The sequence below is a fragment of the Heloderma suspectum genome, chromosome 4 (genome assembly GCF_057233095.1).
Source record: "Heloderma suspectum isolate Gila_16-S chromosome 4, 16-S_ref, whole genome shotgun sequence".
Lineage (NCBI taxonomy): Eukaryota > Metazoa > Chordata > Lepidosauria > Squamata > Helodermatidae > Heloderma > Heloderma suspectum.
Genome location: NC_139461.1, coordinates 233,088,997 through 233,160,248, shown reverse-complemented (window position 1 = coordinate 233,160,248; position 71,252 = coordinate 233,088,997). Strand labels below are relative to the sequence as shown.

At 46.1% G+C, this 71,252-nt stretch overlaps 2 protein-coding genes across 10 annotated transcripts; one reads left to right on the top strand and one right to left on the bottom strand.

Annotated features, from left to right (window-relative positions):
- Positions 1–10,687: 10,687 nt before the first annotated feature.
- On the bottom strand, positions 10,688–51,654 carry POMGNT1 (protein O-linked mannose N-acetylglucosaminyltransferase 1 (beta 1,2-)). Of its 8 annotated transcripts, none has more exons than XM_084852624.1 (22): positions 51,566–51,654; positions 42,425–50,020; positions 40,920–41,025; positions 39,837–39,952; positions 39,242–39,307; positions 36,513–36,626; positions 34,633–34,750; positions 33,373–33,471; positions 32,304–32,431; positions 31,528–31,598; positions 30,013–30,088; positions 27,074–27,157; positions 25,525–25,566; positions 25,059–25,117; positions 24,050–24,122; positions 23,724–23,852; positions 23,057–23,182; positions 22,087–22,151; positions 20,997–21,041; positions 20,159–20,294; positions 19,691–19,800; positions 10,688–18,505 (listed from the first exon to the last, which is right to left on the bottom strand). In XM_084852624.1, exons 3-22 carry the CDS (start codon positions 41,023–41,025, stop codon positions 18,406–18,408), a joined length of 1,863 nt encoding a protein of 620 aa, XP_084708750.1. In that variant the 5' UTR covers positions 42,425–50,020; positions 51,566–51,654; the 3' UTR covers positions 10,688–18,405. The 8 variants fall into 8 exon arrangements, with proteins under 8 accessions (XP_084708750.1, XP_084708748.1, XP_084708749.1 ...); XM_084852622.1 differs by having other exon boundaries at positions 49,815–50,020; XM_084852623.1 differs by lacking the exon at positions 51,566–51,654 and adding an exon at positions 51,141–51,517 and having other exon boundaries at positions 49,815–50,020.
- Positions 51,655–54,323: 2,669 nt separating this feature from the next.
- Positions 54,324–59,169, top strand: LOC146348226 (zinc finger BED domain-containing protein 4-like). Of its 2 annotated transcripts, none has more exons than XM_084852629.1 (3): positions 54,324–54,404; positions 55,458–55,842; positions 56,132–59,169. In XM_084852629.1, the coding sequence occupies exon 3, from the start codon at positions 56,837–56,839 to the stop codon at positions 58,436–58,438; it is 1,602 nt and encodes a 533-aa protein (XP_084708755.1). In that variant the 5' UTR covers positions 54,324–54,404; positions 55,458–55,842; positions 56,132–56,836; the 3' UTR covers positions 58,439–59,169. The 2 variants fall into 2 exon arrangements, with proteins under 2 accessions (XP_084708755.1, XP_084708754.1); XM_084852628.1 differs by having other exon boundaries at positions 54,350–54,662.
- The last annotated feature ends 12,083 nt before the right edge of the window (positions 59,170–71,252 follow it).

Here is a 71,252-nt window from a genome sequence, read left to right as displayed (position 1 = left end):
CGCTAGTCAGTGGCTAGACAGCCATAGATTAGGTCAGTTCCCTGAGAACCGACCTCCACCCCCCCCGCGCTGCATCGTATGCAGCGCGGATTGGTCCCATGCTCTGTGCTCGTAAGAGGAGGGCAGAGTGGCAAAAATGGGCCGTTCTTGGGGGTTGGCTGGGGCAGGGAGGGCGGATGTGCCGTTCTGACCCATAGGAAGTCCGCCCCCCCACCGCTCCGACTTTCTGCAGCTAGGCAGCCAAAATCAGCTGTCTAGCCACGAATGTAGGGCACCTGAAGGCTGGAGGGGATGATCCCCTCCATGCTGCTTCTGCCCTGCACTGGATAGGCAGTCGCCTCTGAGTTCGGAGGCGGCCACCTATCCTGATAGTGTTGTGCCCTTATTTATTTTATTACATTTATATTCCATTTTCTTCCATGGAGCTCAAAGCAACATACATGGTTCCCTCTATTTTATCTTCACAACAACCCTGTGAGGCAGCTTAGGCTGAAAGTGTGTGACTGGTCCAAAGTCACACAGTGAGCTTCATGGCTAAGTGGAGATTGGAACATGGCTCTCCCTGCCCTAGTCTGTAACCCAACCTTCCCCAACCTGGTGCTCTCCAGATGTGTTGGGCTACAGCTCCAGCCATCCTGTAGCCATCCTGTGGGTGCTTGATTTACATGTATGCTGTATGCACCTGTCCATGTAAATTAAAGCATATTTCTTAACACTTACCACATATCTCTTACTCTGATCACATATCTGAGCCAGAAGCAGGGGGAATGTAGCACAACATTCTTTTATCTCTTTGGCTGAGATACACATAGCAGTTATATCGTTATCATAACTACTGGTACTCATGATACCAGTGGGCACCAACAGTTATAATAACAGTGTGATAGCGGTATAACTGCTATGTGTAGATTCAGCCTTCCTTATCAGCCTTGGGCTGCTGAATCTGCAACATTTTCATAACTGGAAAAATAAATAGAGCAAGCCCCAGTGGGTGAATGAAAGCTCTGTGTGCATCGCTTTGGATTCTGCCTGTAGTATTCCAGTTAAGACTAATAAGAGTGGTAATTATTCACTGCTTTCATACACAAACAACTGGTATTGGTCATGGGTGTAAAATGATGTTATTTTAAATAGAAATATACTTTATTGCCTACTAAAGCCCAGCAGTATAAACAAAAAAATCTGTGATTTGTTCAAAATGGAGAAGGGAATGCTCCCAAATTAAACACATCAAAAGGTCTTGTGGCACCTAACTAACAAATTTATGGTGGCATTATGTCATAATGTGCTAATTTTTAAAGTTCTACAAGACCCTTGGTAGGTTTTTCAGCAACAGACAACCATGTTTGCCACTCTGGAAACCCCAAATTAAAGTAGCCTGCTGCTGAACCCTTTTCTTTCTTTTTAATGTATGGCCATTCTTTATAGATGCTCATGATGACCTCATATACATGCTCCCCAAATGTGTAGTGCATTTGATAACCAATTTGTTGTACGCACCTTAACTAAACTTTATTTTTGGCACTCCAAGTAATGCAGTTTCAGGAAAGATAATCAGGGGGCTTGCAATTCCAAAAGGACAAATAAGTATTTAATAATTGAATAGAAATAAAACCCTTTGAACTAATAAATCTTTTGGTTTGCAATTACTGGCTTTTACTGGATCTGCGACAATGCTTTTAAACATCGGCTTAACATACAGAGATTAAGCAGGTGAAGCTGTCACAGTACAGGTGTAGGGATCGAGGGAGGAGTTCAAACTTGGGATTCACTGAGTTAGCCAAAGTTAACAGAGGAACAGTAAAAACAACTGGAGTGTGGGGACAAATGTGATTAGAATGAATAATGTACACCTAAACCAGTGGAGGCTGGTGGCTCCAAAGTCAGTGGGGAAGAAAATTTGCTCCAGTTTTCAGTCAGAACCAGTCAGAAGCTATCACACCTTGGATAGCTTCTTTAGAGTTCTGACTGGTTATGACTGAAACCTGGATTTACCTGAAACCTGGAGTGGATTTACCACCCCACTGACATCGGAGCCACCAGCCTCCACTGACCCAAACTCATTCCCATCCAGCTACTCCCCTGTAGTCTTGACCACACCCTCTTTCCTCTCCCAATTGTCAACATTCTCACCGTATCCCAGCTGTCATTCCATGCTCTCTTCAACTCCCCCCACCTACTTGCTTTAATATTTCATGCTCCAAGCATCTCTTCCTCAGGTTCATAACAAATCTTTTCCTGGCATGGGATAGTCTGAAGATAAATATACTGACCAGGTTTGCACCATCACAGAGGGGAAATAAGTTCCCCATGTGTGCCGGTTGTGAGCCATCTAATTAGCATAATTACCCTCCCTGGGTGTGGGGTTGTTGTGCTGTCTGAACTGAACCTGGTGAGGGTGAGTGGCTGCAGTGCTTGACAATCCAGCCAGCAACCCTAGAAGAGGGCATTGATTTCCGGGTGGTGTATAAACCACCTCAGCCACTCACCCTCACTGGGTTCGGATGTCATGACAGCCTGTTCCCGGCAAGGGTAATTAAGCTGATTAGGTGGCACATGTGGGGTGAGAAAAAAAGCCACTGTGGCTTATTTTCCCTCTGTGATTGTGCAAATCCAGGCACTGAAAGAGAGGGGGGGAATTTCTCACCCATGCCTGCATGCATACAAGGTGACTAAACGCTTGTGAGTCTTCTCAGTCTATTCTGTCTTTCTTATTTATTAAATTGCTTTGACAGCTGCCCTTCAATCATATCCCCAGGGCAGTCTCCAACAGTCCAGTTCACCCCTCAGCACCCAGAGAATATGTAAAGAGTCATAATTGCTGGTTCAAATTTCCTTCCTTGAGAAGTTCACCAAAACCCAGTCTATACAATGAGCCAGTCTGCACAATTGTGGCATGGTTAACAAGCCACAGTGGCTTGTTAACCCTGCCGTGCATGCCAGCTGAATTTCCCTAATTACCCTCGCTGGTGTGGCTTGCTGTGTCATCTGAACCCAGGCAGCATGGCTTGTTTGAGGGGGCAGCAACCCTCAAATAACCCATGGGCAATTGTTGGGTTATTTGTGGGTTGCTCCCTCCCACAAACAAGCCATGTCACTTGGGTTTGGAAGACACAGCAAGTTGCACTAGCCAGGGTAATTAGTGAAATCCAGCCCACAGGCATGGCCTGTTAACCACACTGCGATCATGCAAATAGTCCCATTGTTTTCTAGAAGTGATGGAAGACCTGTCTATTTGCACTTGGATTAAGTATACCCTGGGCCTGTTTTAGTTGTGTGTGTTGGTGTTTCTCACCTGAATAGTTTGGATCCAACCTTGCCACCTGGCAAATCTAATTCACCAGAGTACAGCTTTGGATCTCTATTACGAGCCGCAGTTCAGTCACCTGTTAATTAGGTGGAACCACACCACAGCCTCTTTCTGCACTGCAGAAAATGCCACCCACGCGATCACCTCCAGCTGCTGTGCCCTTGACTTCCCAGTGTGCTAGCGGCCATCTTATCAAGACATCAGTTGTAAGTGCCCTTAGGTGTTCACTTATAGTTCCACTGGTTTACAAGCGATTGCATTTCTACGCCTTATCGCCTTTTTTTTACCCAGTGGGACTGTTCTTACCTTTTAAATGTCTGTTTGCACTGGTTATAAGGAAATGCCATAGTGCTAGGAGTGAAAATATAACAGGGAAATGGCATTGATAAGTAACGTGGGAAAAAGAGCACACCTTTTTGCTACTGTGAAACTGAATGAATTATAGAATGATTTGTCCAAACCACCTGCCCACTTGAAATAACAAAGAGCCTCGTGGCACCTTAGGAACTAACACATTTATTATGGCATAAGCTTTTTTTAAACCAGAGTCCACTTCATCAGATGCATGAGGTGTTACCCCAAGTTGGCAGGTACGCAAAGCTGGAAGTGGGGTGGGCGTGGAGTTGAAAGCAGTGACCTCCGTGTTTGCAATTCTCCCCCTCCACCCCTATGCATACACCTGCCCACTTAGGACAATAGTTCTAGTGAAGCGGACTCTAGCCCCTGAAAGCTCATGCCGTTATAAATGTGCTGGTCATTAAGGTGCCACGAGCTTTGCTGTTTTGCTGCAACAGAGATGATCCTTCTGGAAATTTGTACCCAACTGAGCTCTTGTATGGACTTCAAACAACCCTGGCTTACATATTTATACCCCAGCCTAACCAGATTTCAGATTAAGCCTCCAAAGAGTAAACAAATGGACTAAAGTGGAATTTTATTTCCTCATTGTGGCAAGAAAATATTCTATAGTCATTCCTCCCCACCCTCTTGCACACTTTAGCCAGTTTATTGACCAATGTTATGTGCTGGCTATGTAAACCTCCGTCTCCGAAAGAAGGAAATAAAGGAAGCTGTGATGTGTTCCACCTCCCTGTGACCTAGGAGGATCTCTTAAGAGCAATAACCCATTATACTCAAGTTCTGTTCTAGTATCACTGCCACCACTCCCCATTTGTCATATTTTCCTGGCTGGGCCCGGAACAGCTTTATTGAATGGCTCCCACTCTCCTGGCTTTTATAAAGGGAGCAAAGACATGTATTTTTAAAGTTACAGTGCAATCCTATGCATGTCTACTCATAAGTAAGTCCCATTAAGTTCAGTGGGGCTTACTCCCAGGTATGTGTGCAGGGTTAGCCTTTAAATTATGTAGCTGTTTTAATGTAGGTTTTTTTAGTGTCGTATCCAATGTTAATCCTACATAAAGTAGACCCATTGAAATGAATGAGACAAGTTAGTCATGACTAAGTCTCATTCATTTCAATGGGCCTACTCTATGTAGGACTAACATTGGATACTACCCATAACGTTCTACTCCTTTTAATGTTCTGTCTTTAAAAAATTGTATTATGGTTCAATTGTTTTAAATTCCTGCTCACTGCTTTGATGGCTTTTTAGAAAATAAGGTGGTATATAAATGTCCGATATAATAATAATCGTTATAAATTGGGACACTGTAATCAGGGTTGAGGATAAAGCATCCTGGGGGAGGTCTGTGAGGAAAGAACCTCTAAAATCACACCACAGGATTGGAATCCAATGAATATTCAAAGTGGTCTTTTTTATTCATAGGCAAAAAGGCAGGGTTTACAAATATAAAACATACAGAACCTATTTTCGGGATCTCAAGAACCTATACTTGGCTTCAAAAAGAGGCCACATAAAGCCGTGTGTGTGTGTGTGTGTGTGTGTGTGTGTGTGAATAACTACAATTTCTGGACTAGCTGGAGACTTGGGGAAATGCTGAAAAGGTAAAGGACACTGAGAAGTTTCAGTTCACCACTTAAAAGCCAGAGGATTACATTGCCAAGGGGGAGATATTGCGTGTGTCCCCCCTTTTGGTGCACTTACTCTGTTTGCCTCCCCCACCCCCATTTTCCGTGCTTCTGAATTGCACTGCTGGGTCCCTCCTTTCTCTTCCTATTATTTCTCCCCTGGCCCTTTGCAACTGTGTGCAAATTAGCCTATATGCAGCCTCGTCTTGCCCATTTCCTTGTATGTTACCTAGTCCACTCGGCACTCCCCCTGACAGCTGAAACATACAAGGAAATATATTTTTTAAAGGTGGCAAACAAGTGACGATCCTTCCAAGGTGCCGTTCAGGCATCGGTGGAGGGGCAGTCGCTGGTGAGGGAAGCTGGAGTTGGCACTGGTGGGATTGCGAAGAGTGGCATGGGCTTTTTTGTTGCTCTTGCCAAGTGGCTTTGTGCTACGGTGCTGGGTTCGGACCTCACGACAAGCCACCCTGAGAACAAGCTATCCTCAACAACCCTACTACAAGCCATGGGTTCTCAGGGTGGCTTGTTGGGGAAAAATAACCCACGTTGCCCTGCCCACACTGGGTTTACACTTCACAGTAAGCCACACTGAGCCTATCATGGCTCATAAATCACCATGGTTTATTGCAAAGTGTGAACCCCGTCAAAGACAGGCTTAGATCAAATCCATTACCTCCTCCCTCCCTCCTTTTGGTTAACTGCCTACTCCCTAAATAATAACTTCCAACAGCCAAGTCTCAACTAACAGTGAGGCTGTGTTCTCTCCTCCTCCCCTCTCCAATTCTGTCATGGAGGAGGGGCTTCCCTCTTGACAGACAGCTCCACTGGCCCAGCTGCCAAACAGGTGACATTACTTTGTTCCAGAAACAAAGGAGAAAATTCAAGGGGGTGGAGATCAAATTCTCTCTCTCTCAATCTCTCTCTCTCTCTCTCTCTCTCTCTCACACACACACACACACACACACACACATACAGCATGCTGAATTTGGTTATAAATTCAGAAGAATACATACATTATTAACCAGGCTGTGAATTTATTTTAGTAATTCACACAATGATGGCCTCTTCATACATGCAAATAGACCCCAGGTAATCCTTCTAAACCTTTTCTGGGTATAGAATCACACAGTCGCAGAAAAGGGCAACCAAAACAATCAAAGGGCTGGAGCAACTCTTCAATGAGAATAAGTTATAATGTCTGAGGCTTTTTCAGCTTAGAAAAAAAAAAGAAACTAAGGGGGTGACATTATATAGGAATATATAAGTGTGGATGTTTTTGGGAAAGTGGATAGTGAGCAGTGTTTTCTCCCTCTCATAATTCTAGAACTGAGGGCATCCAGTGAAGTTGAATGGTGGGAGATCCAGAACAGATCAAAGGAAGTACACAGCACATAATTAAACTATGGAATTCATTTCGACAAGATGTAGTGATGGCCACCAACTGGGATGGCTTAAAAAGGAAAGGGGATTAGACTAATTAATGGAGAAGGCTATCCATGGCTACTAGTCATGATGGCAATATAGTACTTCAGTACCAGAGGCAGTATGCCTCTGTATACCACTTGCTGGGGAACATGGGTGGGAGAGTGTTGTTGTACTCATGCCCTGCTGGTGGGCTTCCCATAGGCATCTGGTTGGACACTGTGGGAAACGGAATGCTGGATTAGAGAGGCCTTTGCTGTGATCCAGCAGGGCTGCTCTTAAGAAGTGAGTCAATGCTCCCCTTTGCCACTGGCAAATGTGATCATGGAAGTGCTTTTTAGAGCCACTGGGATAACAGAATTGTAATGACATCATATCCACAGAGCAGCCTTCCTCAACCTGGTGCCCTGCAGGTGTGTCGGGCTGCAACTCCCATTATGCCCATTTGAGGAAGGCTGCCATAGAGCAACAGTTCCCATAGGATACTGCACACATTCTTTGTCCCCTCACTTCATTGGACAGATCATGTGCTGAGCAGGCTATTCACACTGTGGGTCAGTTTGGTCATCACAATAAACCATAGTGCAGCATGCTGGAATAAGCAGCAGGGAGCCTTAGGCTTCAGCATTCCCCTGCTCCTGTGTGGACACAAGGATGAGACTGGAAACGTTCACTTCTGTTTCTGATTTAACTGCAGTTTAGTGTTACACCTGAACTCCAAACTGCGTGGCTTATCTTAACTGTCATTCTTGAAATAAACCAGCTTCAGAATCCATCTGCATGACAAGCTGTGGTTAATACCATGGAAGGTAAATGCTTCCAAAGTCCTTGTGGCTGGGGCAGGGGCGGGGGGCCAAGGATAGAGGCAGGCCCCAAGCCTTGCTGTGGCTCATTTCCATCATGATAAACCATGGTGACATTCAAGCCCACTCTGTGCATACTGGGCTTTTGATGTGAAATTTGCATGAAATATTAGTTTCAGACCCCTTTCCAGATGAACTCTTTCCAGTAGGAATAACTCCAACAGGTGTCATCACATTAAACATTTGCTTTAATATGTAATTCTATAGAATGCCAAAAACAACAACCCTGAAGACTTTTATTAATTCAGCTAGTATAGGACTCCAGTAGCCCAAGGATTCATTCATCACTGCGGTGTTTTCTTCTGTCAACCAAAGGTGCCAGTTCTTGGCCTACAGAGATCTTGTACAACAGGGGTGGAAAACTGTCTAGCCCCAGGGACCAGATTTACATCCCTGGGGACCAGATGTCACAGGTGGCCCCCACCATCCCCAAGCCCCTCCACCCTGCCAGCATCAGACTCCTTCCTCTACCCAGTGGGAGGCACAGAATGATCACCTCTGTTCGCACAGAGGAAGCCTTTCAGAGCCTGGGAGACAAGCTGGCAGGCCAGATGGGGAGGTATCCCCATCATTGGTCTACCATTTTAAACCTAGGCTGTCACTGGAGAACTGTGATGGGGGAAATTGTACCCTCCTTGTACATTAAAGAAGCTATAGCATTCAAATGAGGTACTGGTAGAAATACAAGTCGTGCTTAATAAAAGAAAAGGAAAGCCCACAATCAAAAGGCTTTAGTGTTTATGCTCCCTTCAAGAATTTCCTGCACGTCATTTGATTTTGCAATTTACATTAACTTTATGGCTAAGTTATATCCTCGCTTTTTGTACGTCTTTGGGCACTTAGTCATCTATGCAAGCAAGCAAGCAAGCAACCCCCACCAGTTGTTCTAAGCAAATGTTACCCATTTTGTCTAGCATAAACCAAAAATGGCAATATGTATGGTCAAGAAAGCTGTTAAGGGCACAATCCTATGCATGTTTAGACAGAGAAAAGCCCTACAACTCCCAGCATTCTCCAGCCAGCAGCATAGGATTGCACCCTAGGTCTTCAAATGCGTTCTATTGTAATTGCATTGAAAACTAAATACAAATTGTTTAGTAAAGGAAATAAGTATGAAGGGATAATAATATCCTCACCAAAGAAAGGTCTTGTAGGTGTGTAGTATAAAATTCTTAATCATATTGAACAACAAAGAAGAAAATGAGTTGTATAAAGAAATGGGAAAAAGTTCTATTGAAATGTATTAAATTAGAACAATGGGAGTAGATTTGGAGGAATATTCCTACGGTGTTGATGGCAACTCCATTAAGAGGGACTTATATAAAGATTACGTTTCAGTGGTATTTTATTCAATATAAATTAAGCAAGATATATAAGAACTGTTCATACAAGTGTTGATGTGGGGGGATGAAGGTCAACTTTATTCATGTATTTTCGTTCAGTCCTAATATAAATAATATGGGGAAATGGTCTTGCAAAATATTTATAAAATGGCAGGACATATGATATTGATGGGCCCATTGTATGTTTTACTGGGATATGGGTGTATGTGCAATCCTATGGGGGTAGTCAGCCACCTCCGAACTCTGATTTCGGCTGTCTAGCTGGGGCACGTCAGAGCTGGGGGCGGGGGACGCCGGATATTGCATATGAAATGTCATAAGGGTGCTTCCGTGGTCTCCTCCCCTCCCCCAGGAATGCCCTCTTTTCAGTGCTCCGCACTACTTTTACAAGCATGGAGCTGGGGACGAATGCGCTGCCTACAAGGCAGCAGGGGAGGAAGCTCCAAGCTCGGTTCCCAGAAACTGAAAAATCCTATGGCTATCTAAACACTGTCCAGCGGTGATTGCGTCCTTATAAACTTACATTTAACCTGTGATTTGGAGCTTATAGTTAATCTTTTGACAGTAAATAAAATATTGATAGCTACTGTCTGGAGGAAGATCAAGATCCTGACTAATGATGATTGGTTTCAGAGGGTTTGGGACATGGTTCATATGATAACACTGACTTGTTTAAGAAGGAATAAAAACAAGACTCTGTAAACAAGTTTATTCAGAACTGGTCATTGTTTGTCATGTATTGGAACTCTAAATTGAAGGATGGCTTGAGTCTTTATGTTAAGTTTGCAATTTTGTAATTTCTATTGTAAATAAATTTATAAAAATCAAAAGAAAAAAAAGGAATGAATAAAGTGTATATAAATAAGTTCCTTTGAAATCAATGTGTGCAGCTGTGTTTGGCCCATTTATCAAATGACCAAATTGGCAAGATATGTCTTACTAGCAAAGCGGACAACAATACTTTCATAATAATTGTAGTTGGACCTACTAGTTCATATTTGAACTTGTAGGGGGGAAACTCAGGATATTGACACTGTTTTAAGTGAAAGATTACTCAAAAGTCAATACTCTTCCTTGCCATAGGAATATTGTGAAGGCCCAAAGCATTTATATAAATCTGTTTGTTTGTTTGAATGGTTCTTCTTTTTTCAATTACTGCTTTTAAATGTTAGTTCTTGGTTCAGGAGGATTGAGAACTGGCTTGGGGGTTGCACTGTGGAATTGGAAGGGTGGATAACGATATTTTACTAATTAAGTACAAAACATTATAAAAGGATAGTTGCAGTCAGAGAGGAAGTGCCATCCTCAGAAATGAAGCTGAGCCTTCAACAAGTGCAGCGCTAATACATGTGTTGCCATACTTTGTATAATTCTCTTGCTATCGTAAAGTAAAACTTGCTGCAAACAGCTCCATTTTATTTTTCACCCTTTAAAATTTTTATTTATTTGTTTCTATCCAGGGTATGTGATGACAAGTCAGCACACTTTCCTGCCCTTATAATGTTGTGAAGGTGGTAACCCTAGATTAGGTGATGCAAGTTCAGACTGAATCTCTGGCTTCCAAATATGTCTGGTTTCAAGATGGCACTTCCATTTAAACAGGCTCTGTTGGCTAAAATAAAGAACTATTAGCAGAGGTGGGGGAGCAAATGTGTATTTGAAATGGCAGCAGCAACTGGGTGCGTGGAGGGTTGGAGTATGAGCTGCTAACACAGAATTTGGAAAGGGCAAGAACATAACTTTTCAGAGGCTAGTGCAAGGAAGGAAGGCATTTATACTGACACATGTGCACATTATACCACACTGTACGTCATTAAAACCACCAATGTAAGAACTGAAGTATAAATTAACAGGATGCCAAACATGGACAAACCATGCAGTCAGTTAGATACATTTATCACACTCCTTGAAGGAGCTGCATTTTAAGTTTGTGATCAACCAGTTCTCCCAATCCCTCCCAGCAGCAGGCTCATAACACATCTTCCTTGGTCTGTCACGTGCAGGTGGTGATAGGCAGGGGGTGGGATCAGGGACAAATTACATGACCTCATGCCCACACACTTGATAAGCCTTTGACCATGGTCCTGCTTAATTACATTTCCCCGAGGGATAAAATACACCAGCCTTTAAAATGGAGATTTTTCCCCCCTCCTGCTTGGCTGAAGGGGCTTTACGTTGAAGTTCATCTTCTGGACTTCATGAAGGGCTGAGGACCTCTAGTGGAGCCATGAAATAATTTTGCACCACAGAGCAAAGTTGGAGCAGATGGTTTTGGGGGGTCAATGAGAAGATGGTAAAAATGTAGGGCAGGTTTCCCATATTTTTAGAAATAAAATGTATTTTAGAAATACATTTTGAACCCTGCCTTTCCCTGTTCCACTCCCTCTTGCTGGCTTTATCTACCCTTGGTGAATTCCAAAAGCAGCAATCCAGTGCCATCATCCACAACACAGTAGGGATGTTGAAGAAATATGCAATGGATTCAAATAGCTTTGGATTTCTATGAATCTGACCTGTGGATTCTGCAGCAGACTGGCTTTTCTTGAGCCACATGGATTCTGTGGACCATTTTTAAAAACTTTTTTCGGGGGGGGGGATTGCACTGATTTGCACTTACACTAATACACATTAGTGCTAATACACACTTGTGCTAATTAATGCACATTAGTGTAAGTGGAACAAAATTTTCATACATCCATTAAAAAAACACTGATTGTCAATGAGCAGATGATGGAATGAAAGATGCCTGACAATCCGCAAAACACAGATGGAGTGGATTTAACAAAATCCATACATCCCTTTAAGACAGCACTTCCACAAGCCCCCTTGAAATGACTGGGATCCGGGCAGGGGCTCTTGCCCAGGTCCTGTTAATTTTAATGGAGTTTGCCCAGCAGAACCTCCTGACATAGGATGGTACTGGAACATCTGCCTCGGCTGTTGAGCCACGTGAACAGGAAGGAGAGGGAAATCAAGATATATTTTAAATATTTGCATTTTGTCGAAAGCAAAAACATATTAATATGGTCTACATGACAGTACTGATTAAGGCTCAGTGGTACATTTAAGGCTTTATAATATTCATAACTTCTAGTCCATTCCTAGTTAGGCGACTGCCGAAACGACGAGAGCTGCCACCCTTTTTGCTGGCCTGGCTTCCATGGCCAAACGTCTGGAGGGCACCAGGTTGGGGAAGGCTGATGATCTAGCCTGTATCTTTCTCTATTAACCATCTGTGAAGTTCTAAGAGCTTTCGAATGCTCACCCTTATCCTTCCTCTGCAGAAACCACCAATCGGAGACCATGTCCAAAGTGGTAATGGAACAAGCGTTTCCCAGTTTCAAGGCCCATGTTCATCAAGACCAAAGGTGGGCAACCTTTTTGGAGTTGGGGGCTGCACTGGGCCCTGCACCTTTCTTTGGGGGTCACATGAATGGGTGGGGCCAGGACTCCCCTCCTAAAATTGTACTTTAGCATTGTACAAACTAAAGACCATTTAATACAGGCTACCTATATATTTTAATATACAGTTGGCCATGCTGGCTGCAAGCATTACAGAGCAGTTCGAGTGGTAAAAGGGCAGCCTCTGCCTCCTGCTCACATATGCTTATTGGCGGCTTGTTAAGAGAGATGCACCTGGTCATGCTTTGCCTCAAGATGACCAGGCTAGCAAGTTTCTGTAAACTAGTAGGGAGTTTATTATTTGCACCCATGGATGGCCTGAAAGAATGAATAAATAACACAAGGGCAGGCGAAACAACACCAGTACTGATATGGGTGAAGGTGGCATTCTATTCCACAGCTACTTTAAAAAAAAGGAAAAGAAATTAGACATGGTCTTTCATTGGCAGTGCACGACGTTACCACGCATGGAGATATGGAAGAGAAACGCTATGCAACAAGTTCTGCCACCTTTATTTCTGGAAAAAACACACACACTCTCTCAACACAGTTGGATTCCCCAAAGCAGCCAACCCCACTGCATGCAGCCCCTGCTCCCTCCCCAGCTGCATGCAAGAAGAGACTCCTGGCAAAGATCTCCAGGAGCATGCAGCCTGTGAAACTATACTGTTCTTTGCTGAAGGTAAAAAGGGAATACAGTAAAAGTGGAGAAAAAGATAAAGAGAGAAAAGAACAAGTGGAAACCAAAAGGCAGCAAGAAGTTTTACGTCAGTTCCTGACAGCATCTTTTAAAGAGGGCAGTTAAACCAGTTTGAACCACCTGGCATTGCAGAGTCCAACATACAGTACCAAAATGAGGGACCACAGGGTATGACAGATTGAGGGCACAACCCTATGCATGTTTAGACAGAAAGTCCTATTACTCCCAGTATGCCCCAGCCAGCCATGATGGCTGGAGCATGCTGGAAGTTGTAGGACTTTTTCTCTCTCTCAACATGCAAAGGATTGTGCCTTTATGTTCCAATACCATGCACTGCAATGATAGTTAGGGTAACAGAAGCATATAGGAAGTGGTAACCGATGGGGTAATATTATCAGAAGATCCCCCACTATTCTAGGCTTCTGTATGTCTAGAAAATGCTAGTACCTTGAGGACAGTCCTCATTAAGAGCCTTTTATCCTCTATTTGCTTTAAAAGAAAATCTAAAAGCAGCTGCCATTCAGGGATCAAATTATTCACAGCTTACCCCCTTCCCCCCACCCCCAATCCCAGAAATTATTATAAGAATGTAACAATTGCCTTGCTGGATTATATGAAGCAGATCTCATCAAGCATTCTGCCTCCAAAAGCGATCAGACAGAGATATTTTGGCTGAAATAAGCTACAAGGGAAAAGTGGTCAATGAACTTTTAAATGTCATTTTCTGCATAGCTTGCAAAGAATGAGGTAAGGGGTGTGTGATCCCTGGATTTATCTGTAACGTTTGTCAAGGGTAATAGAGGTCATTTTTATCAATGGGATGCAACAGTGTTTTTGGTTCTTTTCTAAATGGGAATCTGAAGCTGAACAGAAAGTCAGCCATTTTTATTTCGTTTGGTTCATACTTAAACCCATTTGCAAATACGTTCACTCACTCATAAATAAATCCCCACTGAAGTCAATAGCATTTATGATGGTGAGCATGCATAGGTTACATGTACAATCCAGAGAAAGGCATGCTTGGCCCACTGGACTCCAAACCCAGAAGTGTCACTTCATGGTGAAAGATGCTTCCATAGAAATCAAAACTCCCACTGATTTAAATGGAGCTGCACTGTACCTCTAGAAGGAAAGTATTTTAGATTTAATTGTTCCAAACCCTAATTTGGAAGCATCACAAGAATGTTCCTACAGGAAACCTTATGAAGATGCACTTTTGGCAAGAGAAAAATTCTAAAGTTTTTAAAAAAAGAACACAAGGAAAACTGAATTACAAATATAAAATACTGCTGCAATTTATGTCTCCCCAACACCGTCCTGTCCAATTGCCCTTTCAGTGCTATGAGCTACTTGATAGGGACAAATATTGTTCACAGAGCAAGTAGCTTCCTGGGCCACTTGCTCCAATTGCCCTTCACAGTATCAATACATGAAAGGCAGCAAAGAGTTTTCCGTATTCATTTGCAAGACTGAATTGCCCGTTTTGACCAGGGGTAGGGTAGTCATCTCTAATTTAAAAATTTGCTTCCCCATGAACAAAATAAACCACCACTTCACAGAGTTAAATTCTCACAACATTTGCATAAATATGCTCTTACTGGAAGATGTTATTTCCATGGGATCTCTGATGTCATCACCATAAGGTATTTTGCGCTGGGTCCAGCGGGGCAGAAGTTGTGCCTATTTGTCAGCATCAAGTGCAGAACAGTATTCCTTTCAGGCAACACCTCTAAATTTCTGTACGGTAGAAGTGTTGGCAAGGAAGAGAGCACCCTAGAAAGTGCAGAGGGCCTTTCTGGTCATTGACCATCATCATGACGAAACAGCCATGTAAAGTGACCTGACTTTTCACACTTGATAGGCAGGAATTGCCCAGGTGTTATGAAAAGCAACCAGCACACTGCCACCACCCCACTCCAAATCCACAGATGACTCACATACGTGGCATGCGCTCTTCTTCATCAGAGATTTAGGAGACAATGGCCTTTAGAGTTCTAGACAGTGAGAAAATAACACACAAAGCATTTTCACTGCCCAGAAGCCTTGGGTTCCTGAGGTCTTTCCCCCCCTAAAGTGTGGCCTTCTTTCTCTCACCTGTTGAGGGTTTTGCAAATCCCAGGATTGGATCTGAAATAAACTCAGGTTTTGTAAATGAGTAAGAGGTATGTTGATCAATCCAGGGTTCCTAACACAAAGCTAGTCATAGAAAAAGCCTTTAGGACCTCTGTTGCTGATGTGTAGACACCCCAGCTCTTTACACTGAGTCACCAAGTGAACTAAGGGATTGTCCGGCTTAAAGGCCCCGTCTATTCTGGTTACTAAAAATGTAAGGGAATGAAATATGGCACGCTTCTACAGGAGCTGAATACAAGTGGCTGGCCTCTCAGACCTAGGTTTAGAAGTTGCTCCCTCATCAGAAGCATAAGAGTGGTATATGATTTGGGGTCTGGGGAATCCCCCGCCCAAACATACCATGCCATGTTGCCACAAAACGGCGAATGCACTGACTCCTTCACAATGACGGCCTTTTCATATACCACCAGAGAGACAAGAATTCTTACCAGGCCACTATGCACCTGCGCAGCAAAAAATGAAACAAAAACACAAAAATCTGTGCAGCCTAAAACCCACGCACAATAAAGTTGTGCCCAGGACCCATACTGAGCTACACCTCAGAGGTGCCTGTTTACAAACACACATCTTCCCTCCACATTACAGCGCTTGCTGCAGAGCAGCCTTCCCCAAGCTGGCACATTCCAGATGTTTTGGACTACAACTCCCAGCGTTCCTGATCATTGGCCATACTGCCTGGGTCCACTGGGAGTTGAAGTCCAAAACATCTGGAGGGCACCAGGCAGGGAAAGGCTGCCGTAGAGATACATGGTAGGCAAATGAGAAGTCTTCTTTTGCAAAATGTGTAGAGCAGCCCTAGGTTTAGCTCTACTTGTACCTGGTAAAATGGCTGAGAGAGTAGCAACAGATAGTCTGAAGGCAAGCTATCAGTTAAGCAGCCAGGGAGGCAGCAGCACAAGTAGTCCCTCTCATCGCAGGCAAGCACTGCTGCACTCTCCCCTCGAGGTCACACTCATCCTGCGGCTGGAAGACAGCCCCCTGCACTGCAGATCTGCATCAAGGCCAACAGGCAGCCCAACAGCAGGTCGTTTTTCAGAAGCAGAAGCACCGCATGTGCTGCCCTGCTGCCTTCCAAACGCGGTGGTAGATTGTACAGACACAGCTCCTGGGTCACCTCTGTAACTATCATCAACTCATGTCTAGGTGACTTGGGTGGGTGGAGCTAATAATTTAATACTGTATTCAATCAGTAGCGCCACTCAAGCCACCAACAGAAACCACAGAAATGCAAGGGCTCTCATACAGATAGAAGCCACAGGGTTTAAGAAAAACATACAAGCTAGCCTATGCGAAGCAAGACACTCACAACTCAAGAGGGAGCCCTGGCTCAGGAACAAAGCTGGCCAGGAATGGGACCTTACTTATGGCATCCACAGCTGCCTTCTGTTTAGATTAAACACTGTGCTGTCCACTTTCCTGCCGCCCTTCCTAGCTCTCCCCACCCCTGACTACCTCCCTTAAAGACTCTAGGACAGCATCAATCAACTCCTCTACCTATCTGATTAGCGCAGAGGTGGAAGGTAAGGAAAAAGAAGAGGAATCACAAACCTACCCAACCACCAAAAGCAGGCAGTGCTCCCTTCCCTTTGCTGTTCACTGAAACATTCTACTGGAAGTCACATTCCGTCTGGACCCAAGGGCCTTCCTCACCTTATAAGGCACAGGATGTGGAAGAGGAAACCATGATTCCCTCTTTGTCCCTGAATTGCTGACCTTCCTCCCCATCACCTCTACTCAATCAAAGAAGAGCCCTTTCTTAAGAATCATCATTATCAAAACCTCCCTGAGGGTATACAACAACCTCCCCCAACCTGGGGCCTTCCAGATGTGTTGGACTACAATCTGGCTGGGGGATTATGGGAGTCATGGTTCAACACATCTGGAGGGCCCCAGGTTGGGGAAGGCTGGCATACAAGCACCTCCAGATCTTCCTTCTGAGCAAAGTGCGTCAACCACCTGTACCCTCAACAGAACATGACTAGCTTAAAGTTCAGGACAGGACCCAGGTCCTATCAGCTCCACAAGAAGGAGGATAGGAGTGAGCTACCCTGGCAGGCATGGCCTAGCTAGTGGTACAAACAGCCTGCAATGGATGGCAGCTGCCACAGCTCATTGGTGGGACAGCAGCATCCCTGGGCTTCGGCTTTTGAGCCTACGGAAGCTTCTTCCCAAAGGAACAAGCAGAATTAAGGCCTGACTCGCTTCACCTCCACCTTAACGAGCTGGCAAAGACCAGGGCCTCCCAGGCTCGCACTTGCTCAGCTCAAGGCACTTTTTGCACCCTCTTGGCTCTTCTCGGGGCTTTGTACAAGATGTGCTGCAGAACAGCAACCCAACCAAGCGTTGCATCCTAGGCCTCTGCATGCGGCTGCCAGTCTGGCTCTTGCCGAGAGTTTCAGCCCCAAAGAGCGGCCTTAGCAGGAACCAGGAGAACCCACCAGGTGCACGAAGGCCACAAAACCTGGAACTTTTTCCTTCTTGCGTGGTAATCCCTATCAACTGGGAGGAGGGGCCGGAGGAAGGGAGAGAGGGAATTTTGAGCCCAAGCATCCAGGATGGATAGTCCACAGTACTGATACATGCAGTTCATTTGTGGTTCGCATCCTTCATCCCAAAGATGCAAGCTGAGTCCAAGCCTCCACCTCTGGCACAAAACCACTCTTTGTGTGCAGGTGAACTGACCGCTCTGTAGCCATTTGCCAGGCTGTGGGAGGGTCAGTTTCTGTTTGAAGAATGGCCCTCATACGCTTCCGAGGGATTTCATTCCCATCATCACAACCAACTTGAAAAAACCCAGAAATAAAAAGCAGGACAACAGCTTCGAGAAGGATGCTGACTGACACACAGAGTCAATAAATAAAAAGTCACTCCTCAAGTCATGCTGCGGGAACAGCACCTCAAGGGAACCAATCCCTTTGCAACAGCTCCCGCTGGCCCGACCCCCAATTTGGGGAAAGGACGGCCACAATTAGTAAAGCCTCAGTGTTAAAAATGAAACATTCACATGGTTGCAGCGGCTGAGAAAAACATTAAAGGGAGCCAGCTCCTGCCCTCCCAGGGCAAGTTATCCACTCAGCAGCAACCTCAGGGCAGGGGGTAGCCCCGTTTGTCTTGCCCCTGTTCCCAGGTCTTTCGGAGAAAAGAGCAGCACGCAGATCCCACAGAGCTCCATGGCTTCCTGTGCCCCTCCTCCCAGCAGGGTGGGAAGGTGATGCCGACAACACTCCAAGCCCTGCTTCACGTTTGTTCCGCTGCTGCTGCTGCTATGGCTCCCACAGCCTCGTCCTTGGCTGGGGGCTCCATGTAGATTGGGATGACTGCAGAAGGTTTCTTGGTTCTAGGAGAAAAATGAGAGAAGAGCAGATGAGCAGGAGCCACAGATACAGACAAGGGAAGGGAAAGCTAAAAGCACAGGCCAGTAGCAGCCGGATGGATGGAGAAAAAAAACAGCGAACTGCCTCATACCAGGTCAGCCTAGTTGTCTATCTGATCTGGGCTGTTGAACCTTTTTCAGTCAGAGAGCCAAATTCATTTCTGGAGAACCTCTTGGGAGCCACATTCCAGTGGTGTGCGAGGCCGAGAGGCTTTAGAACGGGGAAAGGACGGTGCAAAAACGAGGAAACCAAATGATTGGCAGGGGAAAGAGGTTAGGGGTGTGGCCATCTGGCAAACCTAGGAGGGCCAAACTGGGACCCCAGGTGGGCCAGATTTGGCCCCCTGGCCTGAGGTTCTACACCCCTGATCTAACCCAATACTATCTGGCAGCAGCTCTACACCATCTCCGGCAGATGTCCTTCATATCACCTGCTACCCAGGTCTTTTAGCTGGGGGCTGAACGTAGGATCTTCTAAATGCAAAGCATGTGCTCCACCACCAAGCTATGGCCCCTTCCCTAAACAATGCACAATCCCTAGACTGGAGGTCTGTGTTTCCATAGATGCTTCATGAATACAAACTTCACCCCTCTCCACTCATCCATGGTCAGGTCATCTGCTTGCCCTGGCGGGTGCCTCCCATCTCTCCTCAGCTGCCTTCTGCCAGGCTCAGCTATGTTCTTCAAGATGGCTCTCAAGATGGTTCTATCACCACAGCCATCTCCTTCCTGGTTTAACTGCTTCCAAGCACCAAGATCTCGATGTCCACAGCCATCTCCCAGGTAGCCAAACAACTAAACAACCATCATGAAGAATTACAGTTCCTTGTATAGCACTCTTGCCAAGTAAGAACCTCTTGCCATGTTCTCCATGACACCCATTTTGTTAAGGGGGAGGGAAATAGGCACAAGGTATCCGAAGAGGGTTGAGCTTGGCAAACAGACCAAGGCTCAACTAGTCATTTGGGGATATTCCTCCCTCTGGATCAAACAACAACAATCTGATTTGACAGCTAGCTGAAGAAACACTGGAGTAATACCAGGAGAGAAGGTGTCCCCAGTTGGCAGCTTGTCAGTAACAGAATCTGATGGGAACAGGCAAGCTTTATGCAGCTATAGGGGATGGGTTTTCTCATGAAGGACACTTACGAATATGGAGAGGCAGGGACTCCTACGACCAAGAAGTGGTTCTTCTTCCGAAAGAGCCGCCATAGTCCTTTGTGATTCCCACGGACATCCAGATCCCAGATGTGGAGGCACTAAGAACAGGGGAGAAAGGACAGTTTGCAAGCAACATGCCAGCAAGACTGGATCAACCATGGCACTGAAGCTCTAGAATCTAAGCAGACTGGGTCCCCTTCAAGTTGCTTTCTGCATTGGCTTTGAATTCAGGTATAGCCTAGCACTAAAGCAGAGATGGGCAAGTTGTGGCCCGCCAGATTTTTTGGCCTACAACTCCCATCAGCCCTAGCCAGCATAGCTAATGGTGAGGGATCATGGGAGTTGTAGGCCAAAACATCGGAAAGGCAACAGGTTGCCCACCTATGTACTACAGCAACTCCCCCCACCCCTCCAGCCTACATCATGGGCCGGGCCGGAAGAAATGCTGGAAGGTACCTTGGCAAGCTGAGTCCATGTGGTGAAATCTGCTTCCTGCTCCATCTTGATGTACATCACATAGGTCTTCCCTTCAGTGTCTGGCACAAAGGAATCCTCACAGGGGTTCTTGCTGTGATCCAGAACCTCTGCCTCACTGGAGGAATGGAAATAAGTCAGAGACAGTGAGGGCAGGCAAAAGAGAGAAGAAATAAAAAACTCACATGTACGACACACACACAAACACATAGGCAAGTTTTTTTTTATATTTTTAAGTGCCTCAAAAATCTAATTGTACAAAAAAATAATAGTGTAAGATATAAGATACTTGTAGAGCGGGGGGGCCGGCGGGCTACGTTTCCCTATTGTTCAAAGGTGGCAGCAGACTATTAAGACTGTCAAGGTCATCTCAATCTTCTTTTGAACATCCCCCTGACCCCAAAATAAGCAACTGATGAGAAATCTCCAGTATTTGATCATTTCAGTCCAAAACCTCTGTACACTTATCATGGCATCTAAGAAAACCCACCTGGCCACCAATTTCAGAGATCAAATTTCAATGCTGTGAAACAAATCTGTCAGGCTTCTAGTCACCGATGATTGCTTTTCTTCTTACATGTTGCAGCATATTCATAAGGTTCCAGACTTTTGACAAATGGCAACATGGTTTTTGTAGCCACAATGCACTGGCAAGACTCATGTATGAAGACAATGACAGCAGACACAGCCTGCCATGGATCTACACAGCATTCCAGAAGCGTTCGTCTAGAGCCCAGGACAGTTCCTGCTCCCTTTAAGCCTTTGCAAAATTGCATCCCTTATCATCTGCAAGTGCTTGATTTCCTAACATGCAAGTTACCTGAGCAGCTGATGGATTTCAATCTCATACGCATCTTTCTTTAAGCTGGGCAGTGGAAACAGCAAGAGAGAAAGTCAGTCAGACGGATGTGAGAGAGAGAGCGAGAGAGCGCTGCTTTACACCTTGCAGACAGGCAGGCAGGTGTTTGTGCGCATGTGTGAGAAGGAATGTTAACTGCCTGCTGGAGTATTCATTCATTACATTTCTATACCGCCTAATAGCTGAAGCTCTATAGTAGCTAGAAGATGGATTTTCCCTATACATTCTCTGGATAAGCCCCAACTACTTGTATGTGAGGATAGTCAGTCAGATGTAGGATGACAGCCAGCCTCAGAAGCTGCATGGACAGGCCTCTCTTCCCTCCCTCCTAAATTAAAGAGGGATGCAGAGGATACTGTATCCTTGCTAGTGGAGAAGTAGAAAAAAGGTACACATTTCTTCTAAGGGGAGAGTAATCCTATGGCTGCTAGACAGTGTCTACATGGCCATAGGATTTTTTTGGTTTCTGGGAACCGAGCTCAGAGCGAGGGTTCTTGAGCTCGGTTCTCAGAACTCGCGTTTCTCTCCCCCTCCCCCTTGTAGGCGGCATGGTTCTTCCCCATCTCTGCGCTCATAACTGCAGCGCAGAGTGGGTGAAAAGAGGGCATTCCCAGGGATGGGGAGGAGACCGCGGTAGACCCTCCTGCTCTGATGTCCCCAGCGAGAGAGCCAAATCAGCTGTCTAGCTGCAAATGCAGGGTGGCTGGAATGCAGAGGAGAGAATCCCCTCCTTGTTTCGCCTGCCCTGCATTGGACAGTCAGCTGCCTCTGAGTTTGGAGGTGGCAACTATCCTGATAGGACTGTGCCCTTATTGACTCATAAAACGTATATACCATCTTTCTACCACTCTTCACCAGCTGTGATTATTAATATCGCCCCCTCCCTGCCCATGTGTCATCTTCACTTTTAGGGGGCTCTGGTGTGGCTAAGTGAGCAGGCCTGGGCTGGAGAAGTGGCTGAACAAGAAAGCCATATGTCTGGGTCAGAACAAGTCAGGTGTTGCCCTGGGATGTACTGCTTGCTCTACAGAGTTGCACATATTGCACTCACCTCTCCACATTTTTAAGCTGTACGTTGGGAACAGTGTTGAACTTGTGCTTTTTGAAATAGGCTTCCTAGAAAAATGTAAGGAGAGTATCTTCAGGGATCATCATTCATTTCTGCCTACATTTAACCCAACCTTCCACTCATCCCGAAAGCACAGTAGGGAGATAATCTGGGTTTATGTATACAAAAACAGCTACGAAGACTGCAGAGAAAATACTCCCCCATATTGAACAATGGCAGCTGAACAATTTGATTTGCTGCATGGCCATGGCCACCAGAAGAGTGTCATTTAAAGTACTCCCCACATGGCAGTCACTGGGTATCATAGAATAGTAGAATCATAGAACAGTAGGGTTGGAAGGGGCCTACAAGACCACTGAGTCCAACCCCAGTGCTTAGTGAATATCCCATTGGGGTTAGTTTATAAGTGTCAAATTAAAAATCAGAACTAGTGCACAAATCATCGTAAGAACAGATGACTTGGTTTGCTGGGTCAGACCAAAGTTGATCTAGCATAGACCTCTGTTTCCTAAAGCACCTACCCAGACTCCTCTGGGTGCTCACAAGGCAGACATGAAGATGACTGGCCTTTCTTGGAGGTATACTTCACCTGTACATGGAGGTTGCATTTACTTAATTCTAGTGCATGAATGCTTGCCTAGTTACATGGAAGGTTAATATGCACAGATTTAAAGCATGTAGCTTGTTCCTTCAAGCTTACATTGCGATTGGGAAACTTGGGGTTTCCTGGAAAGCAAGGAGGCATGAGGAACTGAACAGCCTGACCATGCATCTCATCCAGTCATGTTCTCTCCAAAAACACACAGCTTATGACCTCCATGAGAAAAGTCAAAAGAGGATGCTGAGAGACCATAATTAACAGATCCAGAAGCAGAAGGGAGGGAGCAAAATTTGTTAGGCGGAAGGGCTGGTGCTTGCTGCTTTTGCGTTTGGGTTTGTATGGGCCACTCACATGGAAGTAGCCATTCATGTTGAGACCAACAATGCCGAAGTGGTATGAACGCGATACGTCAGGGATGAGGCATTCGCGGCCTTTCCGCTGCTCTGGCATTCGCATCCACATGTCCCAGTCCCAGAGCTGAGGGGAGAAAGCACAGAAGAGTGGAGTCCGAGGTGAGAAGTAGTAGCCTACCTTGCTGCAGACCACAGGGGCATTCATGCTGCTTGAACCCCACTGGAGCAAAAATGATCCAAACCAAAACCTCAGAGGTAGACTCTGTTGGTTCTTTCCCCATTTTGAAAATGAGTTGAGACCAAGCTGTTCTAAGGGCCAAAAGCATGCCATTCCTACTCACACATTTTGCTTCCTAAATATGAAGTGGGGAAAGGTGGTCAGAGTTCCTCCCCTCTTCGCCAGCACTTTCCCATCCACCTTTCCTTTGGTGTTCGTTTGTAGTGTGCCTGAATATATCCACCACAAATGGGCAACAGCTGGGCTGGGCCTGGCTGCCGGTTCTAAAAACTAATACTTTAGGAGGGTAAGTAGGCAGTGTGCAGGGCTGATATTCTCTCAAAACCCAGAATATATGGTTCCTGCCCTGGTTCCCAAAATGGGCATCCCCTCTTCCTTTGGCTCACCCCTGTCCCCCCAACCACCAATTGTTTACTGGGACACTGACCTTCTCTGGTGTTGGCCATTTGGGCTCCAACTCATCCTTGTAGAGAGTCTTCCTCAGCACCCAGCCCAGGCCTGGCATGGTCTCCACACGATACAAGAGTGAAGGGTCCTCAGCTGTATGCTCATAGCCCTAATTGCCCAGAAGAAACATTTAAGAAATCTTCTCAAACAGGAGGCATATCATGAAGTCCTTCATCCTAATTTGGGGTGGGGTGTGTGTGGAGGGACAGAATTCTGAACAGAGACAGAACAAGAGGGTGATGAAGGAAAAGCAAGAGGTAGCTTATGCACAGGGAAGGGTAACAATCAGCCAAAACAGATTCTCACCTGGTCATTCCAGGCAGAGATACAGTACAGGCTGTCATCCTCCTCCAGCAAATAGATGGCCTGGCTTAGGAAGCTAAAAGGGAAAAACAGTTAGAAGGAACGTTGTTTATGCCTGGCCTTGCCCAACATGGTGTCCTCCAGATGTTTTGGACTTCCAACTCCCATCAGCCCCAGCCAACATAGTCAATGGTCAGGAATGCTGGGAACTGTAGTCCAAAACATCTGGAGTGCACCAGGCTGGGGAAGGCTGGTTTAAGCCAACCTTGGTTAGGCTGATGAGAGTGATGTTGTGATCAGTGATCAATCTAAGATCGGTGGCACTATTTTGCAAAAGCATTGCACACGGAACGAAGTCAAGATTTGCAAGTCAGCCAAGCAAGGGTCAAATCCAATGTCGTGAATGGATCCAAAATGAAGCTAGGCACATGGCCAGGTGGACAGTCTACATGACCTGAATCAATACTCAGCTTAGGCATAAGGGTATTGTTTTTTATTATAAATATATACCTTACCCATCAATGTAAAAACATTTTTGGGGTGGCTTACATAGAGCTGGTTTGAGATAGGAACATAGGGAGCTGCCTTATACCGAGTCAGACCGTTGGTCCATCTAGCCCAGTACCGTCGACACTGACTGGCTGCAGCTCTCCAGGGTTTCAGGCAGGAGCTTTTCCAGCCCTACTTAGATATGCTGGGGATTGAACTTGGAACCTTCTGCATGCAAAACATGCGCTCTACCGCTAAGCTATGGCCTTTCCCGGAAGTTATTTTGCTGCCTGATTTTCTGCCCTCTAAAATTCCTTCTAATAAACTGGCTTGAGGAACCCTCATCTCATAGTCACACTCCTTTCAATGGCATTATGTTCTCAGAGTCAGTGGCAGTGTGTTGCCCAGAAGTCAGTTTGGTCATAGTGAGCAGAGATGACAGGACCCAGCTAGGGCTCCTTGTTCACAAGACAAAATGGGATCGGGGAGAGGCTGGGCTTAGGATAATGGGCTCAGCTAATACCTGAAAAAATCGATGGAGATGTCCAGGTCTTCTTCCAGGACCACAGCAAATTTGGCATCCTACAAAGAGGCAGAGCAAAAGGAAGGGAGCAATGTGAGCAAGACCAGTGAGATCCAAAGTTTAGAGGCAATCATCGAAGTGATGTGGGGATTCTCGGGAATCAGACGGTCCTAGCAACCGTTGTATTTCAGCTCAGAACTTGATCAAGGCATGAGGATATCATTTTTCCAGCACCATATAATTATAAGTTTCTAAAAGCCTTTTAATATCAGCTGTCACTGCTGTATTTAACAAAAAAGGGCCTTCGCAACTTCAGGCTCCAGATAGATGATCATTAGCATAATTACTTCTGCTAGCAGAACGTGCTCCCCAGTGCTTTCAGAGAAGAACACAATAAAAAATCAGGTTCCAAGTCTGAGTGAATAGTGCTGAGAACAGACAAGGAAGAAGGGGGGGCACTACATACCGGATGCAAGTTGAATGTTGCGGTCAGACTGGCCTTGTAGTGCTGTGAAGAAGGGAAAAATGCCATCTCTTAGAAAGGTTGGGGCAATCCTCAGAAATGGGTTTGTTCCCACCAGATCAATGACTGGGCTACTGAAGTATTACTTCACAGAGCATGCAAGTCATACACCCTTGTCCCCATCTAGAATAGTAACCTGCAAAAAGAGCAGGTTGTCATCATCACACTTAGGCATAGCAGTAGGAGTTTGTGCGATTTGCATCTAGGGTCTTACTAGGTTGACAGTTCGAGTCCAGGGACACAGAAGCAGGGACATCATTGGAGAGCAGAGACATGCACGCTCGAGTCAGAGATAGAGCTGCTTCGCTGTTCTTAAGCGTGGTTCTTTAGGTCAGCTAGTAGAACATCCCCAGATCTCCTGGACTGCATCCCCAAGCCCTGCTCCCCGGAGGAATCCCTGCTGTTATCTCTGACCAGTGATAAGAGATAACAGCAGGGGTGCAGGCAGTGCGGGACTCGGATGACTGAGACATCTGCGTGCTGTGCGTCGCCACGAAGACGCGTGCTGTGTGAAGCTGGGAGGTCACCCACACTGTGCCTTCTCCCGTAGGGGTGGAGACGGCACAGGCAAAGTGTCTCCGGCTTGGGTGGTAACTGCAGTACTCCTCCAGCCTGGGTTGGGCAACTTTGCCTGTGTTGCACCTTCTCTCATTGTGCTTTGGCTGGGGACCGATTGGCAGGGCCAGCCCCACCATTAGGCAGAGTAAAGCAGTCGCCTCAGGCGGCAAATGCTGTGAAGGGCAGCAAGGTGTTGGAGGAGAAATCTGTGTGCCATGCAACCTGCCCTGCACCCCCTAATGTAGCCTCCTGCTTTCATGTGCAGTGGAAGATGCGGTCCTGTCATCAGTGCTGAAGGCAAATTCATCTGCCAGTCCAGTCAGCTTTTGAACATAGAATGGGAGAGGGGGCCACCTTGTTCTTCATCTCAGGCAGCAAAATGTCTTGGGCTGGCTCTGCTGGTGGGGTGTCACTGAGCTCCCCATCCCAAAAGCATTCACCACCCCTGAGTTAGATAAATGGACCCTTTGTCAGCAGGATGGGGAGGCAGGGGAAGGGGCTGAAGCCAGCAAGTGTACTGACAAGAAAACAGAGCCAAAAGAGCAGCGAATAACTGGCAAACACAGAGCTGCATCTTCAGGAATTCCTCCTTGGTGGAGCCCTTTTCCCTTCTGGTCTCCTCCTTCAAGGGCCAACTACAAAGGTGGAGAGCCTGGGGACTCCAATCCAGCCCACTCTGAAGAAGAAAGCTTACCTTGTTTCATGAGTCACTGTTGTTTGCCTTTAATGACAGCTATCCTGGAGGCTTGTGCCTCGGTGCCGTTAAACTGCCTTATTGCTCACTTGTAAATACATTGAAAGCAAAGCACTTGTCTATGCTCTCTCTGTCTCTGCAGGATGGCTGGGTAGAGTTCCAGACACACACCTTGCAACTGCTGCCGCCACAACGCAATGGCAGGATTTGCAAGGGGTGAAGAGAACACGGACCGCTCACCTGGGCAACTCTGGCATTTCTAATGCTGATGGGGGCGTGCTGGATTCCCTTTAGGCCAAATAATTCCACCACATCCATTGGCTCCTGGAAAGAAAAGATGACATGTACAGTTATATATATTGTATGTGATATATTTACACTTTTTGGCCACCGCCAACCCATTAGCGGTCTTCGAAGAACATGACCATGGACTTCCGATATTTAAAAAAATGCTGTCAAAGTTTATGGATAACAACTGTTCTTCATTGCTACTGAGGTAAAAGAAAAGGTGAGGGTTTAAAGTGGAAGATAATTGCCCAATATTTCACCTGATTGTATCTAAATGTAAGAATAACAGAATAGCAAACAAGCTGCCTAGAGATGAGAGAGACATTAGGCTGGTTTGCGAGATCACTGCAGCCCACTGTGACTTATTTAAACTCCAGTAGGTTGCAGTGCATACGGGTGGCCATTTTGAATATTTAACCCCTGTGGGAGGTTGCCATGGTTGCCATCTGAACCCAGGCAGCAGGGGCTGTTTGAGGGTTGAGCAACCCTCCAATAACCCTACAACAGACCATGGGTTATTTAACCCACAAACAACCCTTGCTATACAGGTTCAGATGACACAAGACATGGCTGGGAGTTGAATAGGCAACCTGGTGCCCACGAGTGCCACAGCTCATCATGGCTTAAATAAGCCATGGTGGGCTACAGTGATCATGCAAACCAGGTCACTGAATCTCTTACTTGAGACTGAGAAGATACTGAGCAACTAGCTGCTGAGGGTAGTTTAAGATATGGGAAGGAGGGCTATGAGGCTGCTGAGAGTCATTTATGACTCAGTTGTCTCACTGGATTTCCAGTCATAAATCTGCTCAGTAGGCCTACGGGTGCAAGTAGGACAGTGGAATAAGCCACAGAGATGCACTGCAGACCGCCCATTCAGCCATCTCAGACCTTTGGGTGGAGGACAGGTGGATGCTTGAATTGTAATAGTCCATTTTAACCTACTACAAATTTTGCAAGTGGATACTTCTGTTCTACGTGCAATAAATTGCATTGTAGCTCATGGGGCTGGAATTAATTTCTTTGAGCTCGATTGCTCAGATCATTTAATCCTCATTCTAGCATGTGTGACTTCGCACACTCACTGAATATTAGTCATCTTTTACAAGGGGCTCAAATCCCAACTTCTGTACACATGGCCTGTTGCGTGTGTTTAAAGCAAGTCAATAATCAACAAGTGTTGTACAGCTACAGGATACACTCGAGTCTAGTGTAGTTCTTAGTCACACTGAGATTCTTGACACTTCTGATCTTAAGTTAATGTTGATCATCATGATCCTCTTTACCTCCCCGCAGCCTCCCAAACTGATATCCAAGAAAGAATTAGAAAGACTGAGTAAATGTTCACTGCGTGTGTGATTGTATGGAAGAAGGTGAAATTAGATAAGAACAACAGATCAGCCCTCTTCAGGCAGTCAACAATCGTACTTGAGGGCAGATGGGGGGACAGAGCCTCCAGCCCCTCCCCTCCAGCCACAACCTCCCCATGTTTTGTACACCTCTACATGATAGGTACATGACAGGGGCCTACAAAATTAAGCATGGTGTGAGACTGTGGATAGGGAGACATTTTTCTCCCTCTCTCAAAATACTAGAACCCAGGGTCATCCCATGGAGCTGATTGGCGGGAGATTCAGGAGAGATAAAAAGTACCTCTTCACACAGCACATAATCAAACTGGAATTTGCTACCACAAGATGTAGTGATGGCCACCAATTTGGATGGCTTTAAAAGGGGTTACACAAATCCCTGGAGGAGAAGGCTATCGATGGCTACTAGTCCTGATGGCTATGTGCTACGTCCAGTGTCAGAGGCAGTATGCCTATGTATACTAGTTGCTGGGGAACACTAAAAAAAGAGGAGGGTGCTGTTGCGCTCATGCCCTCCTTGTGGGTTCCCAATCGACAGCTAGGTGGCCACTGTGTAAACAGAATGCTGGACTAGATGGACCCTTGATCTGATCCAGCATGGAGCTTCTTATGTTCTTAATGGAGAAATTCTGCAGTGAGGATGACCACAGTTGCAGTACTCAGTGGGACTGGGAGCCCCTGGCAATCAGGGATCCTGATCCCATGGAGGATTGCAACTGCATTTGTCCTCACTGCGGACCTGCCTCATCAACACCGTGAGGTCAAGGCTGGGGCGGGCGGGCTGGAGCCTGCTTCCCCACTCCAGAACAGCCAAGGTTTCCAAACAGGGCAGCCCCACCACAAGCTTTAGAATTTTATTTTCCCAGGCATTTTAGCATTTTAGCTTTCTAAACTTTTAGCTTTGCTGTTTTAAATCTGTATTTTAAACTCCTGCACTGCTGCTAGGTTTTATTGTGGTTGTATTGTTATATTGTGGTTTTAATGTTCTATATATTTTAAATTGTTTTATTGTGTGCTGTTTGGTTTTAATTTTTGTGAACCGCCCAGAGAGCTTCGGCTATTGGGCGGTATAGAAATGAGATAAATAAATAAATAAATAAATAAATCCCACAGTGATATTTTGCTTTCCTCATCAAGGAAGGGATACCCTGCTTCTGTGAGATGGGGCCAGAAGGGAAAGGGAATTGTCTCCTGATCTCCAGTACCCCAACAGGAGGAGATAAGATTTTACAAACAAGTGGGTTAGCAAGATGGTTGGTCAATTCCTGGATCAGTCATGATGGATCTTTCAGTGCACACCCTGTGACCAGAAAGGTTGGGATTCAGAAGCTACAAGGACAGAGGGAGGGAGCTATCCCTTTGGTCTTTGGCTAATCACCTACTAGCAGCCTTTGGCAAAGGTCATCCTTGAGCAAAACATTCCCTGGAGTTTACGAGAAGCAGCTCTCTTATGACTTCCACCTTGCGTGATGTGAACAGCATGAAAGGACACCAAGGAAGAATCCCACTCCAATGTCTTACCTCATAATATCCATCAATAAAGATGGTTATCATCAGAGGATTGACCCCCTGTGCTGATAGCAAAGACCGCAGCATCCTACAAGAGGGACAGTCAACAGATTAGTTCATTGCGAATCATAGCAAATCTAGTTTTAATCATAAAAATCATCAGTCAGTTGCCATGCTGGCTGGGGATGATGAAGGTTGTAGTCCAACACATCTAAAAGGGAGCAGGTTGGGGAAGGCTGATATAAATATTGTTAATATCCCTCTTCATTTTAAGTGTAGCACCAGGGAAGCCTGATATAAACATTGCTAGTATTCCACTTCATTTTAAGTGTAGCAAATATTGTAGGTTCTCTGATGATCTCCCTGCCTATACTGTTTAGAGAAATGTAAGTGATTTTTAGTCGTGGTTTATACAAATGAGAAATATCAAGTGGTAAAGGTTGCAGATGGGGAGGGCGTGTGTTTGGATCCTTCCCTCAAAAGTCTTGCTAAGTTTTCTGTGTGCATGTCAAGAACAGTCTGAATCCTTCTCTTTCCTGGGTGCTATTTTTCTACATGCATGCTGGGAGGGGGCTTTATTGGTGGAGCATTTGATCATACAAATCCCCCACCCTGGGGTGGTACAGTCCAGGAAAAGCTTTATCACAGTTCTCCTGACTGGCCATTTTATACAGAGAGTGACAAAGAGAACTTCAGGACTGGGTCTTCTATTCAATTAATAGGTGTACGGACCTCAGGTTTCTCTCACTCTGCCCAGTGGGCCATCATGGGCACTGCAATGCACACTACGTGCAGGCAAACCAGCTACTGCTACAGGTTCTTCCCCAGAAATTATGGTGGTGGCCAGGGGAACACCGAGCACCGAACACACTTCTAGGAAGCTCATTGGTAGGTTAAGAGTCACTCAAGACTGAAGAACTAGATTGACTCAAGCGCAGTAGAGAAAAGACCCCCAGCATGGGGCACACCTGATACCAGCCTTCCCGAGCCTGGTGCCCTTCATCCCCCAGCCAGCATGCTGGGCGCCAGGTTAGGAAAGGCTGCCTTATACCATTATTGGCACTAGAAGCAAAACTCCAAGTCAGAGGAAAAAGGTGATTTGAGGAGCATTTGTCATGACACACACAGGGAGGTTTTCCTCTGTGAGCTGAGGTAGAACAACTAAATATAAAAATCTTTTTTAAATATAAAAGCTGTGGTTCTTGGGACTGTGAGATCTAGACCACTGTTCCATCACAGGTGATATCCTGCATTAAGCTCTGCGCCTTTGACTTTCTTGAGTTTTTCCCTCCCCTACATGGAGATGCATGGTCAGAAGCTGTCCAAGAGACTGGAGGCTCTCCTTGTTGCTCCAAGAAGGGTCTTCCGAGAAGAATGGCCAAATCACTTGGGAATTTGGGGCCTCTTTTCCAACAAGAGATGGGCAGGGGGATGAAGGTGGATTTTCCATCTCTGGCTGCTCTGCTTGATGCAGGAAACTGCAGCACAGCACCCTGCCCATGGGGATAGAGCCATCCCAAGTCTTACCTGTACAGGTAGTTGGGCCTGTTCCCTGCGATGACTGCAACAGGTACGTCGAAAACATAGTTGTCTCTTAGCTAAAAGAGGGAGGAAGACCATGAGCAGGGGTTTCAGGGGGAAACACAACAAGCCAAACTCATGCCCTCTTCCCACCTGCCCCCTAGCTTGCTCAAGAACATGTGTAAGAGGAAGAAAAGGAACAGCTATGTTCACAAATGCTCTTGTGCAAGCCAGGGGCAGCCACAGATAAAGCATTTTCAGCCAGGTGTACTCTTCAGCTGTTTCAGGTTGCTCTTGAAATGCACTCTTTAAATTACGTGGCCTACAACTGGAAGAGACCCCATCCCCCTTAGGTTTATTTTTTGTCTCTCACATTTGAGGCTCAGGCAGGCAAGCAGGCAGGCAGAGAGCAAAGGGAAACAAAGGCATGCCCCTTTGAGGATTGGAAATAAGGCAGAAGAGAAGGTAGGCAAGAACTGGCCAGGGCAAGATATGGGGGTAAGCAGAGCACTGCCAAAACCAACAGTACCAGGACATTTACACAAGAGGCCTCTCTCCCCTCCACTCCCCAACACACACACACACACACACACACACACACACAGCTTTGACTACACATTTTGGTAACCATCAGGGGTGGCTTAGAGACTCAAGCCATGTCTGGAGCTCACTGTGGTTGCTCAGTTAATTGGGGAACTGGAGGAAGGTTTTTGCGCATTTTCATTAACTAGCCTCCTGCCAGAAGTTGGGGAGGAAGGGAGCTCTTGCTTAGGTGTACTCACTGGGTCAGGATTGAACTCTATAGGGGTGGGGTCCTTGCAACTGCAGACGCTGCCATAACCTTCCACCTTGCTACAGAAGCGTTTCCGCCGTCGGTTCAGCTCCGTGTCAGGCCAGTGGCATTCTGCGTCTGTGGGCATAAGGGAGGCAGTGGGGCATTAACTGGAGACATGAGAACACTCTGAAATAAACAGCACTATCAGCCAGAATCTCACTACTGATGGCTTATAACAGGGGAGGGCTGTATGCATGGCTCCACCCACACCCTGAATTTAAAAACTACACTTTTTAAAAAAACAAAACGGCTTTCTGTAGCATCTGCGGGGTGCTAAAAGGGATAAATGTAGCTTGCTATCAACCTAAATTTAGCCCTTATTTTTTTACATTTTTTCCCCTCCCAGTGTGGCCGGGGGGGGGGGGGGAGGAGGATGAAAATGGCCCTCAGATCTGCAGTTGCTCACCCCTGGTTTAGAGGGAGAGAAGGAGCCTTCCAAGAACTCTTCTCTGTTGTACATGGAGTGAAAATACAGGAAACAGCAAAGAACCCATTTCTAAGGAACTCTGTTCACTTTGCTGGATTTAATTCAAGACAAGACAGAAGCAGCAGGCAGCAGAGAGAATGTTGCTATGAGGCAGAGAGGTGGCCAAATGAAGGAATCTACAACCACAAAGGCTGTACCAAAATTATCCCTACTCCAGATCTAGCAATTTTCTGTAGCAATTGCAGAAAATACCTTAAAATTAAAATGATTATTTCATTAGTCTACAGCATATACGATGGGCTTTCTTATCCTTTCTGCCTCAAATCTATGACACAGAGTGTATTGCTTGGGTCTCCCAAGACTCTGAGACCAGAAATGCTTACAAGTTGAGATCTTATGATCCAGTTCTGATTCCTTGATTCTGTTTTTGTCTTTCAGTTCCCCACTTCTGAATTCACACTGGGTTCCTGCCTCTCCTGAACCTCACCTTGGCTCTAGTTTTGCTGAGTCATTCCAATCTTGTGACTCTGCTCTTAACAAGGTTTTTTTAGAATGGCAGCGCCTACCAGGAAGAACCAGCAGACCATACCTTCCACAGAAGTTAGCTGGACTTCAGTTTTCAGCAAGACTGGCTCTCCCCATGAGGAAAGCACCGGGGACTTGGCATGTTTTTCACCATAGACCTCACCTGCAGAGAAGATGGTACATCAAGGCTAGGAGGCAGTCAATTATTATTCACTACTCATGCTTGTCTATTACTGGGTCACTGCTGCCGCCTCAATCCTGAGTCAGCCATCACACTCGGAAAGGAAATCAAACCAAGCCTGGCCTCTTTCTAAACTCGTTCAAGGATTGTTGCTCAAGGGACACAAGAAAGACCAGCAAAGCAGCCCTCTTGGGTGAGCAGCCTTGAAGCAGGGGTGCAGAACCTCTCTCAGCTCAAGGGCCAAACTCCATTTCGGAGAAGCTTTGGGGGGCTCCATTCTACTGGTGGGCAGGGCCAAAGGCAAAGGGGGTGGGGCCCGAAATACCAGCAGAGAGCATGTTCCTGGTGGTTCCACATGGACCCATGGCCCGGTTGGAGTCCACCAGGAAAACAGCCTTCAGTGTGGTGGCTCCCTTCCTGTGGAACTCCCTGCCTTTGGAGGTCAGGCAGGTGCCAACATTGCGTTCCTTCCGGTGCCTGCTGAAGACATTGTTATTTTGAGAGGCCTTCCTTGTGTGACCAGCCACGGTTTATTAAATTCGACCTTAGTGGAATTTGTCTTTTTTTAAAAAAATGTTTTTAACTGTTTTAACCTGCTGGTGTTCTATTCTTTTAGCCTTTGTTGCTCACCACTCCAAAATCGTCTGATGTGGAGTGGTATACAAATACTGTAAATAAATAAATAAAATATTTTAGCCTTAAGCTCTTAGGGCCAGTAACTAAGCCTTAGGAGAAGCATTTCAATCTTTGAGAATGGAGAAAAATGGCACAAAAGCCAGGAAATGATCAAAATGATAGGTGATTGAGGGAAACAGAACCGGGACCCCGGGAAGGCCAGATTTGGCCCATGGGTCTTCTGCATCCTTTCTTGGAGGATGAGGTGCCTTTGTTTTTAACTGCTGTGTAGTAGATGAGATGTTGGCAGCAGGACTTTTAAGAGCCTTGTCCTCTCTTCCACGCAAGTGTGCCAGAAGAGTCTGTATACCATGGAGAAAGGAAGATAGAGAACCTACTGCAGAATGCCTAATCAGTCTTACACTTTCCATTAAATGTTCCTTTCAAATTATAGCCTCTGGCCCATCAGGAACCCTCCCTTGTATCCCTGTTCTCCCCCAGAGATGTGTGCCAAAACCAGATTCTGACCTCCTTTCTTCCCCACAAATGTCCACATGTCCCTCCAGCTGAGGGAAGCTGCAATCTGGCTCCCTAAGCTCTTCAGGAGACTCTTGGCAGTGTCTTTGAGGTGGAAGGAGCCCTCATCCTGAAAAGGAACAAAACACATCCCATTATTTACACAGGAGCGCTCTACTTTTTGGAAGAATCATTATGTTCAGGAGCAGAGCAGGCCTGGCACAACTCCCTTCCTTCCGAGTTGGTCACAAAGACAACTACTGAAAATGCCACAGCAAATTTGGATTTGTACATTCAGAGAACTGCATTTGATAAATTCCAGTGTTTTAGAGCATTTTCTGGGCATGAGAGACACTCTAAGTTAATGTATTGCCATTTTCTTTATAAACCACTTAGATATATTTTTAAAGATACAGTAAGCGGTTTATCTATCTAATCTATCTACCTACCTAATAATAGTAATGATGATTAATATATTGCACACATACACACAAGCATAAAAAGCATACAAATTGGATGCTGCAAGAATACAGCAGTGCTTCACGCTCTCTCAAGTGGTCATGTACTGCAACAGGGTGGGCAGCCTGAGTGCTTGGTCTAATTTCACACAGGTGGGAGAAGCCTAGGAGGAGAAAAGGAGGGTGGATGGGAAAAAAGCCAAGCAGAGTGCTGGGAGGAGGAGCGGGGAAAGCCCTTGGTAAATGATCAGTTCAGACCTCTGGAAAGAGCGACTTGTCCTTCCCCTAGCAGTCTACTGGGCAGGGAGAAAGACTGGGGGTGGGAGGAAGACTGGGGGGTGGGAGGAAGACTGGGGGGTGGGGGGGAAGTGAGCGAGCAAGGGAAGAGGGTGGTAGTAAGGGAGTGAAGGAGTGGCCCTGCCTAGTTTTGGCCCCTGCCCTGGCCACAGACAGCATGTGCCCCCCAACCACCGAGGGAAAGCAGTCCTTGACAAAAAAAGAAGATGAACTGGAAAGTGAATGGGCAGTATCCAATGGGGCGCTGCCCCACTGATTCCATTCCACACACGAGACCCACCACATGCGCAATGACGATTTAGCATTTCTGGCAGCAACTGGAAATGAGCAGGAGAACTTGTTTCTGGAATGGGGCAAGTTGGTGGAGCTTTCGTAAGGGAGCTCTACCAACCTGCCCCGATCCATAAACGAGTGCTCCCGCTCATTTTGGGCCTTCCTAAGGAAGTGTTAAATCTCTGTTGGGCAAGTGGTGGGTCCTGCTTGTGGAATGGAATTGGCGGGAGGGGCCACTTGTGCAACAGCCCCATTGGATACTGCCCAGAAGGATGATTCTGCAGTTGGAACTAGTTAGTTCAGCCAGCCTGACAGACATTTGTGGGTAGACCAAACCTACAGAGCCACCTCCCTTTTCCTCCGCTCCTCCTGTTTTCTAAGCAACATCAGAGGTTGTCGGGTTGCTCCTAGGTTGAGCCAACTATGGCAGTTGCTTGGTTCCCATTGCTTAGGACTGTATTTTCTTGGTTACTAGAACAAGTTAGTGGGTACTTGGCACTTTTTCTTCTAGCTTAAGAATTTCTTGGGAGTTATATTTTTTCAAGAAATAAGTTTAAGCCGTAACCTTTATTTAGGCTTTTGGTGTTCTGCATTTTGACTTACAATGAACTAACCAGGCTGAAGCAAATAGAATACAGACTTTAAAAATAGTAAATGTATAACAACTGCATAAATAAAGTCAATAATATTTTTTCCTACAAGGTGGATGGATCATCTGGTGACCATATATAAATCGACAGTTGCAAAGTTGGATTTGGTGGGCGGGGTGGGGGGGAGAGTAGTGTTAATTTTCATATTTCTTTAAAAGAAAAAAGCCACCTTCTATCTCTGGGGAGAAGATTCATGACTCCATATTCCACTTACCTTAATGGTGAAAATAAGGATGCGGCCTCTGGCTACCATATTGAGGAAGAGGACCATGGCTTCATCCTCATGTGGAGAGTAGGTGTCGAAAACCCGCTTTGCCATCACATGACCCTATTGAGCATTCATATAAAGAGAGGTAGATTGCATTAGAATCTGGGCGGCACAGAGCACCTTTTATCAGCTAAGGCTGATATGCCAACTACGTCCTTATCTGGACAGAGATAGCCTAACTACTGTTATCCATGCTCTGATAACCTCTTATCTGGATTATTGCAGTGCATTATACATGGGGCTGCCTTGAAAAAGGTCCAGAAACTTCAGCTGGTCCAAAACAGGGCTGTGAGACTGTTAGTATGGACTGGTCAACGTAATCATATTATGCCAGTACTTTTCCATCTGCGTTGGTTGCCAGCCCATGTCTGGGCCAAATCCAAAGTGCTGGCATTAACATTCAAAGCCCTAAATGGCTTGGGGCCAGGTTACCTGAAGGATGTCTCTTCCCATATGTACCTGCCCAGGCAAAGACCTTTTTATTTTCCCAGGCACTTTAGTCTTTTAGCTCTGTTCTTTTACATTCGTCATTGTTTTTTAAATCTCTGCATGGCTGCTAGGTTTTATTCTGGTTTTATACTGTCATTTTAAACTTTTGAATTTTACATTGTATTTTATGCTGTATTTTGTGGTTTTAATTGTTGTGATTGTGAACCACCCAGACAGCTTCAGCTGTTCAGCGGTATAGAGATGTATTAAATAAAAAAAATAAAAATGAGAACAAGGGTACAGAACCTCAGGCCTGAGGGCCAAATCCAGCTCACTTGGGGCCAAATCTGGCCCTCCAGGATTCCTCAGATAGCCACGCCCCCTCCCCCTGGCCCCACACCCTTTACCCAGAACACAGATTGTTTGGGGGGTTTCCTGGCTTCATGCAGTTTTTTCTCCATTCCAAAAGGTTGAAATACCTCTCCTAAGGCTTGGTTGCAGGCAGGGAGAGCTTCAAGCTAAAAGATGCTGGCATTTTTGTTGTTTCGGCTGTGCCCCTTGGCCTTTAGCCTGCCCATCACTGAAATGCAGCCCCCAAGAGCTTCTCCAAAATAGAATTGGGCCCTCAGAATGAAAGGGGTTCAACACCCTTGAATTAGAACATAGACATATAGCATGGGTGAGCCTCACAGCTGCTAGGATAGGTCATATAGCATGGGTGAGCCGCATATAGCCACATGGGTGAGCCACATATAGCCACGTGGGTGAGCCACATATAGCCACGTGGGTGAGCCACACTCAGCTGCTAGGATAGGTCATATAGCATGGGTGAGCCACATATAACCACATGGGTGAGCCACACTCAGCTGCTAGGACACGTCAGTGGCAATGTAGGGAGAGTTTTAAAAACACAGCCAGCTGCTACCTTGGGAATAGATTCAGCAACACCCTGAAGCCAATGTAAGCTACATGCATCTTTACCATGTTATATCTCAAAGCATTGTAGGACTCTGATGCACACATTCATATCTTCATGTGCAGTCTCGTTTTTACAAAGAAGGGAACAGAGCTGGCAGCAGCAAGTGGCATGGTCAGGCAGCTGTTCAGGGTTCAGTGCCTGGGAAGGTCCGCCAGAACTTGAGCCGAGACCTCCTAGCCACCTGTGTTTCTTCACTTAACTTCGCTGAGCAGCAGCAGGCGGGCAGGAAGCTGGCATTCTGGCGTTCTTATGGTGCCCCAATGTAGCATCACTCAGGGCATTGTGGGAATGTCAAAATGGGAGGTGACTGGCAGGCTCCCATCGCAGACGGTGGTAGTAGTGATTTTGCCTGCCATGGTGCTGCCAGCAGTAAGCCCACTCAATGGGTGGGGACATGTGCCAAGGAGGGCACTTTGCCAGTGGCCCTTTTCAAACCTGGAACCAGCCTTGGCTGGGGAAGTATAGATTTTGTTAAATCTGTTCCGTCTGTGTTTCAGAGACTGCCGGGAGTCTTTCATTCCATCTGCTCATTGACAAAACTGGATATTTTGTACAAGAATTTTGTTTGTTTGCAAATGTGCATTAGTGGAACTGCACATTAGTGCTCATGCACACTTCCGCAAATCCCTCCAAAAGTAACAAACCAGTCTGCAAGTCTGCAGAATCCATGTGACTCAGAAAAAGCTGGTCTGCTGGGGAATCCACAGGCTGGATTCACAGAAATCCGAACTCATCTGAATCCATTCTGAATTTCTCCAACATCCCCAACCTTGGCCCAGGAGTAAGAATGGCCAGCAATGGGATGGACATCTAAGAGACTTGCTGAAATCTTTTTTTTTTTTAATTCAAAAGGTTTCCCCAGAACTCTGGCCCCATATCCAGAAGGGTGGGCTCCAGAACCCACCACCGAGCTCTGGTTATTTCTGGCTTCAGTGACAGCCCTAATTAATAGCAGTGGAGGCTGGTGGTTCTGATGTCAGTGGGGTGGTGAATCCACTCCAGGTTTCAGTCGGAACTCTAAAGGAGTTCCACACCTTGGATAGCTCCTTTACAGGTCTGACTGGTTCTGACTGAAACCTGGAGCTGATTCACCGCCGCACTGACATCGGAGCCACCAGCCTCCACTGATTGATAGCTTTTTATACAACCGTAAATAAAACTGTATATCACTTTATATTTAGCTTCTCAAAAAAGGAAGAAAGAAACAGGTTTCCCTCCTTCAGCGCAACGATATTCCAGAGTTTGTTTCCCTGTCCCAAGCACTTACTGTAGCCTGATTTAAGATGATCACATGGATGCCTCTGCCTTGCTCCCGGGCTTCATCTTCCAAAACCTGTACTACGATAAAAGCGACCACCATAATATGCCATCTCTTTGGACCCTGCCATCACCCACACCCACACAGAAATGTCCCACAACAGCTGCTAAAGTTCCATAACTCAGGGCTTGCCAAAGAATTGGCTTTTTATCACTGCCTTCCTTGCTTAAGGAAACAACCCACACATAGCTAGGAGTTACAGTTTGCTCCACACCAACGAACTTGGGAACTGAGTTGCAAGAGCACCATCTGGGGACAGCGGTTGTTTAAAAAAGAGAAAGAGTGAGACAAAGGTTGGTGAAATATAACTGTAAAACAGTATTATCTGAAGGCTGCAATCCTAGACACACTTACAAGGGAGTAAGCCCCATTGAACACAGTGCAACTAACTTCCGAGTAAACACACATAGGATTCTGTTGTGAAGCAGGTAGACTCTCTCCATTTCAAGAGGCTGTTGTGCTTCCCTTTAGAGCAAAATATATGAGAATGCACTATGGCCCTGCTTATTGCATCTGCTGTTCTAGCTGCAGCACAGGCCCTCACCGTCGTCCCATCCACTGCCACATACACCTTGGAGCGGCTGGAGTACACCTCAATATCCAGAACCTTCCTATTACTGACAGGCCGTCGTGGGATCTCCAGGTTCTGCAAGCCTTCATCTACGGGAAGAGAGAGAACATCACCCACTTCAAGCTTCTTACCAACTCGTCCCATATAAAATTGTCTGTAGGTTACAATCACTGTCTGAGGCCCTGCTGTATATTCCACCCCAAAAGAGGCTCAGTCGGTGAGAATGTGGAACAGGGCCTTTTTGGTGGCAACACTCTGACTGTGGAATTCCCTCCCAAGGGAGGTGAGACTAGACCCACCCCAGATCATTTTTAGGTAGGGAGTAAACACATGTTTATTCTGCTTGGGTTTTAATGGTCTGTAACATCAGATGGAAGGCTTTAACTAGGCTCTTCTTGACTTTAAAGCTCCAATTTTAAATTGGGTAATTTTTTAAGGGCGCAACCCTATGCATCTTTAGACAGAAAAACAGTCCTACAACTCTGAGCATGCCCCAGCCAGACTTTTTTCTGCCTAACATGCACAGGACTGCACCCTTAAACGATTAACTGGTATGGCTGGTTGGGGCATGCTGGGAGTTGTAGGACTTTTTTCCTGTCTAAACAAGCATAGGATTGTGCCCCTACACTTGCTTCGATGACTTAGTTTTAGGGCTGAAAAACGGTTTAGAAATGCTTTTAATAAAGAGAATTCCAGACCCAGGAAAAAAAATGTAATTTAAATATTCCTAATCTAAGGGAAGCATTATATGCAACAGTTTTCATCCTAAAGAGCAGAGAATCCAGATCTTCAGTGTTGGCTTCTCTTTGACACACCTTGAGATTTCTCCCCCTCCATTTTAAAGATTTTGTAATATAAACAGGAACATTTAAGAGCGATCCTCTACTTGCCTACTTTACCCATGATTCTAGGGTTCTTGGATGACATCTTGGAAGGTTCTGACTATCAGGAAGTTACCATTAAGCTCTTACGCACAGCCTAGGGGAGACACCACCTAGACTTCAGCTATAAAGCCCATTCTACTGCCATCATCCTATCACAACACTTTGTACTCACCATAATCCTGAGCAGACTCCTCCTCTTCATTGGCTGCTCTTCTAGTGTCCAAGATCAGCTTTATGTTCACTATGACGGTCACCAGCAAGAACAGGACAGCCCCCATCTGCAAGGCAAAAGCCTCCACATCAGACCATAAAAAACAAAGCACTGGAAACGAAATGCTTGAAGTCATTTGGTTTTGAAAGATGCTGCAAGCAGAATCCAAAATTAAACCACATATTATCCCCAGCATGGATGCTATGCAGGACATGAAGGCAAAAATGTAGCATTAGCTAAGCAGCAGATCAAGAGCTTTTGGACTCTCTTTTGCTGTACCTTTCACATTGCTCTTCAAGGTGAAACTTGGTCCCTGTGCTTCCATTCACATCAAAAGGGCCTAGTCTCTTCTGCAAAATTTTGCCTCACCTTCCATTCTGGTGGGCCTTCTTAAAGCGCCTTAAAACACATCTTCCCTTCCCTTTGAATAAAGACACAGCAGAGGGGAGTGTCTACACTGACTACTGTTGATGCTTCCCATTTTTCTCCAGAAAGTAGCCAGCCATTATTTATATCCCTTAGAATTGAGATGCTGACATTTGGAGATGGAAATCAGTTCAGGGTCAATCTCATGATGCGACACAAACATTACATGCCTTCCCACATTGGATACTGGCAATATTATCAAGTGGCACGCAACTCTTTAAATGAACTGCATTCAGGAGAGTGCAGTTGCATGCCGGAGGAGGATGTCAGCGACAAAATATGCAGCATTCAACGCCTGCTTTTGACATCTGGATGTCGCAAAACGTCTGCTAGCTAGCCTGGATTTCCAAACAGAAGCTTCCTTTGCAATTCTAGATCTCTTCACTCTGATCCAAGAGGAAAAGCAGCTACATTTACTAAGGATCTCATTTACTAGAACATCAAGATAGCATGCATCAGGTAACATTAGTGAACTGCTGGGCTAGTTTGAATAAAAGCTCTTATTTTAAGGCAAGGGGTGTTGAACTACAGCTTAACAAGGGCCAAATCCAGGTTCAACATCCCTGTTGTAAAAATTAAAACACCCCCGCCCCCCAAACCACAAACATTTGGGACCTTTTAAATTAGTGTTGAAAAATATCTATATGACTGCAGTCACAGCAGGCGGCTCACAATATAGCACAGGATGTGGCCGTTTTGTCACATATGGATCTGTGTTTAATATCAGCCTGTCATTTTACAATATAAAGTTGACCCATTGCCAACATGACTTAAATGGACATAAACTGCAAGCTTTCAGGTCAGTGAAAACCAGCTGCATGATAGGAATCTGGAGTCCCTGCGTCTGCACAATCTTCCGCAAAATTACCTCAGGTGAACCGAGACTGTACATTTTATTACCCATGAAGCAGATGTTTGTGTAACTTGGAAAGATCTTTTATGCAGTATCATGGTATGCAGACGTCTATAAAAACGGCCCCTCTTTAGTTCATCCCCGCCCCCCCGAGATAAAGCCCTGAATAAAGCTTATCAAGCCTTACCTGTTGAACATCTGGTGTCTCTGGTCTGTCTGCATGTGTGTTTTCCCACAAGGAAGAACCTCTGTGGCTCTGACAGCAGTTCTAGGACTAGACCATTGGTTTTCAACTGCTGGGTGGGCAGGACCCACTACCAGGTCACGGCCTGACCTAAGATGGGTTGCAACAGCAGTACTACCACCATGCAAATGTGGTAAAATATTAAGAGGCGCTCCTCGAATGTTTGGACGAAAGGTGGGTTCCAGGTCTGAAATGGTTGAAGACTCCTGTGTCTAGATCAGGGCCGTCGAACCTCTTTCAGCCTGACAGCTGAATTCAATTTTGGAGAAGCTTTTGGGTGCCATATTCCCGGGGTGGGTAGGGATGAATGCAAAAGGTGTGGGGTCAGAATACCAGCATATTTTAGAGTAAAGTTCTTACTACCAGTAACTAAACCTTAGGAGAGGCATTGCTACCTTTTATAATGGAAAGAAACTACACAAAAGCTGGAAAACCAAATTATTGGTGGTTAGGGGAAAGGAGGCAAGTCCAGGCAAAGGGGGTGCAGCCTGCTGGGGAACGCTAGAGGGCCAGATTAGAAGCTCAGGTAAACCAGCTCCCGGGCCTGAGGTTTGACACGCCTGGTCTAGACTGTGAGAACACACCCCTTCCTTTCTGACATGCATAACCAGAACCTTGAGAATATCCATTTGAACTAGAAAACAAAGCAAGTTTCTAGCCCACAACGTTTAAGCTTGAAGTCACAGGATAATGTAAGGGTGCGGATTAGGCAGAATGTAAATGCCCTAGCTTCCCATTACTCCCAGTCCCTTTCTCCTATGATCTCCACTTTCGGGCTTCTCCAATACAGTAACTGCCTGCAATCAATTGGTTAGGGACACTGCAAGCTGGAAGATACAGTCTGAAGGGAAGCAAAACAGGAAGACAGCACTGGCTCCAGGGTTTTGAGGGCCCGTGGGCAAGACACCCCCAATGGCTCCCCTCACTCAGTTGTCACCAGCTGCTATTGCTCATCTTCTTTCTAATCATTGCTACCACTTGCTTGCTTGACCGGCAGAGAGCCAGTGAGCAAATAGGCAGTGCTGCTCCTACTGCTCACCACCAGCATTGCCTGGGACAGAGAGAACAAGCAGGTGAACAAGCAAGTTCAACGATGAAGAGGAGCAACCCAAGGAGGCTCTTGTCAGTGGGCCCCTGCAGGGGCGTGGGCCCTTGGCAGGTGCCCAACCATGCCTACTCTTGACACCAGCCCTGCAGGAAGAACAGGAAATGGAAACAAAGGCCTAGAAAAAATGTTCAGAGGTATGTAAAATTTGTTGCCCAGTTTTAGTTCTGTAAATAAACTTCGGTTTATTCTGTGCCTCGGTTACTTGATACACCATTTCCTCCCCTGTAACTCCCTATTCCTTTCCACAAACTTTTCAAAATATGTTTTACCTAGAAATCAAGAAGCTTTAAATGTATTCAGTAGACCTTCCATTGCAAATATTGTTTCACTTATGGAAAGAAGGTTTTCTGGTAGTAATAGTTGTGATTTTTAAAGGGCACTAACACATTTTCAGCTGTCTCTCTGCTCCTAGGCAAAATGTTCCAAAAGCCACAATAACTACATGACCCATTATGCAGATGCTTACATAGTCTCTGACTCTGCTACTTTCCCATTAAATACTTAGAACAGTGAATTTTCTTTTTAACTGATACTCAGATTGCCCAACAGCCAGAAATATGCCCTCTGAGTATCAGACTTATCTTAGTGGGCGCAGCAGCATTGCTTCTATTAAATTATTATGGAACTGTGGTTTACAAGGGATGTCACATTGCCACAATAGTGAACAACCTTCCAACGATGCAGGAATACAGGGCAACATGGGTTTCTATAGAAACCTGAACTTGAAGAGCCCTGCCTCTGTGCAATTACGGTGTCAGCTTTCCCCACAACATTGACAGCTTTGTATTCAACTCGCTATTTTGAGAAATAGAATCCATTCAAGATATTGAAGTATATTTGTCATGCCTATCTGCCTACTGCAATGTCAGTTCCTTTAAGGAAGTTGGATGGATTCTTTCCTTTTGTAGGATTCTAAAAGACAGATGCTTGAGAAATTCAGTACTGGTCTCTGAGGTCCTTATGTACTTTAAAAACACATCTGAATGGAGGAGTTTGGGATTTTGGTCATCCAAAGGAAGTTTCTCAAATTATGCCAAGAATTGGAGAGACTTTAAGAGATCTGGTGACAAGGAAGCTGAGGTTGGGCAATAAGACCCTACTTTCCTTATGAACCCACGACTCAGTTCATTTCCTTTTTGGGCCCCATGTACATTCACGTGGAGTGTGTGGAACCACTAGCAACCTCGTAACCCATCCGACTGACACAAAAGCTGGGAATAAGGCTGCTGTGACTTTCTCAAGATGCTATGATCATGACAACCACAGGAGTTGCACGTCCACCTCCATATGATCCTGAAGGGGTCAGGAACTGGCCAGAGGTGCCATGTGTTCTCTTCAGCAAACATCCGGGGCTGAAAAGCATTTCAAAAGGGCTTATGTCAGGGGTAGAGATGTGTGGCCCTCCAGATGTCGTTGGGCTGTAACTCCCAACACCCTTAGCCAAAATAGCCAACAGTGAGGGATAACAGAAGTTACAGTCCAACAACATTTGGGGGGCCACACATTCCTCATCCCTGGCCGGTAGTATAATTTGCCTCCAGAAACATCTTCCATTCCCTCTCTTGGTGCAGGTCTACCGATTACAGCTGCAAACTTTAAATGGTTAGATCAACCAACTACGGCTTTAGTTGAATAAAATTTGATCAGTAAAATTGAGAGTTAATTAAGTTAACAGTTTATTTTTAGGCCACTTTGATTCTGGTGTAATAGGGAAATGAAGAAATATATACTAAAGATGGCCTTTCCCCCTAACACCACATGACAGCTTTTACTGATTGAATGGTAAGTTCTCGTTCTTCCTTCAGTACCTTGAAAAGACACATTGACAAAGTCTTTAATGATATGCACATTTCATCTTTTATCAGAATAAACGTATTTAATTCTTATCGCAAAACAGACACACATCCTTTAAAAGCAGGAGTGGCAAACCTCTACAACTCTCAGAAGCCCTAGCCAGCATAGCCAACGGTAAGGGATGATGGGAGCTGTGGGCTACTTGTAGGCCAAAACACCTGGAGGGCCACCCCTGCTTTAAAGTTTTTGAAATTGATATTCCAGAATTTTGGCTCATCTATGCAAAATACACACATATGATTAAGGTTGCATGAGATTCTTGTAGAAGCTGGATTTGACACAACTGTCCCTCCCTTACTGCAAACACAATAGCCTGCTTTGTTTACTTACACCACAGTTCTGAAGAGGGGGCCATTGTGGGGGGCTACATTGGACCACTGCATGCTGCCCTGGGAATACCCTATCATGGGCCCAGCACCAGTTACCACCAAAGGAAACAGTAGATCTACCAACAGATTTTCCATCCACGGACCTTTGCACAGGAGTAATGGGCCTCAAGAATGGATCTTCCCCCACACGCTGGGGTGGAGGGGCACCTCTGCCGCTTCCTGACCCCACCAGCCAGTAGATCAGGACTGCTTCGATCAAGGAATACTACCAAGGATATTTAAGGCTTCCCATTCCCTTCCACTTCCAGCACAAACTCCTTTCAGACAGTCTTGAATGCCAGCATCTCTCTAGAAGTTGTCTGCTCCTTTCCTCCAAACTTACCCCTTCTTTGCTATGCATTGCACCACCTTCACTTGAGCATCTACCGTTTAACATCCAAGAAAATACATGACAGTGAATAGAGCTTTCCTTCCTAAAAAAAAAATTCACGGGCTTCCGCTTGTTTGCAGTTTTAAGTAGCAGTATTCTGTTACATAAACAGATCTCTTCTACAAGCCACACTGCAGGGACCAGAGAGCCAATTAGTGCATCTAAAAATACATGGAAAATAATTTAACAGAAGCATTATGAAGAACCGCAGTCCAGCATGAGAATCTGCCTCTAGAAGCTACTCTTCCCCTCCTCCTTCTGTTCCAGATTTTAACTGAAACCCATTCAACATCACAGGCAAAAGAAGAAATTGACAGTTTCCAAGAACTGTATGCACCATCCTGCAAATCAACTGTTTTGGGGGATTTGTTTTTAAAGGCCCTGGCATTATCATATTTGTGAAAGAATACTTGGAATAGCTTTCACAGTTAGCCGCCTCTCCGATGAGCAAAACCCCACCACAATCTGCTGGGAGAATATCAAGCCTTATGGGCCAGGGAAGGGTGTGATAGTTCAGTTGCAATGGCTGCATTCATTTGTATGGTAGCGGCACCCCAGCTATGAAATGCCCTCCTAATGCGGGTATGCCTGGTTCCAACTTTGTCAACTTTTAGGCACCAGACAAAACTTTTTATTCATCCATTTTTTAAACTTTGAAATATTTTAAACTCTTGGCTATTAAGGGAGCAATCCTATGGCCTCTAATCAGTGGCTAGATGGCCATAGGATATGTCGGTTTCCAGAAACTGACCTCGGAGCCCACACCTCAAGGTCAGTTCCCTGAGAACCCACCTTCCCCCCTCCCGTGATGCCCTGCAGGCAGCTTGGAAAGGCCCCGCGCTCAGAAGAGGAGCATGGAGTGGCGAGAATGGGGCGCTCCGGGACGGGAACGGCGGAAATGCCAGTATGACACATCCAACGAAATGGGCTGTCTAGCCGCAAATGCAGGGCGGCTGAAGCGCAGAGGGGATGATCCCCTCCGCGCTTCTCCTGCCCTGCATTGGATAGGTGGTCACCTCCAAATTTGGAGGCGACTGCCTATCTCAGTAGGATTTCTCCCTAATTCTACTTTTATCTGCTGCTTCTGCTGTTTATTGCCACTTTATTGCTCCTTTTAGCTTTTGCATACGGACTTGAAATCATTATAACAAAAGGCAATACGTATGTTTTAAAGAAATAAATATTTGACAGTACACTGAACCAGGAGTTAAGATTTCAGTGGGGTTAGGACTAAGGAGAATCTGGGTTCAAGCTGGCAATATGAACTGGATATATGCGGCCTGAATGCTGCTAGAAGGGGTGTGTGGGATGCAGGCGTCCCCACTAAGTGAACCTTAATTTGTTTGGGCGAGACAATGCTGGCATGATTGTGGGAGGTGACTTGGTCTTTCCCAGAAGACAGAGGGACAGGATACGAGCACCTTTAGCCAATGAAGCTTTTCCTGGCATGAATGGACGGGAAGAGTTTGACTTGCTGGAACTTCTCCATATAACAGAGATTTTAAATGCACAGGAGCCCTGCTGAAAAATGTTTGGCCTCCAGTCCCCTGACTGTCCAACCCTTCCTTTCTGGCCAAGCAGTCTTTAAGAAACTGCTTGTCCCGTGACCCTTACAAGCATGGAATGGTGAACACATTTCTGGCTCCATTCAAGACATTGTTTCTATGAGCTCATGTGGACTTTGGTGCTTTAGATCAGTGTGTCCTGTCAACAGTGGCTCACATCCTTTCTACCCTTTAGGGAAAGGAGAATAGCTCAGTGCTAAAGCACACACTTTGCAGGCAGAAGGCCCCATGTTTAATTTTTGCCATCTCTAGTTAAAAAGAATGACGCAGCAGGTCATGGGAAAGACCTCAGCCCGAGGCCCTGGAGAACTAGTCAGAATAGGCAATACTGAAACAGGTGGACAAACAGACCTGGCCACAGTGATCATAACTTAATTATTTCTTGTTTAAGACTGCTATAATGCACTCTATGTAGTGCTGCCCTTGAAAAGTGTTTGGACACTACAGCCAGCGCAAAATGCAGCAGCCAGACTGCTATCTGGCTTTAGAGACCAGTAGTTTGGAACCAACTACACTGGCTTCCACGTACCTGAGCTCAGTGCAGGGTGGTGTTTTTGACTTATAAAGCCCTAAATAGCATGGGCCCAGGATATCTGAAGGTCTGCCTCCTCCTGTATAAGCCTGCCCATAATTTGAGATCCTCCTCAGAGGCTCTGTTGCCTGTCCCTCTACCAAGAAAGGTTAGGTTGGGGCATACCTGAGACAAGGCCATTTCTGTAGCAGCACCTCAACTGTGGAGCTCCCTCCCGAGGGAGATCAGGCTGGCTTCATCCCTACTGAGTTTTAGACAGCCGTAAAAACTGTATTGTTTGGCCAGGCCTTTGGCTTTTAAAATTTTATCTGGCCTCTTTTTAAAGAATGCTGCGAGGTGGGGGTGGGTCATGCTGTGATTTTATTAGATTTTATTGTACATCGCTTTGAGGATGACGTACAATATACTAGGCCAGACTTTTTATTATAGTATAATAATAAAGACCTAGTACAAGGCAGTTTCCTATGTAAACACAAATGGCACCTGCAGAAATGTCATACAGTGACCAAATGGAAGATTCTGCTCTCTAGATACACTATTTTAAACAACTAGAGCCAATGCTATCTATTGGTCAGACTGTTATGTTTGGATCTGTGGGACTCGGGGTCAAATCCCACATTATCCATAGATTCCAAGCAGCCTTGGTTAAGTTTCTGAAGCTGCAATCCTATACCCACTTAACTAAGAATAAGCCCTGTTGAACTAAGTGGGACTTACTCCTGAGTCAATACGTACAGGATTGCACTGTCAGCCGCCACTCACCTTTTGCAAAACATACCAACAAATGAAATGGCTATGGCCAATCTGGAATTACAGGAGGCCTAAGACTGGAAGTGATGGATAGCCCTTTGCTAGTACCTTGCTAAAAGTTTCCTCTGAAGTGCATGCACCAGGCCTGAAGTCAGGAAACTGGGCTAATTGGACAAAAACTAAAATACCATATGAATGATTAACAGTAACAACGTCAGAAGAGTAGATGCACTTGACCACTGCAGCAAAGAGATACAAACATCCCATGGCACCTTGTGACCAAGACTTACAACATGGCTTTTCATAGACATGGAACCTTGCCTGAAAAAGAGCTCATGCTTGTGAAGTGCACAGGATTCTGTCTTTTTAAAAGAATGTAGTATCTACTTATTTGTATATACTCTTTTCCGTGTGTGTGTGTGTGTGTGTATATATAAAGTCACTTTATCATCACCACCTCCTCATTCTATTCATAGAAGTTTTCTAAAAAAATGTTTTACTAATTTTATAAATATAAAAAACTACAGTAAAAAGAAGGAAACAGATCATAAAACAAAAAATAATTACCAACAACAAAATTCACAGTAGATTAGAATTTACTAATTCTATGACATCCATTAATAAAGGTTTTCAGTTCCTTGAGCACAAAGGCTCCATAATCCAGACACATTTAAAATTGATTATCTCCTCTAATTCTAACCAGACATAATGGGCGGTGCTAGCCCAGTAGCCCGAGCAGGAGGGGTGGGTAGGATCTCTTCTCACCTGACACAGTCTCCTCAGTGCCCTCTGGTTTGTCAGCTTGTACTTCCAGGCCAGGTACCAGCTGCGCTTCTTCCATGGCTTAGCTGGTGGGTTGGGTTTCCACTCATCCATTATAGTAAGGGCAAAACGGACGGAGGTGGCCAGCTACATGAGGTAGCTCTCAGCATCTGCTCTGCTCTGCTCTAGTTACGTCCTGGCAATAAAACCTGGCAAGGCACAGAAGGCAGAAGCTGAAGCACTGAAAAGCATAGACAATCATATTCTGTTCCCTAAGTCTCAAGATCCAGTTCCATGTCAAAGGCAGCTCAATATCTGCATAATATAAAAAAGTGCAAATGTGCATAAATGTTTAATTTACGATGTTGGGAAGTTAGCAAAATGTTAAAGTTTGGCAAGCAGCAGGTAGGAAGAAAGTAAGGAATGTGGGAAGTCCTTTTCTAGGGAGCACTGGAAGCCGAAGAATAATGGGCTACGGGAAGAGAGGGAGCAAACAAAGGACTGAAGGCATTATTTCAGCCCCCCCCCCCCGTTATTGGAACCACATTGCGAACAGTTTGAGCAAAAAGATGAAGAAAAACAAGATCTTCAGATATGCAGAATATCTTCTGTAAGTGTTAGAGACATGAACAGTACAACAGGTACGGACAAGGAGAGGATTCTGTTGAAGCAGCCTTCCCCAATTGAGTGCCCTCCTTATGTTTTTTGTTTTGGACTACAACTCCCTGGATTCCTGACCATTTGCCATGCTGGCTAGGGCTGATGGGAGTTGTAGTGCAAAACATTTGGAGGGCACCAGGTTGGGGAAGGTGGCACTACCACATCCTCTCCCCTGTGGGAGAACTAGACGGATCAAGGGTCTGATTCAGTATAAGGTAGTTTCCTATTGCGAGATAAAAGCATACTGCACATTTGCCAACACACCTAAGCTGATTATGTGTACTTATCCCAAGGGAGAATCTCTAGCCTCCTTCACACAAGGGGAACAGGAGTGGGGGCAGCACGTAAGCTGCAGCCTTAAGTACATTTCCGTGGAAATAAGTCATGCTGAAAACAATGAGATCTACCTCTAAGTAAACACGATCAGAATCTCACCCCACTTGTATCATGCACAGCTACACAAAAACGCATCTGGGGGCACCGTAGCTGATACACCGCAACAAAACCAAGTTTCCACAGTTACTTTTTATTCCATCATGACCCATTTTCAACTCCCTTCACAAGCCTCAGTAGAAGGCAAATGGAAAGCAGTGTTGCACTCTCTGAAATAAATAGAATCCAATGCATTCAGGCCCTAAATTCAGGGGGTGGGGAATGAGGGATGGTTACCTTGTGAAAGAAACAGGCTGGGTGGGAGCGACTTAAAACAACGCTCGAGCGCGACGCCTGAGACTCCGGAAGATCCTCCTAACCCCTCCTGTTGTTGTTGTTCAGTCGTGTCCGACTCTTCGTGACCCCATGGACCACAGCACGCCAGGCCTTCCTGTCCTCCTACCCAACCGTTATTAAGGGCAGACCGAGTAAACGGGGTTGAGTCACAGTCCAGCGGAGCGAGTTCGGAAGGGTGACGCCAAAACCAGACAACAACAACGGAAGGGGGGTGGACGGTGATGATGCAAAACGGATCATAGAGTCTCGGAAAAGGGGATGATCCGATTTCCAAATGGATCTCTCTCTCTCTCTCTCACTCTCTCACTCTCTCTCACACACACACACACACACACACACAGCCCCAACGGGCCATATCTACTTACTGCCTTTTAAGGGGGCTGAGATCGGAGCTCTATCCATAGCCAGGCGCCACGCAGAGCTCGCGCCACGGCGAGGCCGGCAGCAGCTGCTCCGCTTCTCCGACCAGCCACGGGGATCTTCTCCGCCAGGCTGAGACCGACGCGCCTTTCTCCTTCCGGCGCGGGATATACCGCTAGCAGCCTGCGCTTAAAGGAGACGGCTCAGGCAAGGCGGCTAGCCGGGTCGGGGGAAGTGGAGGTGGCCGGGCGGAGCGCCCGAGGAGGAGGAGAGCCTCTGTGTTGCAGGCGAGGGGTGGAAAGAGGAGCGGGCCTGCCGCACGGCGAGATTGGCTCTCCTGGCCGCCTCTTGACGCTTTCGTCCCGCCCTCGAAAGGGGTGAAACAGCCTAGGAGCTCTCCGCGGGTCCCCCAGGGAGGCTGCCCCCCTTCCGTTTCTGCCGTGCGTCAAGGCCCAGGCGGGGGACACCAGCCAAGCGCCGCTCGCCCACTCCGGTTGCGCTGAGAAGGGCAGGTACGCAAAGAGGAGCCGGTGGGAGATCGGCTGAGGGTGCGATCCTATGCGAGTTTAGACGGGGAAAAGCCCTACAACTCCCAGCGTGCCCCGGCCAGCCAGCCTGGGCGGGGCAAGCTAGGAGTTGTAGGACTTTCTTCCGTCTGAACGTGCGTAAGACCGCATCCCGAGGGCGCAATCCAACGCATGTTTAGACGGAAATGAGCCCTACAGTTTCCGGTATGCCCCAGGGCATGGTGGGAGTTGTGGGACTTCTCTCTGTCTAAATATGCATAGGATGGTGCCCTAAAAGAGAAAACAGAAGAGGAGCCTTGGTGGCAGTCAGGGCTGCGTCCCACTGGATGGTTTTTCTTATACAGACGCTGCTTTTGTACTGGAAAATGTGGCGGCGGCAACAAAAAACGTCCCAAAGAAAAAGAAAACCAAGAAGGCAAGATGGCTGTCTGCTGAGACACTGGAAGTAGCCCAAGAAAGAAGGAAAGCAAAAGGCAACAGTGATAGGGGGAGATATGCCCAATTAAATGCAAAATTCCAGAGGGTAGCCAGGAGAGATAAGGAATTATTTTTGACCAAGCAATGCGCGGAAGCGGAAGATGATAATAGAATAGGAAGGACAAGAGACCTCTTCCAGAAAATTAGAAACATCGGAGGTAAATTCCAGGCAAAAATGGGTATGATCAAAAACAAAGATGGCAAGGACCTAACAGAAGCAGAAGAGATCAAGACAAGGTGGCAAGAATATACGGAAGATCTGTATAGGAAGGATAATAATATCGGGGATAGATTTGATGGTGTGGTCAGTGAGCTAGAGCCAGACATCCTGAAGAGTGAGGTTGAATGGGCCTTAAGAAACATTGCTAATAACAAGGCAGCAGGAGATGACGGTATCCCAGCTGAACTGTTTAAAATCTTGCAAGATGATGGTGTCAAGGTGATGCATGCCATATGCCAGCAAATTTGGAAAACACAAGAATGGCCACCAGATTGGAAAAGATCAACTTATATCCCCATACCAAAAAAGGGAAGCACCAAAGAATGTTCAAACTATCGAACAGTGGCACTTATTTCACATGCCAGTAATGTAATGCTCAAGATCTTGCAAGGTAGACTCCAGCAATTCATGGAACGAGAATTGCCAGATGTACAAGCTGGGTTTAGAAAAGGCAGAGGAACTAGAGACCAAATTGCCAATATCCGCTGGATAATGGAGAAAGCCAGGGAGTTTCAGAAAAACATCTATTTCTGTTGTATTGACTGTTTTAAAGCCTTTGACTGTGTGGATCATAACAAATTGTGGCAAGTTCTTGGTGGTATGGGGATACCAAGTCATCTTGTCTGCCTCCTGAGGAATCTGTATAACAACCAGGTAGCAACGGTAAGAACAGACCATGGATCAATGGACTGGTTTAAGATTGGGAAAGGAGGACGGCAGGGTTGTATATTCTAACCCTACCTATTCAACCTGTACGCAGAACACATCATACGACGTGCTGGGCTTGATGAAGTCCATCAGCTGGAGTTAAAATCGCTGGAAGAAACATTAACCATCTCCGATATGCAGATGATACCACTTTGATGGCTGAAAGTGAGGAGGAGCTGAGGAACCTCATGACGAAGGTGAAAGAAGAAAGTGCAAAAGCTGGGTTGCAGTTAAACCTCAAAAAAACCAAGATTATGGCAACCAGCTTGATTGATAACTGGCAAATAGAGGGAGAGAACGTGGAGGCAGTGACAGACTTTGTTTTTCTAGGTGCAAAGATTACTGCAGACGCTGACTGCAGCCAGGAAATCAGAAGACATTTCCTTCTTGGGAGGACAGCAATGACAAATTTTGATAAAATAGTGAAGAGCAGAGACATCACACTGACAACAAAGGTCCGCATAGTTAAAGCAATGGTATTCCCCCTAGTCACCTATGGCTGTGAGAGCTGGACCATAAGGAAGGCTGAGCGAAGGAAGATAGATGCTTTTGAACTGCGGTGCTGGAGGAAAATTCTGAGAGTGCCTTGGACTGCAAGAAGATCAAACCAGTCCATACTCCAGGAAATAAAGCCAGACTGCTCACTTGAGGGGAGTTTTGTTAAAGGCAAAACTAAAGTACTTTGGCCACATAATGAGAAGACAGGATACCCTGGAGAAGAGGGGCCAACCAAGGGCAAGATGGATGGATGATATTCTGGAGGTGACGGACTCGACCTTGGGGGAACTGGGGGTGGCGACGGCCAACAGGAAGCTCTGGCGTGGGCTGGTCCATGAAGTCACGAAGAGTCGGAAGCGACTGACCAAATAAACAACAAAAAAGACTGGTGGACGTGAGGTCAAGTGAGGTCAGGTGACTGAGATCCCTCCAGGCCACCCCCCTACCCCACCCGGAAGATAAGTTCATTGAGGGGAGGGAACTCGAGGGGGGGGGAGGGGAGGGAGTCCAACCATTTTTCCCGCCTTCATACATAGTGGCGGTCACTTCAGTTGCTCCAGAGACCAGAGGCACCGCTGCTACTGCAGACAGAGTGTCCGTGTCCAGCTGCAACAGGAGTGTGTTTGTGTCCCTGTTCTACGGCACTGCAGTTCAATCTTTATTACAGTGAAGGTATGTTCTTTGATATATTTACTTTACATGAATGTGCCTCTATTTAGTGATTTTTTGGTGGTGGGGGAAGGCCAGCAGCAAAGGACTCCATCCTCCAGCAGCCTCCAATAGGCAGCTTCCCCCCATGGGATGCAAAATGGGTGCCTTTATTTGGGGGCTTGGGCCTTGTGTGGGGGTGCTGGGACTCCATCCTCCATCATCCTATGTTTTTCAGGCTGCATGGATGGACTCCATCCACTAGCATGCTGTGTTTAGGCCTGAGAAGGACTCCATCCTCCATCATCCTGCATTTTTCAGGCTGCATGGATGGACTCCATCCACTAGCATGCTGTGTTTAGGCCTGAGAAGGACTCCATCCACTAGCATGCTGTGTTTAGGCCTGAGAAGGACTCCATCCACTAGCATGCTGTGTTTTGGCCTGAGAAGGACTCCATCCTCCATCATCCTGTGTTTTTCAGGCTGCATGGATGGACTCCATCCGCTAGCATCCTGTGTTTAGGCCTGAGAAGGACGCCATCCTCCATCATCCTGTGTTTTTCAGGCTGCATGGATGGACTCCATCCGCTAGCATCCTGTGTTTAGGCCTGAGAAGGACTCCATCCTCCATCATCCTGTGTTTTTCAGGCTGCATGGATGGACTCCGTCCTCCAGCAGCACCCTCAAACCACTTTTACACTGCACTATATCTGCGATTGTAGGCTGTTCACATGATTTCAGCTTTGCCATAGTGAAATACGTTCCTGAGTAATTATCTTACCACCTCCACCGCATGTATTTATGTCTCCTCCTGCCCAGAGACATGAACTTGGAGAAAAGAGGAACCCATAGTCAATCCAGCACTCAAAAGATGTATGGACGCTGGGCGAGATTGAGCGCGGAGGTTGCAGTTCACCGATATTTGGAGGAGTTGGAATAGGAGGAAGCCCGAGGTGTGACCAGTGACAATAGCCCCAGCACCAGTCCACCCCGCAAGCGTACGCAGCACACACCACCAAATACTGCCACAGAGAGTGGCACAGGAACAGGCACAGCCAGCCACAACTCTGGAGGAACAGGAAGAAAGTTCATGGATCGTGAGCAGAAGGGCAGTGTCTCCAAAGCAGATGAAAATCTTCCCAAGGAGATGCTACAGCAGCGGAATGAAAGTCACAAAGTCTACGTCATTCCAAAGGATGATCTGGTAAGACTCAGTCAATCCTCCCCCATGCTTTTCAGACTTTTAGCAGTGATGACAGTTTTAGATAACTCTCGTGGAGCTTTGAAGTCTGTACATTTTTTTTGCATCCTGTTTCATGTGTTTTCTCAGTGTTAGTGCAGTAGTAGCTTACATCTGCACCTTGTGTAATGTTGATCGCAATTCCAAGCTATGTTTCATAGATTTCTAGAAGTACACAGTTTTATTCTCTTCTCATGTGTAAAAGGTGCATTTCTCATGAAATTCCGCTTCTATCTATTTGGAATCTTTACAGAAACGCCCACAACTGTCCTCCCTCCGTCACAGAGCGAAAGTGGGACAGAAGATGAACCAGGTCCAGAGCTGCCTGCTGGTAATTACCTCGTGGGCAGCGGTTCACGTGATTTCGAAAAAAAGGCTAGAGGACTTAGTTTCAGCAGTGATCCAGATAGCGAAGAAGATGAGGAGCCCTTCTATCCCATTGTCCCTGCTGAGATTGAGTCTGACTCTGTGGTCCAGCCTGCTGGGTTCTTTGGAAGCCATCCCAAACCTCAGGAACAAATATCCTCTGCTACGTGCTCGTCATCACCATCAACAATGCCACCAACAACGCCATCCACAAGCAGAGATGAACGGAAACGTGCAGCTCCCGATGCTGCCTCATCGGAAACTGATACCCCCATTCCCCAAAGAAAAGATGGTGTGTGGAGCTTCTTCAGATATGCAAAAAATGACCGTTATGTCATGGTTTGTGGTGTTTGTAGAAGCCATGTGCGCCTAGGGAAGGAAGGGGGCTGCGGACGAGTGGGCACGTCTGCCATGAGGCGACACGTGGAGGTGCATCACGCGCTTCTTGTGCCCAAAGATAGTAAAGGCAAGTCTCTGTCACAACCATCCAAAAAGCATTACCGCCTTCTTTGCCTCATCTTGCAAAGACCTAACACAAAGTGGTCCGGGTGAGAAGGGCACAGAAAGCAACTTGGCTAAGAGGCAGGTGTCAATGGAAAAATGCCTCACGCTGACACAGAAATTCCCATCTGACAGCGTCCAGGCAGCAAGGTTGAATCGAGCCCTGACAGAGTTCGTTGCTCGATGCATGCTGCCCTTCTCCATGGTGGAAGAGGAGTCCTTCCGGGACTTCGTGAAGGAATTGTGCCCTTGGTGGGATGTCCCTTCTCGTCACTACATTAGTGGCATTGCCATTCCAGCCCTGGCTTCTGAAATCAGAAGGGTGCTCCAACAGGATTTGAAACGTGCAGTTGGAGGAGGTATTCATCTAACAAGTGACACATGGACAAGCAATCAAACACAGTCTTATCTGTGTGTCACTGCACGATGGGTATCCATCAATGAGAGCTGCAGACTGACTTGGAGAACAGCGACATTGGCCCTCACAGTGTTCTCAGGGACACACACAGCAGAAAGCATTACAAATAACATCAGTGGTGTTGTTCAGTCCTGGTTCGCCCCCTTAAATCTAACAGTGGGCTGTTTAGCAACAGATAATGCCTCCAACTACCTGAAAGTCTGCATTGCAGCGCTAAACCACGTTCAGTGCGTTACGCACTGTTTGAACCTTGTGGTGCATTTGGGATTGAGCAATGCATCTTCTAAAATAGGCAAGCTACTTAAGGTGGCCCGATCCATTTGCACCTACTTCAGGCAGTCCTGCTCAGCAATGGAGGCAATAGGCACCATTCAACGTAGCCGTGGTCTTCCACAACACAAATTCATCTTGGATGTGTGCACACGCCGGAACAGCACATTGCATATGCTACAGAGACTCTGTGAGCAGAGAGCTGCTATAAATGATTACGTTATTGAGAAACAACACCATTCCAAACTTTTTGTCACACCACAGCAGTGGGTCTTGATGCAAGACCTGGTTGACATTCTAAAAATATTTGATGAATGCACAACACTCCTGAGTGCAGACTATGCTACACTGGGCCAAGTTCTACCTGTGCTGAGTATTATAGAGGGGGTGCTGAGAAAATTCCGTGCTGGGCTTTGTAAGCGCACCAGTGCTGTAGGCAGTCAAGTCCCCAACCCTGCAGTTGGGCTTGCTGAATTCCTTCTGCAGGAGCTGGGCACCAACAAACACATCACTTTGATGAGGGGGGACATGAAATACACTGCTGCCTCATTCCTTGAACTGCGGTTCCGGGATAGCACAACGAGGGAGGTGCTGCAAAACCAGAACCCTGACTACCAAAGTCTAAAAAGCTATTTGACAGAGAAAGTCATGGAGTGCTACCAGAGAGATGTTCTGGATGAGAAGGAGCTGGGGAAGAGTGAGGCTAGTAGGACTGCTACCTCCCCTGAAGATAATACCTGCAGCAGCAATATCACCAGCAGGAAGGGCGATGACGCCACAGCAGCTGCACCACCACGACATACAGATACAGGGGCATCTTGTGGCAAGTTCTACTTGTACTCCTCAATGGCAGTGGAGCTCGGTGTAACTGCGCAGGAGAAATGTGCAAAAAGAGCCAGGAAAGGATCAGGTCATGATGTGGCTATCCAGGTACTGGAAGCTTATGCCAGAGACAGTTTCTCGGAAACGCACAGCAGCCCAGAGAGTGATCCTCTCCTATACTGAGACACAAAACATGGAGTTTGGCCAAATCTGACCAAAGTCGCCATTTGGCATCTATCTTGCCCTGCCTCCAGTGTGTCCTCTGAAAGGCTTTTCTCCACCACTGACAACATTGTCACCACCCACCAAAGTAGACTCACACTAGAATATGTCTCCACCCTTGCCTTCGTACGTTCCAACAGGGAATGGATTCCCAAGCAGCACCTCCCTCCACCACTACCAGCTGAAACTGTCAGCATAGTAGAGCAGTCATCAAGGACCCCTTTGATGATGATACTGCCGCTAATGCGACCCCAAGTTCTGAAGCAGAATCATGTGATTGTGAGTGTGACCCCAAGTTCATGCACGTTTTCAGTTGGTAGAGAAAACACCATTTCCAAATGTGCATGTAGAAGAGGCAACTTACAGAGTAGTGGTTGTACCACCAGCAGTGCACATATTCCACACTGTGGCCATCTTGTTCTTGTTTTGTCCAAACAAGCAGTCCCTGTCTGGCCTGGGCAGAGCCCAAAGCAGTGGTGATATGTGGCAGTGCTTTGTATAGTTCACACTGACATGCAGAGTCCAGTTGCGCTGCCTGTGTCTGGCGGCCTATACAGCATACATTCCTACTACACACACACAATTTTCTATGCATCCTAGTGTACTTCACTATTGACTTTATATGTGTATCTTTATCCCTCTGAATGTTAGTATGATTCTGATTCCACAAATGTATGTACAGTTCTAATTCCCTTGCTGTGTGCTTTTAATTCATTTTCAATTCTTCTTTCATAGATCTTTGAATTGCTTTCAAAGACCTTGTTGTGGTCTCTCTCTGACTCCCTCAGCTTTTGCGGGTATTGAGTTTTCCTAAGCACCAAGAGTTCTATGTGTAAAGATCCCTCTGGTATGTGTTTAGTTTACATGTATGTGATATGCACATCCATGTAAAATAAAGCATACTTTGTAACATCAGGGATGCTAAGCATCTCCCCATGAGGGAAGCTTACAGCAGCTGGGATTGTTTAGCTTGGAAAGCATTCTTGTTGCAGTTTGTGGAACAGTAAGCAAACAGAGAGATCATTGTGTAAAATGATCTAGATTTAAAAAATTATATCTCTTGACTTGAACCAAGAAATTGTTTACTTTTTTTTCAGGGCAGGGCAGAAAGAACTTTAAACAAACAGAACAGAATTTAAAAAAACAAAACAAAAACAATTGAAATGTTGGTTGCTAGCTGCAGGCCTCAGGTCAGATGTGCAATGCCCGCTCGATGGCCTCCACCCTTCTTTGAAGGTCATCACCTGTGTGTAGAAAGAGAAGAATAAATCACAATATGCATCTTGCAGGCAGAGGTGTTAGCTCAGGTGCCATTCTGTAGGACTTACAGGTCCTGTTGAGCCTCTGGACATCCCCCAGCAGATGCCTGAGGAGTACCAAGGAGGGGCTTCATCTGTGGAAGAAGGGTGGCCTTCCTCCACAGATGCTGTTCCTCCTGCTGCTGGCTGTGATTCGGGCTCATCCTTGGGCTGCTGCTGCGCCTCCACCGCTTCTTCCTCCTCCGCTTCTTCCTCCTCCCTCTCTCCCTGCAGCCCTCAATGCCTTCTCCGCCAGCAGTGCACGATGCGCAGCTGTGGAATGTCACAGTAACAGAATGAATTCAGTTATATATGCGATGAGTGAACAAAACCACAGTCATTCATTGATCCGTCTTATCACCGTTTCCAAGTCCTAGGCTTGCTACCATAAGAACCACAGATTCTGTCCTCCCACCACAAGGTCTATTGAGGTGATAATTAAGGAGGCTGATTAGACAGTATTGACAGTTTTGGCTGCATGATGGGGACTGTTGGACTTCTGTACACATGCACAGATTGCACTTTTAGTCACCCCACAGAACTGGTACTGCATTTCTACATTTGCTATGTCATGGTATTTATTTATTCTATTTATGCATTGCATAAATCCCACCTTTTTTCCTAGCGCAAGGAACCCGAGGCGGCTCACATCCTCTTCCTCTCCATTTAACCCTCACAACAACAACACCACAGTGAGGTAGGCTGGGGCTTTCTGACTGTGCCAAAGTCACCCAGCGAGCTTCCATGGCTGAGTGGACTATACCTGGATCTCCAAGCTCCCAGTTCAACACTTGCTCATCAGTTGACTTGGGTGCCAATGTCTTGGTAGAAAGGTTGGGGTGCAAAAATTCAGCAATCACTACATAAATAAGGATGACGTGCACCCACCGAGAGGCTGGTCCTGCTGCTGCTAGTGTCAGTCTCAGCAGCAGCAGCCTTTCACCAGAAATGGACAGTGTGTCAGTGTGTAATATGATTTGTAGCCAGGGGGCTGCATAATCCTATGCATGTGGTTGTACAGGAAAAAGTAATGCAGTTCCCAGCATGCCTTTTTCAGCCAGCCAAAGTGGCCAGAAGATGATGGGAGCTGGACCTCTTTCTGTCAAACAAGCATAGGATTGCAGGCTAAATGTCAGGATTTGTTTGTTTCCACATGAGACCACAAAGAGATTGCTTCATTTTCAGGTGGGCTTTTGCAGGAGGGGTGGTTGCAAAAAGGGCTGGGACTGGAGGGACATGGGATGGGAATAAGAATAAGACTGGTAGTGTCCAAGAGGAGTGGCAGACCTTACACATTGTTTTCATATTCAGTCAAGCTTGATGATGGGATGGGATAAATATAACTTACCAGGCATATGTCTCTGTGAAAATGCAGGCTTGCCCGCCTGTACCCACACTTTCCGGATCCTCCAGTAGCATGTGGGGGGGTTCAACAACGGTGCCCTCCTCTCTGCTGCACCCATCCCCTCCTTAATGAAGGAGCGCTTCAGGGCCTTCCATTTGGAGCGCAACTGCCCAGTGGTCCACACATGCCCCACGGTCTCTATATGCATCCTGATGCACTCCCAGTAGGACTCATTGCAGCAGGAGCAGCTCCCAAACAGTACTGCCACTGCTTCGCTGTTTTTAATATTCTGAGGGCTTTGGTCTCCTCCCAGCCTCACCTCATCCCAAGCACTGCTGCAGCCATTTTTTTGTCCAAACCAAACAGTCCAAACATACACAAACCATGCACACGCACAACCACCACTCAACTACCCACACACAATAACTAGAGAACCACCATCCTGCACACGCACAACCACCACACAACTACACACACAATGACCGGACAGCCACCACCACGCAGATGACGTTCAGGAAGTTAGCAGGAAGTTTACAGCAGATTTTGTGGAAGCAGAGGTGCAGCCCTGTTTTTTTTTTAATTTGGGAGATGCTGGGTTTTCTGAGGTTAACAAGACCAGTAAGTGCAAGGAACATCAAACACAAATACTCAGAAATTAATAAAATCGCACTCCCTGTCTGAGAAAAGACAGCTGCGGAGCGCACAGAGGGCAGGAAAAATTCCGGCCATGGGAGAAAATACGTAAACAATTACGAAAATAATGGGAAAGTTCCGCCCAAGGGAAAAAATACGTAGACAATAATCATGGCAGTGGCAAGTGCATCGGAAGTTACGTGGGGGTGGGGGGGGAATTCCTGCCAAGGCAAGGGAAAAAATACTTAAGCAATTACAACAATGGTGAGTGCGGTGGAAGTTACGTGGGGGTCAGTTCCGGCCAATGGAAACAATGTAAATGTTTACAAAAAAAAAATTATTATGGAAGGTACGTGGGGAATCGCTGCCTTGACAAAAATTCAGAAACATTTACAAAAAATAGTGTTCCCCCTGGAAGTTCGCGGAATGGCGGACGGAGACGGACGGCTGCTGGGCGGGGAAGATTTTTCGGCGGTCAATGCAGATTTATTTACGTAATTTCCCAAGCAGAAAAACCCCCAGAGGATTCTGGGGGCTTGTGGACAGCGGGACAGAGGACTCAAACTGCGGAAGTCAAGCAGGACAGTAGGGTACAGTTCGTACATCCCTAGTACTAACTACAAAAAATGATATTCCCTTTAAAGTCTGTTTCGTTTTCAATTTCCACTTTGATGTCATTTGCCATACACATGCTGTACAACGTGGTACCACTGCAATGCTGTGGAGCCACCCAGAAGTGTGTGTGTGTGTGGGGGGGCAGCTGCGGCAATTTGCCCCAAGCCCCCACAAAGCAAGCCCCCTCCCCGTTCCTGTGCATACCACTGGCCCCTGCCCTGACTCTGCCACATTGCTCACCAGAGTCCTTGGTATTCTATTGAGAGTTTTCATAAAAAGCGGAAATGGTATATTACATGTAATATGACACTGAGTCTCAACATGTAATTGTGACATAAGGCTTCTCAGCCATGCTGAAGTAAATATTTTACATAGTTGTGTATGAAACAGAATAGACACTAATTTGAGGCTTAAGCAGACTGTAAAATGTATCCTTGGGAGGCAGGGAGGGAGGGGCCTGCTTATTATAAGGTAGTCTAAACCCACCACTGTAAGGTAAAATCTTGCTTTATGCCTGGGCAGCAACAGAGATAAGATTGGTCAGGCAGGCCAAGTAGCTGTGGTTGCAAAGTTTGTTGCAAGGAGAGAAGGAAGAGGGAAGGCTTTCAGGAGGGATTCTGTGGCAGAGCAAGTGGCCTGTTCTGGTCACAGGAAGAACTCCAGGCCTGCTGGGGAAAATGTTCAGGGAAGGAATGAACACATACCACCTAAGATTTCCAGGCAAGGTGCCCCTGGAGAGTAATTTTCTGTGACCGCTACCACAGGGAAAGGCGTAGGAGTGGTGTGAGGTCAGGCTGTAAGGGAGGAGTCCTTCCTCAGTGAGGAGTGGAGATGGCCAGTAGTAGGCCACAACCAAAAGACCTGTGAGACTGAGCCCCAAGAAGCAGAAAGAAGCTTTGCCAGAATTGGAGGAGGTACTCGGGAGAACCCCTTCATGGATCACTGCCTTGTTGTGGTGAAGGGGCTTGATTAACTCAGTGAAGCCATAAGCTATGCCATGCAGGGCCACCCAAGATGGACAGGTCATGGTGGAGAGTTCTGACAAAATGTGGTCTACTTGAGAAGGAAATGGCAACTCACTCCAGTATTCTTGCCACGAAAACCCCATGGAACGTAGCACAAGGCTAAAGGATATGACGCAGGAAGATGAGCCCCTCAGGTCGGAAGGTGTCCAATATACTACTGGGGAAGAGCAGAGGGAATTTACAAGTAGCGCCAGAAAGAGTGAAGCGGCTGGGCCAAAGCCGAAAGGACACTCAGCTGTGGATGTGTCTGGTGGTGAAAAGAAAGTCCGATGCTGTAAAGAACAATATTGTTTAGGAACCTGGAATGTCAGATCAATGAATCAAGGTAAGCTGGAGGTAGTCAAACATGAGATGGCAAGACTGAACATCGACATCTTGGGAATCAGCAAACTAAAATGGACAAGCATGGGCGAATTTAATTCAGGTGACCATTATATCTACTACAGTGGGCAAGAATCCCTTAGAAGAAATGGAGTAGCACTCATAGTCAACAAAAGGGTGGGAAAAGCAGTACTGGGGTACAATCTCAAAAATGATAGAATGATCTCAGTACGAATCCAAGGCAAACCATTCAACATCACAGTAATTCAAATCAATGCCCCAACCCGCTGAGGCTGAAGAAGCTGAGGTTGATCGGTTCTATGAAGACCGATAACACCTTCTAGAACTAACACCAAAAAAAGATGTCCTCATCATCATAGAGGATTTGGAATGCTAAAGCAGGAAGTCAAGAAATCACTGAGATAACAGGCAAGCATGGCCTTGGTGTACAAAATGAAGCAGGACAAAGGCTAATAGAGTTTTGCCAAGAGAACACACTGATCATAGCACACACTCTTTTCCAACAGCACAAGCGGCGACTCTACACATGGACATCACCAGATGGTCAATATCAAAATCAGATTGATTATGTCCTTTGCAGCCAAAGATGGAGAAGCTCTATACAGTCAGTCAAAACAAGACCTGGAGCTGACTGTGGCTCAGATCATGAGCTTCTTGTTGCAAAATTTCGGCTTAAATTGAAGAACGTAGGGAAAACCACTAAACCATTCAGGTATGACCTAAATCATATCCCTGATGAATATACAGTGGAGGTGAGGAATAGATTTAAGGGATTAGACCTGATAGGGTGCCTGAGGAACTATGGACGGAGGTCCGTAACATTGTTCAGGAGGCAGCAACTCAATCCATTCCAAAGAAAAAGAAATGCAAGAAAGCAAAATGGCTGTCTGATGAGGCTTTACAAGTAGCTGAGGAAAGAAGGGAAGCGAAAAGCAAGGGAGAAAGGGGAAGATATATCCAACTGAATGCAGAGTTCCAGAGAATAGCAAGGAGAGACAAGAAGGCCTTCTTAAATGAACAATGCAAAGAAATCGAGGAAAACAACAAAATGGGAAAGACTAGAGATCTCTTCAAGAAAATCGGAGATCTCAAGGGAACGTTTTGTGCAAAGACGGGCATGATAAAGGACAAAGAAGGCAGGGACCTAACAGATGCAGATGAGATTAAGAAGAGGTGGAAAGAATACACAGAAGAACTATACAGGAAAGATCTGAATGTCCCTGATAGCCATGATAGTGCGGTCACTGAACTTGAGCCGGACATTCTAGAGAGTGAAGTCAAGTGGGCCTTAGGAAGCGTTACTAACAACAAAGCTAGCGGAGATGACAGTATTCCAGCCGAGCTATTTAAAATCCTAAAAGATGATGCTGTTAAAGTGCTGCACTCAATATGCCAACAAATTTGGAACACCCAACAATGGCCACAAGACTGGAAAAGGTCAGTTTACATTCCAATTCCAAAGAAGGGCAATGCCAAAGAGTGTTCAAACTACCACACAATTGCGCTCATTTCACATGCCAGCAAGGTTATGTTCAAAATCCTACAAGCTAGGCTTCAGCAGTATGTGAACCAAGAACTACCAGAAGTACAAGCTGGGTTTCGAAGAGGCAGAGGAACTAGAGATCAAATCGCCAACATTTGCTGGACCATGGAGAAAGCAAGAGAATTCCAGAAAAACGTCTATTTCTGCTTCATTGACTACACTAAAGCCTTTGATTGTGTGGATCACAACAAATTGTGGCAAATTCTTAAAGTGATGGGGGTACCAGACCACCTTACCTGTCTCCTGAGAAACCTGTATGAGGGTCAAGAAGCAACAGTAAGAACCGGACATGGAACAACTGAGTGGTTCAAAATTGGGAAAGGAGTACGACAAGGCTGTATATTGTCGCCCTGATTATTTAATTTATATGCAGAGTACATCATGAGAAACGCCGGGTTGGATGAATCACAGGTCGGAATTAAGATTGCCGGGTGAATTATCTGAGAATTAACCTCAGGTACGCAGACGATACCACCCTAATGGCAGAAAGCGAAGAGGATCTAAAGAGCCTCTTGTTGAGGGTGAAAGTGGAGAGTGCAAAAGCTGGTTTGAAACTCAACATTAAAAAAACGAAGATCATGGCATCTTGCCCCATCACTTCCTGGCATATAGAAGGGGAAGAAATGGAAGCAGTGACAGATTTTATTTTCTTGGGCTCCAAGATCACCGCAGATGGTGACTGTAGCCATGAAATTAAAAGACGCTTGCTCCTTGGGAGGAAAGCTATGGCAAACCTAGACAACATAGTAAGAAGCAGAGACATCACCTTGCCGACAAAGGTTCATATAATCAAAGCTATGGTTTTCCCAGTAGCAACGTATGGCTGTGAGAGCTGGACCCTAAGGAAGGCTGAGCACTGAAAAATTGATGCTTTTGAACTGTGGTGCTGGAGAAGACTCTTACGAGTCCCCTGGACTGCAAGGAGGTCAAATCAGTCCATCCTAAAGGAAATCAACCCTGAGTGCTCATTGGAAGGACAGATACTGAAGCTGAAGCTCAAATATTTTGGCCACCTAATGAGAAGAGAAAACTCTCTGGAAAAGACCCTGATGCTGGGAAAGACTGAAGGCAAAAGGAGAAGGGGATGGCAGAGGATGATATGGCTAGATAGCATCACCAATGCTATGAATATGAACTTGAGCACACTCCGGGAGAGAGTGCAGGACAGGAAGGCCTGGCGTGCTATGGTCCATGGGATCACGAAGAGTCGGACACGACTGAAGGACTGAACAACAACACCACTCAGGAGAAACACAACCCTATTCCCTTATCCCCATGTAAGAAAAAATGAAGCACATCTGTCATTCTGCTCAATCCCAGGGCAAGGATGAGCTGCACGTAAGAATGCTTCAATGCAGTCTGTGCATGCAAAAATTCTCGCATGCAGGCCCCAGCTTTGTACACATATGCATGGGTCGTTGTAGGGGCAGCACCAGGGCTCCCAACATCACACCTGCACCAGGCCCCATAAACCCTTAGGGTGGCCCTGCAAAGCTGACCATGGGGGGCGGGGCACTCCTCGCCCAGGGCGGTATTTATCCTAGGGCCAGCCCTGGTGTGGTGTGACTTACACCAGAGTTGCTTATACAAAGAAAATGTGGCAACATAACATTTATTATTAGAGGGAATAAATACAGGCTAGAGCCAGTCTAGAAGAAGTTCAAATCAACTTCCTTTATTAGTACTTTTATTCACATAGTTGAAGAAGGCTATCTAACAGTGTTTAACTACAAGCACCCTAAAGCTGGGTGGATGCGTTTAAGTAAGCGAAGGCATGCGATATAGTTAACTTGCTTCCCTTAGGGAGAGCATGTGTTGCTTGTTGCAGAGGGAAAGGGGAAGGAGTAGGAGAAAGGAATTGATCAAGTTAAAGGACGACAAGGGGGATGAACAAGACAACCAACTGTTGATACAACCCGTTCTCTATCACTCCCCAGTGCCTGGAAGCATGAGGAATTGTTCCTATTGTCCAACACTCCCCTTTTCAATTCTGCATGCTCCAGAGTCCACGAGACCTAGTTTTTCTCACGGATCTTGGTAACTATCTTTGATTAATACTTTGGCGAGTATATTCACAGTCATGTTTCCCGTTGGACAATTCTGTAACTCAGCAAGCCCCTGTTGTTGTAGAACTTTTATTATACAATGTTTAACTGGTACACATTCACAAGTGCAATGTGTCATGCACACAAATTGTTGCATGAGGCAGCCATCTAGAGTTGACCCAGGACGTTTTAAGGATAGCAAAAATATCAGCTAAATGCTCATCAAATATTTTTACCTCCAGAGATTATTTGGGTATTATTACTTTTGGTTTTTTTTAATTATGTATAAACATAAAATATTGGACACAGGAGTTTTGAACAAGTTACAATGAGCCCAAACCCAAACCATGGAAATAGGTATGAAGGATTGTAACCTGCCCTTCAATATAAATATTTTCAGAGCAGTTAACATAATAAAAACAATAAAATCACAAGAACACCAACATCAGAACAATACAAAAGATAAAACAGCATATAAGAGCACTATAAAACATTATGCTCATAGATTTAAAAGTGTGGGAGAATAAGGCCTTCACCTGGTGCCCAAAAGACATCAAAGTAGGTGCAAAGCTCGCTCTCTGGGTAGAGAATTCCACCATGGGGGACCCCAAGTGAGAAGGCCCTCTCTCTAGTCACCACTCATCTTACCTCAGACACTGGAGGCACCCAGCGAAGGGCCTCCAAAGATGACTAGCACACATGCATGTTGATGTGGGGAAGGGGCGTCCTTTGAGGAGAATGTTTGGGGCAAATTTGGGGCTCTAGAATACTTTTAAATATAAGATTTCACTTAGGCCCATGTTATCAGTCTCACACGTAGAACACATCACAAGAGTGAGGGGAAGATTGAATGGTGCTGACAGTGCTGTCCCACTGAAGTATATGTTAAATAGGAACTGTCTCAGCAGCATTTTTTAAAATACAATGCATCTCTTTATGTGAGTGTTTAATTTTTATTGCTTTATTTGGTTTTTAGACAGCCCTGGCATACAGCACCTACACATGGAGGTTCCTTTTAGCTATGGTAGCTAATAGCCGCTGATAGACTTGTCCTTCCTGAACTAGCCTAATTCTTTAAAAAAGCACTGTTGAAACAAATGATCCTCTCTCATCTTGTAGTTAATTCCGTAAGTTGACAATAGATGTGGGAAGAAGTACATTTCTTTGTCTTCTGAGCCATAACCAATCCATTTCATTGGGTAACCAGGCTGGTATTTTTAAAGTATTTTTTATTATAACATTTTAACAAAAGAAAAGAAAAAGAAAAAATGTGGCTACATAGATTTGAATATATCAGTTTTAATGCATACATATCAGGTGTGTGTGTGCATAAAAATACAGATGTCTAAGAACTATACATAAACTTCAACAAAAGCAGACCAAATATCCAAGTAAGTATCCATTCACAGGTGGTGTCTATATACCACCCATTCAAATACTGAAAGCGTTGTAAGGTCTTCAATCCATTGCAATTATAGGAAGTGAGCGTTTATCCTTCCAATGTTGTAATATGAGTCTTAGCTGTCAGAAGGGCACAGAGAATCCATTTGTGCTGACCATGTGTTAACTTCCAGGAAGCCGGTAGATAATTTAAAAGAGCATGTACATCAGTAAATATTAAGGAGTGTTCAAATGCAGGCTTGTATTTAAGCAGTTACCTGACAGCCATATGTGATAAGGAATGGTATGTAGGTATCCCTAAGGGAGCAATCCTATCGAGATAGGCAGCCGTCTCCGAACTCGGAGGCGACCACCTATCCAAAGCAAGGCAGGAGAAGCATGGAGGGGGTCATTCCCTCCGCGCTTTTCCTGCCCTGCTTTTTTGGCTAGACAGCCAATTGTGGCTGTCTAGCTGTGGGAGCATGGAGTGGGGAAGGAGGCTGTTATACAACACATAGGATGTGTCGTACAGGCAGTTTCGCCCTCCCCACCCCGGAACGCCCTCAGCCTCTCCCCTTTCTGGCCACCCTGCGCTCCTCTTGCAAGCATGGAGGATGGGGCTGTTCCGCGCTGCCTCCGAGGCAGCATGGAATTGGGGGGAGGTTGGTTCTCCAGGAACCGATCTTGGAGCATGGACTCTGAGGTCAGTTCCTGGAAAACACCATATCCTATGGCCGTTTAGCTGCTGTTTAGTGGCCATAGGATTGCTTCTTCCATTGACTATACATTTGGAAAGAAGAAGTACTTTCTGTTATCTTCTGAAACCATGACCCATCCATTGCATTGGGTAACCAGGCTTGTATTTAAGCACTTACCTGATAGCCATGTGTGATAAGAAATTGCAGGCAGGTGAGTGAGAAGGGCTGGTGAAGAGATGAGGGACTTCATCTTTCCAAGTATAGATACCAAATAGGCTGCCAGAGGAGGGAACTCCCTTCCTGCACACCCAGCATAGAAATGCACCTAGATGCTGCAGGAGGGATGGAGCTCTCTGTCTCTCCTCTGCCAGACCTGAGCAGGTAGTAACTTTGAACTGCAAGGAGGTAAAATCAGTCCATCCTAAAGGCAATCAACCCTGAGTGCTCATTGGAAGGACAGATACTGAAGCTGAAGCTCAAATATTTTGGCCACCTAATACGAAGAGAAAACCCACTGGAAAAGACCCTGATGCTGGGAAGACTGAAGGCAAAAGGAGAAGGGGACGGCAGAGGATGAGATGGCTAGATAGCATCACTGATGCAATGAATATGAACTTGAGCACATTCCAGGAGAGAGTGCAGGACGGGAAGGCCTAGCGTGCTATGGTCCATGGGGTCACGAAGAGTCGGACATGACTTAACCACTGAACAGCAACAACTTTGTGGGCTTATTTACAAGGCTGTTGTGCATGCATAGGATTTGTGCACCCAGTAAAAACAATGAGCAAAGGTGGGGAGCAGGGACATCAGTCATATCCCAGCTTCTCCTTCCAGGTGTTGAGCTTATACAGATCCTGAATATATGAATACTGGGCTATCACAAGTGATGTAGTTATCATTTAAACTAGCAAGATATCTAATGGAGATTACATCACTGTACCACTGGGTGGCAGCATAATAGCATGGACAGAACAACCTTGGGGATGTACGAAAATCACTTACCTTTCGGGGATTATGCCGATGGTGGGGGGGAGGCATTCCGTCTCTCCCCCCGGAATCCTCGCGGGGGGGAGGCGCTCCGTTCCTCCCCCCGCAGGATCCTGGCTGGCCGGCTGGCTGCGCTCTGCAGCGATTCTGCGGAGCCACCGGCTGGCTCTGCCAGCAGCCGGACATCCGGCCGCTGGCTAGCAGGGACGCAAATGGTGGTGGCTGTAGCCGCCGCCGTTTGCATCCCTGCAGTCAGCCGTGATAGGCTACGTAAATGTTTACGTAGCCTATCACGGCTGTTTTTTTAAAAAAAACAAACGCGTGTACGCAAATGGCAGCGGCCATGGCCGCCGCCATTTGCGTTCCTTATTTTGGCACGTCTTAGTCTACGTAAACATTTACGTAGACTAAGATGGCGAAAATAAGGGGAACGCAAATAGCATAGATGCTACGCTATTTGCGTTCCCCTTATTTTCGCCGTCTTAGTCTACGTAAATGTTTACGTAGACTAAGACGTGCCAAAATAAGGAACGCAAATAGCGGCTGCCATGGCCGCCGCCATTTGCGTACGTGTTTTTTTTTAAAGTCAGCTGTGATAGGCTACATAAACATTTACGTAGCCTATCACGGTGTTTTTTTAAAATCTAGCCGTGATAGGCTACGTAAATCTTTACATAGCCTATCATTTTTTTTGTTTTTTTGTTTTTTTTAACCTAGAAATGGCGGTGGCGGCAGCCGGTCGGAAGACTGGCTGCTGCCGCCACCCTGCTGCTGGAGCCGCTGCTGGAGCCACCGCTGCCAGGAAGATCCGCCCAAGGTAAGTCCCGTCCCAGGGGTGGTGGTGGTGGGGTGGTGGGCCGTTCC

Excerpts from the sequence above, each read along its gene's own strand:
- POMGNT1 (XM_084852619.1), bottom strand. The coding sequence starts at position 41,172 with ATGTCCTGCATAGCATCCATGCTGGGGATAATATGTGGTTTAATTTTG. Across the intron at positions 39,953-40,919 it reads GGAGTCTGCTCAGGATTATG|ATGAAGGCTTGCAGAACCTG; the intron begins GTGAGTACAAAG and ends CTCTTCCCGTAG. Across the intron at positions 39,308-39,836 it reads TGGCAGTGGATGGGACGACG|GTTTTGGAAGATGAAGCCCG; the intron begins GTGAGGGCCTGT and ends ATCGTAGTACAG.
- LOC146348226 (XM_084852629.1), top strand. The coding sequence starts at position 56,837 with ATGGAAAAATGCCTCACGCTGACACAGAAATTCCCATCTGACAGCGTC.